General features: G+C 36.7%; 1 protein-coding gene across 1 annotated transcript; it reads right to left on the bottom strand.

Annotated features, from left to right (window-relative positions):
- Nucleotides 1–10,451: 10,451 nt before the first annotated feature.
- LOC149152503 (VIN3-like protein 2) lies at nt 10,452–47,445 on the bottom strand. Its single transcript, XM_089438139.1, has 4 exons — nt 46,840–47,445; nt 14,962–15,637; nt 12,544–12,860; nt 10,452–12,096 (listed from the first exon to the last, which is right to left on the bottom strand). Exons 1-4 carry the CDS (start codon nt 46,889–46,891, stop codon nt 10,622–10,624), a joined length of 2,520 nt encoding a protein of 839 aa, XP_089294265.1. The 5' UTR covers nt 46,892–47,445; the 3' UTR covers nt 10,452–10,621.
- Between the last annotated feature and the right edge of the window lie 24,644 nt (nt 47,446–72,089).

Genomic DNA, 72,089 nt, shown 5'->3' on the forward strand with positions numbered 1-72,089 from the left:
TGGCAGTGAATACCCATTTAAGGTTAGGTATTTCATAGCCCACTAGGTGTTGGGACAATCATGGGTTCCATAAGATGTAGGGGGCTCATATAAGGCCCTAGGAACTAGGGTGATGACCATGATGATAAAGGGGTAGAGTTCATGTTTGGCTTTCGCCCACGCACTAAATTTTATGTCCCAACCGTCTTTTGCATTTTGTGGTACATTTTTTGTTGTAAGTGGCCAAATTATGCTTTTAACTTTCTTTTTTAGCTGCATCAACCTCCAAGGCATTGTTCCTGGCTCGACCCAAAGTGTGGACAAGGGGATGGGGGCTAACTCCTTGCGGACCCAATGGACATATGTGGACCTGGATGGGAAATATGTGGAAAGGGATTATAACGAGTGGAGGGGAGTGATATATGTGGTGTCGGAAAGCAGAACCACACAGCCAAAATCGGGGTTTCATTAGGGGAATTTTGAGTTTTAAAATGGGTCTCCTAAGGAAATTATAAAATAATAGTGGAAATAATAAAACAAGATTAGGTTACATCATCAAATTCTAGAGGGAAAAAAGAAAAAACTACTTTTTCAACTCGTATTTTCAACTTATCTCCCTATTAGGTTACTAAAATTAGAGCAGTAACACTTGTTGGATGCATAATTTGATTCCTTATCCAAGGAGCACCCATGTTGCATACTTTCAATGGACCCTGCTACACGAAAAATGAGAAATACATGAAAAATGTTATTGCAATCACATTTTTTCATGTATTTCTCATTTTTTGTGTAGTAGGGACCATCGAAAGTATGCAACATGGGTACTCCTTGGATGAGGAATTAAATTTTGCATCCAACGAGTACTCCCGCTCGAAATTTGAGTAAACCCTTAGGGAGATAAGTTGAAAATACAAGTTGAAAAAATAGTTTTATTATTTTATTATATTTTAATATTTTTACTTTTTTACCCCAAAAATGGTGAATCATCCCCCATGGTTGACATCATCATCTTGAATCGTATTGGTTCTTATAAATTTTATTTTGATTGTACATTTTTCTTAGGAGGCTCATTTTAGACCTCAAAATTTCTCTAATGCCTATGCAGTGCCACTCCTAAAGCTAGTAGTCAATAGAGGAGATCCCATGGGTTTAGGATACAAGACTAACCACCCAGTTTGGGACTAGGGAACAAGAGTACATCCAAGACCCTTATTTCCGTCGAATCCCCCCACTAATCCACGTCTAAAAATGTCCATGATAAGTAAGCAAAAATACCCAATTACATAATGAAAGGCCATATCGTCAGGGTTGGAAGGCCCACCTTCAAACATACGATCATGAGAGATGGGCAAGGACACATAACGGCTAACTCAGGTGGTGGAGGATGGTGGCTGCAAGGTGTTGTTGGTCGTCGGCTGAAGACAAACCTAGGAGAAAAATTCCCCTATGCATGTCACCCACTGGTGGTGGGTAACATCTAGCTCCAACTTGGACACAAGCTCTCAGTAGAGTGCACAAACATACACGAATGGGGAGGTCATACAACACTAGTAATCTCTTAGGGTCGTAGACCTATTATCTACACATCAAAGATTAAGTACCCATGGTAGCATGTTTTTACGACGTCTTTTGATCTCCCATGCTTTTGTTAGGCCATAAATATCAATAGGAAATAAAATCTAGTTCTAAATGCAATTTTAATCTAAATGCAATATAACCTAGCATGACAACGTAATATGGTGTTAGTTATAATGCAAAGTCAACATTCCATGCATCCTACCCTAACATGTGTATTGCACACTTGAATACTAAGTGTAATCATACAGCTAATACAGCCAACATATCATTAGATTAATATAAGGATTCTCGCCCAATGCATATGATTACTCATGAAATATATCCAAAATCCAGCGTAGAAATAATCATGTGGATGATTCAAGTGGGAGGCAAGAAAATATGATATCCATATGGTGCAAATAGGAATCGTGGATGAGGGGAAGGATACCAAATTAGAAGTTTGGAGCCTTTCTTGCAAGCATAAAATGGATGAATGAATGATCAATCTTAATAACTCCCTCTCACGATCATTCTTCACATTGTCATGCTTCATAATTATTATAAGGTCATGATTAGGAGATAAAGGAGGCAGGGGCAATGAAGTATCATATTTGACATGTTCCCTTTCCTCAAATTCATATTCCTAATGGGGAAACGCTCATCATTAGAAGGAGCTTTGAGGAAAGGGGCTACACATGAGTCAACTACATCCCTAGGATCATGAGAAAAGACAAGGGACCTATTGTTATCATCATCATCAATATCATATATATGCTCCCCATCAAAATGATTCTCATTGATTTGCCACTTTCCTTTCTAAACATATAAGTACTCATTGATGTCAACATGTGAGGGGATAATGGGGAAATTATTAAAATAAGACATCCTATTGAGTTACGCATATCAATTATGTAGGAGTCGCCATGGTGAACTAAAGGTGCCTTGATAGATGCTTTCTTCACCCTAAAAGCATCGGATTTGAAGTTGAATAAAGAAATAGGGCTTCATTCTTCCAATGGAATCACCAAGAATGATATGTCAATATTGTCGTACATGTCTCGTGTCCCCAAGAGCGGCGCCAAAAATGTTATTACACAAACTAGCAAGGGTTCTAAAAAGGGAACCTAAAGGGACAAATACTAGGAAACAACAATATGAGACAAAGGCCCACTTTCACCACAGCGTATGTCCCCTTCTATTCCTAGATTTTCACCGACGGGAGGAGTCTTAGTGTCCCTCATTTGTGATAGATATGCCTAAGATAAGGTTAAAGTGAGGCAAGATGGCTCATTCAATGGAAAGGCTCAAAAAAGATGCAAGCTTTGGGAGAACCTAAAAAGGTTTTCCATGAAAAACCCCTTATAATAGATAGCTACACGAGACCTAGGGTTGATGTATATGCCAAAATATGGGTTCATCCAAGGTCAGGGTATTTCAGAGAAAAGGATTTTTATGTTGTACCTCAACAAGTAGTTAAGCATGAACCTTCAACAAATCCCTAAGTCAAGGCAGCTTCATGGTTTCCCACTTCGTACGAAGGCTATGGAATCAAATATCTTGAAATCCAACAGTGAGAATGACCCCAAAACTAGAGGAGACCTAGAGGAAAGACCAGCGCAGAACACTGTTGGACTAGTTTTGTGAGGTCTCACTCCAAGGGAATTTCGTACCAAGCCCTGGAGGGGCTACCTATTCTTGAAGGGACGAAGAATGAGGAAGAGAAGAAGGTGAAACAATGATGTTTCATTAAGTGATATGATCATCAAGGATTTCCATACTATTGCCTGACCATTGGGAAGACAAGAGTCGCAAAAGATTTCAATAAAGACATTTCGCTCTTCAAGGAGACCTAGAAGCAACTTTGATATCCCTAATGAAGCAGCTACACAACACTTTTAGATATTTACACTTTGCTGGAAATTATAAATGGATTTTTAAGGAATATAAAGTGCATTATTTCCCCTAAGAACATTCATTCATTCGTTATCCATGAGTAACACGTGAAAAATTCACAATAGCTTCAACGTTCCACCAAAATTTCCTTAATTAGGGTACATTAAAGACCATGAGACAAATTCCATGCATTAGACATTTATCAAAATTCAGAAATATAGCATTAAACAGCACCCACAAGACAACGAAGAATATATACATCCATTATAATGCCAAAGAAAAACTCCAAGAGAGATAGTGAAAATATCTAGACATCGAAATTGATTCAAATTACTCCAAAAAAACATTCCACAATTGCATGTATGAATTCCTCTAATGAGGCCAAAAATCCAAGTGATGATGATTCAAATGAGAGTGAGTCTCTCATATTTATAAAATCTCTAGTAGATCGAATTCCTAATTAGAAATCCCATAAAACATAACAAATGATGTGAAGACCCTTGGTTACAAGCCAACCGAGATAGCTTAAACATTGATCATGATTTATTTTTCCATTAGCCCTCGTAATTAATGTGAAATTCCCTCCAAGGCTAGGTTTGAGGCCTCATGCTCTAGGAATGAGGGGAAGGGCCTCAAAAATGATTTCTAAGAGAGATATACCTTCCAAATGCTGTAAAACATCACTAAACCCCAAGTTGGCCTTTGTGGGCTCCGAATGGGTCTCATGGGTCTCCAAGTGGCTCAAGATCAAGTTGATGCTCCATCAATGAGGGATAGAAGATGATGCATGACCTCCCATGTCTCCCAAGGTGTGACAAAACCCCATTTGGGCCTTGGATCAAATGTGGAGTGTTTGGTGCAACAGGTATGTGGCCTACTAGGCAATGTCGTCCCATGCATCATTATTTCTGCATGACTGGGGCACGAACAAGCATAATGGGGTGTTGAAGAACCCCATGGTATGGCAATCAATGTTGTACTGTGGAGGAGGCCCATGGCTCTCAACACTCACCCTACAAGTGCCATCATGACCCTCTATATGGATTGGATTCTGTATAGGGAGACCAAGTCCAAGATGTAGACCCACCTGCATTCCTGTATAAGATCCAATGTATCTCCTCACCTCCTAGTACAACAATTCATCAGTGCAATATACCAAATAATCTTACACATTAGGGATACAAGTGGACACTTCGTAGTGGCATGCCCTTCCACATGGGTTTTAGAATGTACAGATGTTCCCAAGCTCAAGATGGAGGTTAACAAAGGACCCTATTAGGTAGTTTCAACCTTTAATGGAGCGATAGGTCCATGGTACATCTGTCAAGTGGCAAGTGTCATGTGAAATAATGGTGGAACGGAGTGGAGTAGCAGGGGAAGGCCCCAAGCCACATGCCATGGTACAAGGATATATTTAATGTGGGGAAGCCCATGGTACATGAGTTACCCCGACCTTTGTTTTTTCCACCCCTCTCCATATGCCTTTTTCCTTTTCTTGATTTTTCTTTCTTTTAATTGATCATGGCTCCAGGGGAATGAGAGCATGATGCATGTGAGATGGCATTGAATACCCCTTTAAGGTTGGGTAGTTCATCACCCACCAGGGGTTGGGACAATCATGGGTTTCATAATGATGTGGGGGGCTCATATAAGGGCCCTAGGAACCAGGGTGATGACCATGATGATAAAGGGGTAGAGCTCATGTTTGTATTTTTCCCAAGCACTAAAGTTTTATGTCCCGACCATATTTTGCATTTTAGGGTACATTTTCTGTTGTAAGTGGCCAAATTATGTTTTAACTTTCTTTTTAGCTGCATCAACCTCCAAGGCATCGTTCCAGGCTCAACCCAAAGTGTGGAAAAGGGGTGGGGGGGATAACTCCTTGCGGACCCATATGGGAAATATGTGGAAAGGGGTTATAACGAGCGAAGGGGAGTGGTATATGTGGTGTCAAAAAGTGGGACCACGTAGCCAAAATCAGGGTTTCCTATGCAGTGCCACTCCTAAAGCTAGTATTCAATAGAGGAGATCCCATGGGACTAGGATACAAGACTAACCACCCAATTTGGGACTAGGGAACAAGAGTATAGACCAATCCCCTTCTTTCTGTCGAATCCCCCCACTAATCCATGTGCAAAAGTGTCCATGATAAGTAAGCACAAATACCCAATTACATAATGAAATGTCGTACCTTTGGGGTTGGAAGGCCCACGTTCAAATATACGATCATGATAAATAGGCGAGGGCACATTATGGTTTGCTCAAGTGGCAGAGAATGGTGGAACATTGAGCTATCAGGTGGCTACAAGGGGTTGTTGACCACCGGCTGAAGACAAAATCTATATAAAGGGGACCTCTTCTCCTCATTTGGCACATTGATTTTGTCTTGATTATCTCTATTCCAGCGAAGGAAAAAGAGGAAAGGAGAGCCGAAATTTCAGAAGGATGGAAGAGAGGCTTGGCAGCTCTTTATTTCTGGTTAGAGGTTATCTTAATGTCTTATTTCTGGATGTAATGATGAATTTTGAAACTCTCTTTCATAAGGAAATATTTTTGGGTTTTCCCCTTGTGGTTTTTGCCCTAGACTTGGGCCTAATTTCTGTCTTTTGTCTCGTTGTCTCATGGTTACTTTCTACTGCTCTTTCATGTTATTGGTTGAAATTTTCTTCCATATAATTGCTTGATGATGCTATGTGGAATTAATGCTAAACTAGAAGTAGTTATCATGTTGAAGAAAAATGTTCTAGCTTGTGCCCTTGAAATATAAACATGATTTGGTAATTATAACATGTTAATTTATATGATATGATATAGTTTTAGTGACATGGAATATGCAATTTGGCAATTAACAAGTTAATTTGTGCATTATGTAATTTTCCTTTCCTTCCTACCCTGAAAAGAGTAGAATAGTTGGTAACCTACAAGGATCGTAATCATCACGATATTATTCACAACACATGAAAATATTAAAGTATTTATCGACCTACAACAAAATCTTATCATAAGAATATTTCACTACAATTCTAGTGATGAGATTATTTAGTATTCACATTAAGCTAGTAGAGTAGTTAAGTAGAATGAAATCCCATTGTATAACAAAGAGGTGATTCGCAACAAACATACAACTTAATTAAGTTTAGTCAATTAAATATCATCATACAATTACTTGGTGAATTAAATTTCATGATACAAATATATACAAGCACTCCAATCCCTCAATTCCCATTGCTTGTAGTGTGACATGCACTCCTACTTTATATTTCACGTGTTTACTTTCATTAACCAATCTCGATTCATAATTATATGAGATGTATGTTGTTATGTGCATCATCTATGTTTGATTTCACAAATATAAATGTGGCTCGACTTTATACCTACCAATGCTTAAAATCATCCTCAAATCTCAGATAATCTTCCTCAATTCACTTATAAGTTAAGCAAGATATATTAATGTTCCATATATATATATATATATATATATATATATATGGTTTAAACATTAGATTTTTTGTTTCCTTAATATTTTGTATTTTTAAAGTGCCACAAGTCGATGATACATTGAGCATTAAAGGAATTACACTTTCCTCAAAGTACCTCTCTACCAAATAAAGGTTAAGAGATATGATAGTCAAGTTAATAATGATGAAAAAGATCAAGTTGTGCTAGTATCTTTAAGGGTAACTAACCAAGATGGAGATGGAGTATTTGAGTTAGTTATTAGATTTTGTGCTTAAGGGTTGTTGTACGATGTGTAGGGAACTTTATCATTCACCCTCTAGTATGCTTGCTCTAATCTTGATATTTACAAACAAACACTCTTGACATTGAGTTGGTCATGTTGTTCATGGGAGCTGAGATCGATGCAAAAGTTGTCATTCATCCTTTATTCTTGATGTCCCTTATTTGAAGAGTTCCCTACTATGGATTTGTGCATCTTAGAGCAAAGGATGAGTCATTCTAGGATGGGTGCCACCATGTGGTGATAAAGACCATCTTCCCACTACTAACTAATATAGTATTGCTTGCTTACAATTGGCATCAATATTTTATTATTTGTTTTGATGTTCTGGTATACAACTTTAATGAGCTAACACTAATTGTAGCCCTATTTAGCATCATTTTTAGCTTATCACAATTATTAATAGTGGAGTTCGTCCTCATGTAAGGTATTGCGTAGTTCTTTTTCCTTTGGTATAAAACACATATTCCTTGGATCATAAAAATGAGAAATATTATAGTCGATATCAAAAAAAAAAAATGTCTCAAGGCAATGAGTTGACTTCAATAGGCATGTTGGAACCATGTTTGGGGTCCACTTTATATGTTATAACTAATGTATTGCTAAATATTGGTTGGTTTAATCTCTTCATGAGGGTTTCATGTGTCATTACTTTGTAAGGTTTCCACTATGACTATGGTCAACTATCCACAATATTTAGACAAGTGGCCTTAATGTGAGCAAGATGAATACACAAACTTGAAAGTATGTTGTACTTGTGATGAATAATCATAGAAATTTAATATCATCAACTCTAAGTTGTGAAGCATTTAGCACTACAAGGAAACAATTGGAAAAATGGGTAAAACATATATAGAACTATGAAATATTGACCATTAAACTTTTCCCAGAGTGGTTACTTATCAAGATGATGGGAAGAGTGAACTTATTCATGAGACATTGCATAGTTGGGTTTGAAAGCAGCTTCCTCCATTTGGGTTTTACCACTCTTCCAGCGAAGTTCTAACAAATCTTTATGTATATTAAGAATAATTTTGATCCATCCTAAATGCCCTCAAAAATTTCAATAAAGCAAATCAATTTTCCTACACAATATTGTGCATGCACCATGGTTTGAGAAAGCCATTGTTGACCTTGATAGAACAAGCCTTGTATTACATCCAAGAGTATTCATTTCAGATTTTTGATAATGTAGAAATCTCACTATAATATGGATATTATTCATAATGGGAAAAATTTTCATATAACCAACAAACTGCTAGTCACGATAAATTTCATTAATTACAAGTCGACAAATTTATAGTTTATATTCACTAATATAATTGCATATTTCAATTTTTGCTTTAATTTTTCAAGCAATTTCAATCTTATTATTTGGTATTTAAAATTCAAGTATCACAAACTGCAATTGTGTAATCTAAATACACTTTAAACAAAGCAAGTTACTAATCCGTAGGACATATTTTCCTTAGTTGAAGAAAATAACTAAGCAAAATACAAGAATAAATAATTGTAATAACTATAAATGTATTGATGGTCTAATTTTCATGTTTGCGGTCTAAAAAAACCACCAAATAGCTCAATTCTTTCTCACCTTCAATTCCCATTAAATATCAATTGAATTTCTATCAAGTGCACAAAACTAGGTTTTTTTTTCCTACCTTTTTTTCCAAAGAAGCCTATGTGGAAAACTCTCCAAGTAATGGATGGTAAATGAAGTAAACTCTCAACCCCTGTTACAAACACTAACCCCAAGAGGATCAAGAGAGTTGACCCTATGATCTCCACAATTTTGGGAATGGTAATGGAGTAAACCCTTGGCCCCGGTTACAGATACCAAGAGGATTAAGAGAGTTCACACTATGACCACCCCAACTTTGGAGGAGATATAAAAAGTTTGACATCTGACTCATGAATATTTGAGATAACCCTTAGTATTAAACCAAGCTTTATTCTATGTATATAGAGAACCAAATATCTAACTATACTAAAACTATTTTACAACAAATTTATGCTATGTAAAAACATGTAATCAATGTATATCAAATTAAATTTATAATGTAGATATGTCTACCAATTTTATATTAAAAATAAACTAAAATTCTATATTACACAAAATTTACACTATAAAACCATAAAATTAAATACATGTACCAACTCCTATATCACACTAACCATATACATTTACAAACTCTCATTAAAAAACTTACATACCTACACTAATCTCTATATCACACCAACCATATATCAGATACATTTACTAACGTCTCTATTAAACCAAATTTTTAACCTATAGAAACATATACCCAGTAGATTCTGCAAAATTTTAAGATATTGAAATGCTTGGTTCAAATATATATAGCTATATTAAAATCATTTTAAAAATAAATATTATGATTAAGCATGAAAACCTCCTCACAATCAGAATGTTCGTTCTCCAACGTCACAAAAATGACCACTAATGATTTTATTTTATTTTAGTTTATGGTTTTTATTTTTGTTTAAATGAAAAATGGCTGATCAGGAATTACCTTTTTTTATATTAAAAATTCATATTTCAGTTTAGGATGAGACGTCTCAAGATTACTGGAACCGGGATCCCAAATTCTAACAGGATGTTTATTGTTCCAGTCATATGGTTTTTATTTTTATTATATATATATATATATTTCTTTATATTTATTTTTATATATACGGTTATTTACATGATATAGTCACGTGTCAAAGGTCATATTTTTATATATGCATTAGTCACATTTAAAAGGGTGGGCTCATATTTTTATATATAAGTTAGTCACGTGTAAAAGGGTAGGCACCCGTAGAATAGGAATTTCAAATCTAAAGCAGCTGTCATTAAATGTGACAGTTTCTGAAATTAATATTTTTTTTATCTCTAATATTAATTTTGATATTTTAACCCAGAATGTTAGGTGGAGAAATTTTTTTATTGTGTTTGACTCACTAATTAACTTGGCACATCAAAATTTGTCCATCATATTCCAACCCTAAACTCTGGTGTGATTTTGTCCATCAAATTTCATCCCTAAGCACTGGTGTGAGAGACTTACATGGAAAAATTCCAACCCTAAACTCCGGTGTGATTTTGTCCATCAAATTTCATCCCTAAGCACTGGTGTGAGAGACGAGACTTATGGAAAACAACTTAAGAAGTGAAATTGTTTAGCGACATAAACATTCCCATCGTTGTTATGGACATAGATATGTTCGAACTAATTATAGTGAAATATTAACAGGCAAGGTTTTGCCAGATTGTTGACCCAAATTGCAGACAATGAGATGTAGAATTGTATATCATGTAAACGAGAAAAATACTGTACAAATTTATCACGGTTATAATCAGAATCTAATTAATAGGACTATGATTACAACAATGATGAAAAATTAAGATATCTGAATCAATGTGAGCTGCCATTGCTCTAACTTTTCCGATTTTCAATGCCACAACTTGGTACAGAACCCATTGGGTAAACTTTGCGGCCTCTTCTTAGAGACCATGTCCGAGAAAGTATCGACCAGCTGTTCAGCTAAGCTAGCTGGATCGTCTAGCAAATTCTCAATAAAAGCATAAACCATCCCCCTCTGCTCAGATGTTGCGCGCACGCTGAACCATGTGAGGAATTTCTTTCTGAACTCTTCCTCTATATGACCTCGACATTCCAACCAGCGAATCACTCCCACGCTATCTTCATATTTCTTTTCCAGACAATCGGGTGTGTCTGATGGAGATTCATGACAACCATTCAGTAGAGCCCCATCACAGCCGTGCAAATCACCATATGTACTTAGACTTCTTTTCCTTGAGACAACATTTTGTGACTCAACAGCAGGAACTTCTCTGATTGGCTGCACAGCCCAATTTTCTGAGTCACTACCATTAGAATGTGCGCGTCCATTCCTTAATATTCTAGTTTTTGGATCATCTGACTTGCATGTGTCCAGAGGAAAAACAGGATATGAACAATCCAAAGGTAAAACCGCCAGGTCATTTGCAGCTAATAGATTACACTTTCTCTTAATCGGCATTTTCTTTGAAATTGTCACCTTAGATTGATATTCTTGATCCTTTTTCGACAGTTTGATTGCGTGACTCTGAATATTTGATTTTGATGAATCCTTTTGAGATCTTCGACGAGCATGTGACATTTTCACTGTTCCCATTCCTGCCATGACACTTTCCTCATTTAAAGCAGAAATTGACTCCGCTTGTCCACCTGCGGGTTCTGCAACTTGAACCAAGTTACAGCCAATCTGATCATCTCTAGATACCTCCAACGGTGACGTTAAAACAATATTTACTTCGCCATCACTGGAGACAAATGGTTTATCTGAATCACAAGCCTCAGCTTTTTCAAAACAATTAAATGGGTTGATTGGCATGTTCTTCTCAGTGCAGTCAATTTTGGAAATTAAGTCACGTTCTTGAACCCAAGCTGCACGGAAAATCTTGCCAAGGTCTCTAACTTTAAAACTTGAGAAACCTTCATTAGGCTGGCTTTCAAGTTCACCCTTTGCACTCGGGGACCTGAAATCTTCCGTACCCGTGTTTCCAGGCTTCTTAAGGACTTGTTTGGTCGATGGTCTAATATTTCTGCGAAATACTTCCACACTTTCGGTGAAGCATTTAGCCTCACTGAGACCCAAGTCCCCTCTATTAGTATATGAAACAATCCTGAAGGCATACTCTGTGCAGGGGCGAAGATTTGAAATTCGAACTCTTGTTTGTGTTCGGGGAAGAACACAACTAATTTCCTTTGGATATTTCAAGTCTCTGCTTGTACGGTGCCACAGTTTGTAACCAATAACATCTTCGGCTGACTTTGGATCAATTTCTTTGAACAAAACTACAAGAGATGTTGATGAAATTCCTTCAAATTCTACTCTGCAAGCAGCGGGTAAGGAATCCTCTGCTGCAGGAACAAAAGAAATCACATTACATTCCGAATATTACATTTATTTTGACAATACAAAATGTCTTATTTTTTTGTTTTCGAACTAGGCTTGAATCTAAGCTAGGCCAGTTTCAATATTGGATAGAAGAACAGTTTATTTATTAATGGTAAAACTTGATCCAGTTTAAACGCTCTTTAAATAATTTAATTCCCAAAAATAACTCCATCCTCAATGCCTCCCATAAAAAAATTACACATTTGAAATCCCTTAATAAAATATTATTTATTTTACATCCCTTAAAAAAGCCTTTTCTACATAGGCCATACCAAAGCTTTCCTGTAAAATTACTCTTTTATAATGTGGCTGAAAAGAAAAAAAATACGCATGAAAAATTGCTAAATGATTTAACTCTGGGAAAATTTTCTTATAAACTGTGCATACAGACACTAAAAACGTAGTCTCACCTCTCAACGTCAAATCCTTTCCCGGCGAAGATACCAATGAAGCCAAAGATTCCATTTTCTCAATAGCCAGTGCACAAAGTTTTTGCACTTCGTTGCCAGAGGAAAGCCTACTGACAATGCCGCGAGCCATCGTTGAAGATACCCCATTTATAGGTCCCACTTCCTCTTCAAGTTTTCTTGCTGCCCTGAGCACAATGTCATGGGGTTCTTTGAACTGTTCAGTACCATTGAGAAGCCTCTGGGCCAGAGAGATACGATAACAAAGAATGTCCACCCTCCGTGCCTCCTTTGCAATGGTCAACTGTTTTTTCCAGCATCTGCAGAGAATGAAGCAACGAAATTAGATCACTGGAATGTTTAAGCTCGTGTCACAAATGAAGAGGATATGCACACAAATCAAGCTCGCGGAAGCCCTTGCAGCTATTTTAGACGAAAGGAAAATGTCAACCAAAAAAAACTTGCATCCAATTTTTGGTCATTATTTTATATAATGAATATAATAGTTAAGATTTATTTTAATTTTGGATTTATTAGGCGTTAAGATATGCAAATTTCATTTTTATAGTGAAACTTGAAAAAAAAATTGCACACAGACAAATTTATCTTTTTCTGACCTTGATAAATCCAGAGTTAAAATGAATCCACGCTGGTTTAATTATATTTTATTTTTATGTAATTTAAATATAGTTAAATAATCATTGTAAAATAGATCTTAACTTATGGTTGCTACTTATATCTTATATATTTTAATGTAATATGTATATTATGATTTTCTTTTATCTAAAAAGTTATTGGTAATTTTATTAATAAAAGTAAAATTACAATGTAACAAATTGAATTTTATTATTTTTAACTTTTTACAAACACAACATCTACTCTACACTGGGCTCTATTATTTTTAACCTATATGTAAATGTTTATCAATCTTTTACATTAACCAAAGTCTTCCAGTAGAAATCAAATAAGAAAAATTTTTGGCCAACGTGTTTCGAATCAACAAGTGTGGTTCATCATCAGGGCCAGATGAACCACACTTGTTGGTTCTAAATGCGTCGACCAAAAATTTCTCTTATGTAATTTCTACAGAAAAACTTTGCTTAATACATTATGCATCACAAAAACTTGAAAAAAAAATCTTTTACATCTTATAAATTTGACATTATATTACACCTACACATTACCTTTATACTGAAAGGTAGAGCATCTCTCGGCATCTCTCGGCACAATGACACTATTCTCTTGGAAGCTTTGGCTAACATTAAAGAATCTCCGATAATAAGGTTGATCGGGTTAAAATTGGGCTCACGATAAAATTATATCCTACCGATCCTATTACCCAATAAAAAAATTATGTGAATGCCAAACAATTTTTAATTCCTATTACCAATAAAAATTTATATGAATGCCAAACAATTTTTATGTTAAACCGGCAAAGCTCAAGTCTAAAATGTATCTCCATGCTAATAATCCATGCTTATTAGGCACCCATGTTTTCCACTGATTTGCGAGGACTGCACTTTTCAATCACAGCATAGCCACTAATAATTTTGTGCTCTCCAAATCACCCTCCTAAAAGGATCAAACAAATCCTTCTCAGAGGGGGAGGGTGAGCTGTAAACGTCCATTCCACATTCCCATGCCCTCAGAGAGGGATGCCAATAAATGAAACGCACGAGCAACACCATTGAGCTTGAAGCTATAGCATTCTCAGTTCTCAGTGGAATAAAACATGTGCAATAGTGCTTATCATAGCTTTACATGTCCTAATTAGAATCTTTGATTCAGGATGTGAGAAATTGTGGCCTGTTATCTAGGTCACTTCTATGCATAGCCTGTAACGCGGCCTCTTTTTCAAGGATAGAGGGAAGTCTCAGCAATGAATGATAATATAAGGAAAAAAGAACATCAGATGTCAAATTTTCTTCCATTTTATTTAATTAGTGTTACATAGATGAATGGAAGATGAATGGAGGAAGAGTCGAACATCTCTCCCGTCACTATGCTGTAAGAGCATCCCATTTCTCTCAGCGCAACAAGGTACGAGTTAGTACCAACTATCATGCTGTCTGGCTATATTGTTTGCAACAAAATGGGTGCCACATTTGAGCTAAATGAAAATCTCACTGTTGAATAAACCAGCTTCGTGACCTGACTACAATAGAATGCATGAACGAAAGCCTTGTGTAAACTGCAGCCCATGAGAATCTTAAAGAAAACTATTTCATAAGATCTGATATGATGCTAACTTCAGTCACTGTAGTATATCAAATTGCTTGCTAATCAGAAAATACTATAAAGTTTGGCCATGTATACCCTACAATATCGTTGGCCTTGGTATATGCACAGAATATATCAGCGGGATATGCAAATAGATAACTATGGTGAATATTGAAGATAAGGAATAAGAAAACCAATTACCCCATAAGCCCACTGACTCTGCCACAAGATGGACAACAATAGCTTCCATCTAGCTGCATATGCTGTGCAACCTTAGCTATGCCTGAATTTTCATGCTGAAGGGCACATTCAAGATGACAAGATAAGCCACATGAAACACCGTCACTGGGTGACTCTGAGGAGCAAACCAACCAAACACTAGGATCTTTGTTGTCATCAAACTTGTGGCAAATGCAGCAGGAGCACCGTTTGCAAAATCTATCTTCCAAACTTAAAACAGCTCTACAAGCATAGTTTTTGCAAACACGAGTCACATTAGTATCTGCCTCGTTAGCACACAGGGATAGTGCTGTAGCTTCTGGGTGTCGCGATGGATGTTCCCTCTTTCTCTGCCTCCGAAAGGGACCTGGCGCATTTGCTGGAGTCGAGCTCACCAAAGAGATTCGTGCGGTCTCTTGTGGTCTTGATTTCTTCAATGCTACAATTTTCAGAAGATGTTCTATCATCTTCCACTTTGGCAAGCCGGTATACTTCCTCTCTTTTCCCATCTCCGCACAGAGGATATGCAAAAGCTCTTTCCGTGTCCAGGACTGAAGTATTTCGGGGCCACCTTCCGAACCCCTAGCAATCTCATACACTAACTCATGTTTTTCTGGCATACTCAGACCATCAGGTCTTGAAGCCTCCAAAATAGAACCTGCAAGAAGAAAAATAGGAAACAAATGAACATAGAAGTATTGAAAAAGCCTACAATGCAGCAAATACAAAATATTTACAAATGCTAGTCAATTCCATCTTGCATGTGACTGCTTATTCCATGGCATCAATGAAAAAGAAACTTATCTGTTTTTATTCAAGAATATGGATAAACAGATCATGTTACTGCATGAGCTCAATAATATGGATGAACAGATTTTCTTACCACTTACAACGTTTTCAATCCCGGAAAAGGACGGTTCAAACTATGGGAAAATAAAGTGTGCCATGAACTATTTTCAAAAGATAGAGATCTGTTAGAAAGTTCAAAAGTATGATTCTGAAGGATTTTCACTTGAAACTACAAGTTCTTATCCAAGCCACCAAGAAAGCCAAAATATACCAAAAAAAAGCTTCAAATCCTCACAAGAATATGCCTTTCCTACAATCACATCGGGACATATTCATCTTCAGAAAAATATTCTTCAAGGAGTACAGTTTTAATAAAAGCATTTGGAATCCAGATTCCGGCAAGTAACTTGTAACTGACTAGTTATTGTAATATTTACAAAGAGAGCTCTTTCTCTGGCATCTGAAATCGAGAAAATAAATATACTCGCGACAGATCAATGCAATTTACAAGGTCTAATCCCATTAGGGAGTCTCATTATGTGTTGCATCAAAGTTGTGAGCATTGCATTTAGGGAGTCTCATTATGCGTTGCATCAAAGTTGTGAGCATTGCATTTAGGGAGTCTCATTATGTGTTGCATCAAATTTGTGAGCATTGCATTTCAATGACCAGGGAATGATAGTTATCAGCACTGCATTTCAATGACCAGGGAATGATAGTTATCAGCATTGCATTTCAATGACCAGCGAATGCTTATTCACATTAAACAAGGGCTAGGGCTTAGATGCTGAACTAGAACATGCAAACATAACTGCTATAAAAACGGTCAACGTTCAGGATTATGGGGTGTCCACTGTCTATGAGTTTCCTCCAGATCGAGAACTAGCTGGTACCAATATATTCATCGTGAGATAAAACCAAATTAAAATGGGTGGCAAGTGAAATTCTCTAGAAATAGAACTGAAGAATATAAATCAAACCCAATAACCTCAAAATAGATATGCAAGATATCACTATCCAAGTATTAAGCGCCTTAACAAAGAATTACCTGAAATTTAAAGTAAATTTGTATATTAACATGTAATAGTTAAAATGTACAAGCATATAAGAGAATCCCTGATTCAAGCATTGCATTAAATTCGAAACATAATTCCCATGCATTGCTGTTATTATCAAGTGGGCATACAGACACCTAATGTCAAATTTTGAAAAGATTTACGGTCTTATTAACAACAGATTTTCAGATTCATTACTGCTATCCTGCTTCACATGATCCATACCTTGCACGGTACCTTTAGTTTTTTCTCCATAGGCTGCTCCCTTCCTGCCAGTAAGAGGAGAGCATCAAACTGGCCAACAGCGCCACTGCTGGGCATTCTGCAACAACTGCTCTGAGGGTAATATCTCCCAAGTAGGCCCGCAAATTTGGAACCAATCCACAGGATACTTTTTCTACTCCTTCTGAAAGCCGTTAAAAATACTCCCTATCAATCTGAAAAAGTTTGTCTTGAATTTAGTGTGCACAATCTTGTTGATTATGTATTTGTCTTGAATGTTTCTGCTCCTCCTGAAATCTGTTAAAGAATACTACTTATCTTATCAATATGAGGAAGCTTGTCTTGAATTTAGTGTGCATGATCTTGTTAATTATCTATTTCTCTTGAATTTAGGATACATGATCTGGTTGATTATTTATTTTTGTCGGTTGCATCCCTTCGGTGAACATGAAACGGACTGGAGTTTGGGAGCTTGAGAGACATTTGAATGGCATGTGGTTAGTATCATAGTTTTAAAAACCGGAACCGACCATCGAACCAGTCGTCTATCTAACCATGATTCCAACCAGAGCCAGATCAAACTGGATGGAACCAGATTCAATAAACCAGAATTGGAAAAATACATAAATAATTAATTTTTAATGAAAAAACTTATTTTTAAGATTACAACCATGATTCCAAATCATTAGAGACAAAATATTTAAGTCTTTTCATCTATATACAATGTAAAGGTGCATATAATAAAATGGCACCGAGTGCAATACATATCAATGATATCATCGACAAAATACATAACCAATGAGACTCTAAATGGCCTCTACAGTCCAAAAACAATGCTGCAATGAGCCTTTAAATGGCCTCTAGAGTCCAAAAACAATGCTACAATGAGGCTCTAAATGGCCTCTAGAGTCCAAAATCAATGCTACTACTCAAGCTACTAGGCCACTACAAATCACTGATCAACATGATCACTTATCGAACTCATCACCACTACTATACATGGGATCATCACCAATAGCTACATAAACATCATCTAGATCAGAGTTTGCGGACTCCTCAAACTCCTCTCCAGCCTCAATAGCAGTACTAGTAGTAGCATGAGCAACAACTAAGCCTAGCAAAACTAGAAGCACGATTTTGCCAAGTTGCACGACTACTGCTTCCCTCCCAAGTCACCATGTGCCATGCTTGGTCTTGGTGGTTCACTTCCTTCAGCTCCTGATTCAACTACAAAATTTGCATCGGGCTCAACACCCCCCAACTCCACTAGACAACTCCAAACCAGCTCCAAGAAGACAAAGAACCTCCAGACTTCTTGTTGTTTCTCCAAAACTCAATATTGTTGCAGAATTGTCCAAGTTCTCATATGCTCACTAACACTAGAAGTCAAATGTGTGAGGCAAATAAGAGCTTAGGCATCCTTTTATAAGCTTAGGGAGCCAGATTTAGGAGGGACAATGCCATGGTTTACCAAAAACTACCTCCAAAAACCACATGCATGTCCCATTAACATGCCCAACCATGTGGCTTCCAAACTGGCCAGTTTTTTACAATATCGGTCAGTCAGGACCATTTAACCGATTTGGTACCAAAACTGGCAGGTTTGGTACTCAATCGGTCCTGACCAGCCAACAAATTGGATTTATTGGACCGGTTTGATATCTCAAAGAGCTAACCGGCTAGTTTGACCAATTTTTGGTGTGACCGGACTAGTTTTTAATACTATGATTAGCATTTGGAATCTAAACAATAATTTCTTCATGTTTTGATTTAGGGACTCTGCCAGTTGCATGTCCATCATTCAGCAGGGTCCATGGATCTATAACAATACTCTTGCAGTATTTCCTTGGTGGGGTGAAGACTTCTCTCCCCAGGCTTCTTCAAATATTCACAATTTCGTTGCCTTATGTTTTGAGGTTAGAGCCTTGCTTGCAATTTTGGCATCTACGTTGAATTTTTTCATTAGGTTTGCGAGCCTTTTAGCATTGCTATGACTTTGCATTGAATATTGAAGCCGTACAACTTCTTAATCTATTGCTCACCATTTCCAATGAGGCACCCATTTTTAAGTTTGAAGTTGTATTGTTGCATTGCATATCGTTGCATGTGCTTTTGAGCTTTTGAGTCTAATATTCACTTTACTCACTACTCATGCATTCTCTTCAGCCACTTAACCTTTGCATATAATAAATGCAGCCTAGGACTCTGTATTCTGGGAGGAAACACCCCAATGAGTGTACATATCTTGCACATTCTTCCTATGTTTTGCTGGAAACTACTTTGCTTGCCCCACAACATTCATTTCCTCCATTGCATTTTAACATTCTTTTATTTTTTTCAAGCTTTAATAGCATTGAAGACGCAAAAAATCAAATATAATAAAATTGAGTGTCCATATCTTGCACATTCTTCCTACGTTTTGCATATGTTCTATTTGCTTGGAACCACTTGCTTGCCCCACAATACTCATTCCACCCTCATTTCCTCCATTGCATTTTAACATTCTTTTATTCTTTTTCAGGTGTCCATATCTTGCACATTCTTCCTACGTTTTGCGTATGTTCTATTTGCTTGGAACCACTTGCTTGCCCCACAACACTCATTTCCACCCTCATTTCCTCCATTGCATTTTAACATTCTTTTATTCTTTTTCAGGCTAAAATACACAACAACAAACAAACTAAAAATAATATCATAAAAATAGAGGAGGAAAAGAATACAAACCTTTGTTTTATTGCCAGTTGTCCTGAGTTGTTCTCAATATCATAAGTATCTCTACTCATTACTCGTGCCATTGTGCAAGGTCTCCATTGACTTCTCACTAAAAGGTCATCTCTTATCGACTATGACACATTGCTCTAAGAGCTTGACCTAGATTCAATAGCACCTTGGGCCTATTTTCATCATTGGTAGATTACCTTGTACTCAGCAGATGAAATTCCACTTGGGCCTATTTTACACTTGCTAGAATGCACTAGATATCTTGATGACCATTATCACTTGAGTAAATTGTCTCACATTTGTTAATAATATACATCAATAACAGCTCTGCAGAATCCATCTTTCCGTGACTAGGGAAACCCTAGCCGCCCTCTAACCCTATTGCGCCTAGATTATGTGATTAGACAACATCGTCGTCATCCTGTTCGCCCTGTTGGTGCAGTGCTCTGTGAAGTAGCTTCTTACTCATGGATTGACTCGCGTCGGCCTTGATTGCTGTGAGGGTTTCGAGGGAGTTTTGTTTTGTCGCATTGAAGCGTGATCTACAAGTCACTCTTCCTCGATGTTTCTAATCAACTCTGGGTGACAACATAGATGTGTCAAATGTAGTTTGAACGCAGGTTTGCTTGCTATTTCTAGTGTTGATTTATGTTGCCATAATATGGTCTGGTGGTGCTTTTCCAGCTCCTAAACGGTTGAGAATATTTCTTGTTCAATGGATCAAACAAAGTAACTTTGTGAAAAAGACAGTCAATTCCTTTTGATCCAGCGTTTTCCTCCTCTGCAAAAAAGAATGTGACTTCATTAAATGAAAGAGGGTTGATTAGTAAGCTTACTGGCCTTTGGCCTAGCTATGGTTGTGTTGACGAATGGTTTACTGCTAACTGGGTAAATCATGAACCCATTGATATTTACTATTGTGGAAATGGGTATTATGTTTTTCTTTTTGAAAACCAGGAGGATAGAGATCAGATCTACAGGTTGGGCCTTAGATCATGGGTACCAGAGGAATGTTTCTCACCCACTCGTGTTTGGATATCAATCCTACTAAGGAAATTTCTTCAGCACCAGTGTGGATCAGATTGCCATAGATCCCCCTTCTTTGTTGGGGTGAAGATATTTTCAAGGCTATAAGAGATAGAATGGGCCAATTTATTTCTAGTTTTATGGAAAATGCTAATAACTTCTCTTGTGCTAGAATTTGTGTTAAAATGAATTTTTCGAAAGGTCTTCCTAAAGCGATTCAGCTAAATTTGGATGGATGATCCCACCCTTCAGACCCTGGATTATGAGTAGGTTCCCTTTAAGTGTAATTTTTGTCATGAATATGGACACTTTGCAAAACGTTGTCCTAAGGTTTCAGCTTCTCAACCTTCCTTAGATCCTCCACCATCTCCTTAGAGTAATGATGAAAAAAGAGCATTCAAGCCAGTTTCAAGAAAACACAAGAAGCATTAGTGAAAATGCAAGCTAGTAAGCCAAATTCTCACTGGCAACCTTCCTCCAGTAACAGATATGAAGTCCTGTATTCCCTATAGGCAGAAGTTATGGATGATGAGGTTCATGTTGATCAGCCAATGCCAGAGGGAAAGGAGGCCCAAGTTCATTAGTCAATCACATTTCAAGAGTCTCCAAATAACAAAAAAAGTCATGCTTTTAGAGGAAGTCTTCCTCTGAATAAATCCCTCCTGCAGAGGAGAAAGAGGATAAAGATGGAATACAGAATGTGGATCTTTTTTAGAGAACCTGGCAAATAAAGGATCTTTTTTAGGTAACGTATGCCCCAAAGTCACGTTTTGAATTGGTAAAACTTGGCAAAGTAAAAGAACAAAGAGTTTTAATCGGATCAAGATAAATTGAAAACAATTAGATAAATATAAAAAATTATAAAAGATTATATCCAAAATTCCGTAGTATCTGACATGAGTTAAAAAAGGATTCAAGTTTTCAACCAATAATTAGAACAAACTCCATATAAAAATTAATAAATACTGAATATTATAAATATTTAAAAAGCAGTTTCTCCCGTCTTGAGCACAAACCAATAACTGGAACTATCTGCTTATAAAAAGTTAACTCAATTAGTAAATACTATACTTAACAAAGCCTAACTTGGGCCGTTGGACATTCAAGGTTTGTCAAGTCCTCAATGCAAGAGGAGGTAACTTTGCTCTCTGTAGCTGTGTTTGTCACTTGCAGCCAACCGGCAAATGGTAGATTGTTTGCTGAAACAATCACTGAAATCGCACTGAAGGGGGTTTCAAAGGCATCCTAGGGACCCAGACGAGTCAAACTCAGTCAACGGCGAGTTTGACTCAAGCGATTCGGAAAAATTCTTCTACTAGCCACTCCAATCAGAACTCGTGATCTGGAAAGTTAAATCATGACTTATGGTATGCGCAGAAGAATTTTCCCCGTCTGTCATAGGAATCAATGACAAATGCTTACATTCCCTTTCATATCTGTGATATTATTTGGCTTGAAGGATGATTTGTTTGGGTAATTCACTATGGTTCCTTGAGAGTTTTATTGTGATATACGTCATAAATCTTAAAAAGATTATCTTATCCTATCTCGAAATCTTTGTCTCCATAGCAACTGTTATCTCCTGGCTGCAGGTATATGTCTCACTGGAGATCCACCAGAATTTGAATTATTGATCAAAATAGCCACATGCCCTGAATAAAAAGACAATTTGATATCTGGGATGATGAATTCCACGCTAGAGTATACCTTTTGTTCTTTATTATTATTATGTCATTAACTCGTTGAAGAGCAGAACTAATTGCAAAGTAATACCTGGTCCGCTCGTTGATTAAGTTGTACATTCAGTTTAAAGTCTTGCGGTCCGGAAGAAGAGGTTCTTCCTCAATATCCTATTTTGTGGCCTTTTTTCTATTTCTCGTGAAACATAGTGGTCTTCCGTGATAGCCTTGCTCTCCTATCTTACAGTCTTTGATAGCTTGTGTTTGTTTGGGAGGTGTTACAAGCTTTAAAGACCAGTCACTATGTTGGGATTTCTTTCGCATTGAGATCTTTATCAATACACCTCTTTCTTTTCAGTTTTTTCCATTTGTGTTATTCGTCCTTCACTTGGCTACACAATGCCTTTCAGATTACCAGACCTTAGTTATGTCCATCTCTCTTTTCCTCGCTTCATGAAGATATAAAACAAACATAAAATATCTGAAGAAAATTTGAAATCATATATGAATGGACTTTATTAAGTTTGTCAAGTCATGGCCAAGTCCAAATTATGTGACTTTGTATGAAAGCCTTGCCATTCTAATGTTTTTACCTAGAACATTACAATATTAATGTACAATTTATCAAATTCAATATTAGTCAATAAGTTTCCAAAAACAACCAAGAACTCAATGGGTCTCCATTAAGATATGAAAAATAATCCAAAAGTCCATATATACAAATTAGGTGATCAGGCATAAAGGAGAGGAATCAAGCATATGGTTGCAATAAGTTTGACTACGGAATGTTACCCATCAACTTCATGCTCCTGCACCAAATTTGATACGAGAGAGACATTTAGACTAGCTTGTATGTTACACATGGGAGTCCAAGGGTACGCAATAATTGACTAGTATGTTGGAAACCCTTGGATGTTAGCAAGCATGCTCATCCTCAAACTCCCAAGTAATAGTCACAACTCGCAAATAACTTGGTCAATGCCCAATACTCTGTTCGGAGTAGGGCTCATTAATTGTTGGTTGCATCCATTGTGGGCATAATATGGCAATGTCCCATAAAAAGAATCATTATATTCCGTTTCCACGAAGTTACCCAAAATTTTCACTTCCCACAAGGATGTTAGTTTTTGAACTTGGTAATTAATTGTTTTAGCAAATTTATCACAGATCTACTGAGAAAAACTACAATTGGGTTCTTAACATAAGCAGAAATTTATATTCAGCAGAAGCACATTAAATCAACCAATCTTGTACAAGCACACAGAAAATTCTGCCCAATCAACAGTTTTTCATTTTATTAATCAGAACCTACTTAGGCTTCTTTATTGGGAAAATTGTCCAAACTAAGGAAAATACATACAACATTCTGGTTCCGATCCAGCTGATCAAACCCCAGATTTGGCTGATCTGGATTCTTGCTGCCCCGTTGCACTATCATCAGACCCAGCACACTTGAGTAGAAGCCCTTCTCCACCCGCCACTAAGATGTCTCTCATGCTTTGTGGCCCTATGTGTTGTGTCTTCTCTCTTGGCTTGCCCTTCTTTTATAAGCTTAAATTATGACGAAATGCACAACTCTAATTTTAAAGTGATTCACGGTTGAGATTAAATCTCGCTTCTAATTTTAAAGTGATTCAGGGCTGAGATTAAATCTCACCTCAATTAAGTTCAATAATTAAAATTTATCTAATTCAATAATGCAAATAACCTTTACATTAAATTACATTAAACTCACTTTTTTCTTATAAAAAAAATTACTTTAATGATTAAAGTAATCTGCTAAAATTCAATGGCTATAAGATGATTTCTTGCAAAACCAAACACTTAAATTTATGCAAAAATACCTACTCAAATTACTTAAATATATTCAAAATTACCTACTCAAGTTACAAACATCAACGTAGGAGATACAAACAAATCCCAAAGAAGTTACCAAAATATCCATTTTCCCATAGGAAATAGAAACACAAAGTCTTACCTCAAACATTGGCGAAAGTAGACGTATAATATATTTTCCATGTAATCGCTTGTATGGTTCATACTAAAAGCTTCTAAAGTCATCATAATGAAAGAATATGATATATAATCAGACATCATAAATAAAATTAATTTACTTCATTTACCATTAAACTTTTATTAGAAATAATACAAATCAAATTAATATCCAGACTTCCCCTAAGACTCTGAGAATGGCTCTTATCGAAAGAAAAACAACCTCAATATCAAGAAGATGTCCTTGAATGCAATGATGATGTTGTCACCTCAAGTGAGTTATTACAATAATTAATTAAGGGGGTGACTACTTAATGGGGTTAATGGGTTAATGTTTTTAGAAGAAAGAATTTCATTACGTTATTTTATTTTAAATAGTAAATTTTTGTATATTAATATAATTGTATATGTAAGCTCTAAGGGTTAGCTTAATTGATCGAGTTCCCATTATTAAAATTACTTTGCTAATGGGAGGTCACGGGGTCAATTTTTCTTGACACTCTTGGGATTAGGTTCTGCAAATGAGCCAGCGGAAAATGATCCCTTCAAAAAAATCTGCCACCAATATAAGACGTATATGAACTATACATTAAAAAGACAAATCAATTATATATATGAAAATAATAAAAAGGAAAAATATTATATATATCCATAGGCCTTCTTGGTAAGATCAGTAATAGTGTGATATTAAGACAGCGTACAAAAATTGTAATCAAGTTGACCTATTGTGTCAATAGCCAGGATATCATGATTCATGACCTACCAAAGACCTCTTTACGTGGAAGACCATAACCACCATGAACCAATAGAATGGAATTGATGACTTACTAAATACCTCCACCATGAACCAATAGAATGGAATTGATGACTTACTAAAGACCTATTTATGTGTTGGTTGGCACTCTCCATGAATATAGTGGCCATGAATCTTCGATGCATGTGAACCACACATGCACCACACTAAAAAAAAATCAATTGTATGTGTGAAAAAAATAAAAAATAAAAATATTGTATATATCCATGTATTTTCTTGGTAGGATCAGTACTAGTGTGATATTAAGACAGCGTACAAAAATTGCAATCAAGTTGAATCATTGTGTCAATAGCCAGGATATCATGACCTACCAAAGACCTCTTTATGTGAAAGACCATAACCACCATGGACAATTGGATGGAAAATGAATAGTCCATCCTTTTGATCAATATTCAACAAGTTATATGCTTTCAAAGAATACGTCACCAAAGTAAACCTTTATTTCGACATATTACAATTACCCTACATATATTCCTTTATTTAGAAATTAAACTTTTCTTTATTAATTACATAAATCACACGTCACTTCTAAATAGTTTTGACTTTTTATCTCGGTATGCGACATGGAACACCAAGAGATCCCTTCATGATGGACAACACCACCAATAAACATCCAAACACAATTTTAGAGAAAGCTAAAAATCCCTCAATGCCCTTTCAAGGATCTAAAAACAATTGAAATACTTGTTTAGGTTTTGTGAGCAATTTCAAAAACGTAAAAAGGCCTTATTGAAAATTAGCATGCATTGTATAAATTGCATATTTTATCCCTTTACCTACATATGTATGTATGTTATGGCCACCTCCCGTTTCATGTTGGTTGGCACTCACCGCAACTTTGCGGCCCCTAGGACCCCTCCTTGTTTGGTTTCCATTGTCCTTTTAGTCGAAGTCTTAAGCCTTTCTCTTTTATGCCATTGCTCCTGCTTCACAATCATGTATATTTTCTTGCTCTATTCCCCATCCCACCATGTGCTGAGGCTCTACAAACTGAGGCACTGGCAATGTCAAGGCCCGATATAGAGCCTTCACGACAACAAGGAGATTTCATGCCAACGCTCCTAGCCCTATCCAGAGGGGCTTAGATTGTGCCACCACTGCAGCCATGGCAAACCGCAATGATTTCATAAGCGTTGAGATTCTTGCCTCAACTATTGAATGGCTCCCTGATCCGAGAGTCTAGACACACCCGCAGTAGGCAAAATCAATACCTCTGTACAATAGAGCTTTACTGGCAGATGAAAGCCCGCTTGCGCCAAGTGCCAGCAGACATCCATGAAGCCCGCAAGGAGATCTATATGTCGCTCAAGACATCATGGTAGAGAATCAAGACATGGATATGGAGCACTGTGACTTGGCCATGCGATTGGGACATCTCAAAGCCATCCTCCTTAGAGGAAAATGACCTGCCTCACCATGAACACTTGCAGCTCCGATTGACGTCTCCACATCAACATAACTTTTCTGATGTGGGAGCGTCGGAGCACCCTTAATCCAAATTTAAATTCAAAGCTGTGAAAGAGGAAACACGGACAATCATTGCAAATCGGGGCAAATTCTATTTAAACAGAGCTAAATTGATGGAATTGATAAGTCTCTAGAAGGCTCGATTAAATGTAATTATCTGCCATGTATGCGAATAGAGAGATTTAGGGGTATGATTGAGCGATTTGTGGGAGGAAATTGTGGATCCTAGATGATCCGTGCCTTAATAATTTCCTATATAAGAGAGTCTGTGTTATGTGAAAGATATAGATAGGTATACAATGTAGCCACAAGGCAATTTGTGATTTGGGCCGTGAGGCCTTAGCCTATAATCGAATTCTGTATATAATTAAAATATGCGTGTTATCCGAATTTTGTGTGTCTATGTATTGTTTACATATACGTTCTTTACTGTAAATTGATTAATATGCGTGTGCGAGTGTAAGGGACGAAGTTCTTATGAACTTCACCTTAAACAAGTATGGCAGAGATAAATTTGTGTTGTAACGCAATTCCACCGATAAGCGAACGAGAGATCCGTTGGATCTGAGAACAGATCAACGGAGGAGAGTTTCAATCGCAACTGGAGTCGATTGAACAACACAGCGGAAACCGTCGGATCGGCCAGATCTACGGATAATAATGGCAGAAGAGGAATGGCAGAGATAAACACCACGTGTTAACTGAAGGATGGAGCAGTATTCCCAAGTGGGAAGTGGTATCTCGCGCGACCTAAAGGTGGGAATCGTTATTTCTATAATTCATGCAATTAACCTTAGCGGTCGACACATAGCACGAGAAAACTACTTTTCTCGCGTGCTCGCGTCTTGATAACGATCATACAAAAATATGCGCGAGATTGCGTGATAGCCGTTGGATCACACAGGATTGATCGACGGTGGAGATCAGCCAAGCTCGTTGGCGAGCAAGTGACGCGATAGCCATTCGATTAGACGGGTCAGATCTGACGATGATCGCATCGGAAGATACACGTGAGTTAAAATTAGAAATGGACGCGATAAGGTTTTATACAACAAGATTAAAACCTCGTTGAGTTTCGGCCATCAAGACCGTTCGATGGTTGATTGATCGGACGATAATCGCACGTGAACATGTGCGTGGGTTAACGGACCTGAGCGGACTCGATATGTTATCAAAGAGGGTTAAATTTTATTTGGGTTCCAGTCATAAACGTCAAAGAAATCGTGTTCATTCCAGATGTGATAAATAAAATAATAAAATGTTGTGGGCCCATAACCCACAGGTCTGCGAATTGTGTAAAGATGCAATTTTGTTGTCATCATTTGGGATCAGAGCAGGGAAAGGTTTCCTGCGAGAAAGAGTTTGCGTGCAAAAGGAGGTACAGTTATGTTGAAGATTGGTGAGTTTGTGGTCTTTATATTGTCGTACAAGTAGCGGCAGAAGAAGTTGAGAAGATTGCAGCAGCTTAGAGCCAGGAGTGCTCAAATGGTTCCAAAGAAGAGAGAACCAGAGAGATGTCGAAAGACTAAGCTCAAAGGAGAGAAGCTTGGTGAGGTATCGTGTAGCAAGGAGGACTTGTTACTGTTGAGGTATTGTTGTAGCTCACGGAAAGATTGTAAAGGCAATTCCACAGAGGATGTGGATAGAATTGCTAAGGGATGAAGGAAGCATATGACCGGGAGGTCATAAATTTTTGTACCTTGGGAGTCTGATGCAAGAGCATCGGAGAACTCTTAATCCAAATTTAAATTCAAAGTTGTGAAAGAGGAAACGTGGACAATCATTGCAAACCGGGGCAAATTCTATTTAAACAAAGCTAAATTGATGGAATTGATAAGTCTCTAGAAAGCTTGATTAAATATAATTATCTGCCATGTATGCGAATAGAGAGATTTAGGGGTATGATTGAGCGATTTGTGGGAGGAAATCGTGGATCCTAGATGATCCACGCCTTTGTAATTTCCTATATAAGAGAGTTTGTGTTATGTGAAAGATATAGATAGGTATCAATGTAGCCGCAAGGCATTTTGTGATTTGAACCGTGAGGCCTTAGCCTATAATCGAGTTCTGTATATAATTTAAATATGTGTGTTATCTGAATTTTGTGTTTGTGTATTGTTTACGTATACGTTCTTTACTGTAAATTGATTAATATGCGTGTGCGAGTGTAAGGGATGAAGTTCCTATGAAGTATGGCATAGATAAATTTGTGTTGTAACGCAATTCCATCAATAAGCGAATGAGAGATCCATTAGATCTGAGAACAGATCAACGGAGGAGAGTTTCAATCGCAACTGGAGTCGATTGAACAACACAGTGGAAACCGTCGGATCAACCAGATCGACGGATAATAATGGCAGAAGAGGAATGGCGGAGATTAACACCACGTGTTAACAGACGGATGGAGCAGTATTCCCAAGTGGGAAGTGGTATTTCGCGCGCCCTAAAGGTGGGAAGCGATATTTCTATAAATCACGCAATTAACCTTAGCGGTCGACACATAGCACGAGAAAACTACTTTTCTCGCGTGTCTGCATCTTGATAACAATCGTGCAAGAATTTGTGCGAGATTGCGCAATAGCCGTTGGATCACACAGAATTGATCAACGGTGGAGATCGGTCAAGCTCGTTGGCGAGCGGTTGACGCAATAGCCATTCGATTAGACAGGTAACATCTGACGATGATTGCATCGGAAGATACGCGTGAGTTAACATTAGAAATGGACGCGATAAGGTTTTATACAACGGGATTAAAACCTCGTTGAGCTCCGGCCATCAAGACCATTCGTTGGTTGATTGATCGGACGATAATTGCACGTGAACATGTGTGTGGGTTAATGGACCTGAGCGAACCTGATATGTTATCAAAGAGGGTTAAATTTTATTTGGGTTTCGGTCATAAACGTCAAAGAAATCGTGTTCATTCCGGCTGTGATAAATAAAATAATAAAATGTTGTGGGCCCATAACCCGAATTGTGTAAAGATGAAGTTTTGTTGTCATCATTTTCTTCAACAATTTCTTGACATGGTTTTTGTCGCTATCTTCTATTCGCAACAACGTTGCTTCTATAGTATTCACAAGTATTTACTTTTTTTTAGTTTATGATAGGGTTTTGAGTATTTAGATTATGGTTCAAATAACCTGAATAGTTTTAAAATAGAAAAATACACAATAGTGTTCTTCGATAATGATAACAAGTGAATGGATAATAGTACCATTTTAAAGGGGCACTTTATGTTTACAAAGTAACTCTTCATGATCCCTAGAACTAAATTTCTTTAGTATACGAAAGAGACCAAATGTACAATTACAAATAGTAAAACAACCAGTAATGAAAACAATAGTATAACAATTTTAAAATAATGGCCCAACACCTAGGGTTTTAACATACCACACCCCTTCAAAAAAATGTAACAACCAATAATGAAAACAATAGTATATCAATTTTAAAATAATGGCCCAACACCTAGGGTTTTAACATACCACACCCCTTCAAAAAAGTGTTGATTAGATGTAGTGCTTCTATATGAAGAATTCATCCTTCCAATTTAGGTCTTCTATTAGCAGGTTTTCCAACTAATGAGGACTTCCATAAATTATCTTGGCATGTTCTTCCACTTGGAAGGCGCTGCAACTTTTGTTGCTCCTACAAATACAATCTTGTTTCTCCCCCGTGATAATGGCCCTTTTTTATGTACTTATCCTTAAATGGTGCCAAAATTAATAGATATTAATATCCTTCCTTCGAATCACCATAAACTAGGCTTCCAATCAACAATTATGATCATTTTAATTTGAAACACCTAGTAAAGCCCTAGTTTGGGGATTGCACACTACTAGTTGACCTTGCACCAATTACAACATCACCAATTCTAATCTTCTGTGACAAAAATTTTACAGAAAATACTCCAATATGTCCTCTTCAAGGTCCCTCTAATCTTCTAGTATGTCTTCATTGCAACGCCATAGGTGGCAATCGATTTATACCTCACAATCTCCAAATATGACAGTTTAATCAATACCACTTGTTTAAAGGGGAGGGGCTATTGTTACATTATTGTTGCCATAATTAGTCATCTCAATATTTGTAATTGTTCATTGTCTCCTATATATACCAAGAAGATATAGTTTTAGGAATCATCAAGAATTATTTGTAGATTTGTAAACCTAAATTGTACCGAAGATTGCATTATTTATTCTTTCCATTTTAATGTCTCTAGGTAAAAATTTCAAATCTTGATTTGCCATAGTTTGGAGTTACATGCTGTAAAAGTTACAGTTGTACAAGCTAAGGAATAAACAAAAAAACCTAACTTTCATAGCCCTAACTTGTACAACCTGTAACTCCTAAACTATAGTGAACCAAATTCTGAAATTTGTATCCAATGAAAAAAAAATAAGTAATGCAACCTTTATTACAACTTATGTTTACATTTAACTATTAATGTTTCTTACTGTATGTCATTCGTATATATAAGAATGGTCCAAGTTATAAGGGCTTAACATAACACCCCTAGGTGAGGTTGTTTACAACCCCAAAGCTATGTCACAGGGTTCACCGAATTTGAAGGTTCAGGTTTGAAATTCGGCGAACCTAAAAAAAAAATTGAAAATTGTTCAGGTTCGCCGAACCTAAAATTCGCCGAATTTGAAGTTTCAAGTTCAAAATTCGACGAACCTAAAAAAAATTTGAAATTCTTTCAGGTTCGCCGAACTTGAAATTCGAACCTAAACGGCAAACCTGAACGAATTCAAACCTAATCCGAACCCGAACCTGAAAGTGAACCTCAACGAACATTAACAAAAAAAATTTGAAGTTCGACGGCTTTTTTGACGGTTTTTTTTACGGTTTACGAGAAAACCATGGGTCGCATACTGGTTTTCTGCAACGCTTCCTGCCAAAATGTTCTTTATAAATGATGGTGCTAGAAAGATTTGGCACAAGCTGTCGATGGTCGGTCGAGTGCGTTTGCTTGCGTTGTATGCTGTGCAATGTGTTGAGGAGATCGTTGTGGTCTTGTTGTCGACACCTTGTGAGTTCAGTCACTAGCTCACTGCTAGAGACTACAGCCACGGAAATGCGAGGAGAAGCAAAGTTCGGAAGTATTAGAGGAACAGCAATGGAAATTCCAGTAGCTGTACCAAAATGAACATTTTAAAACAGAAATAAGGGATAGACCCTGTTCCCTGCAAAGGCCAAGCGCTATGAGACGCTCAAATCCACAAGCGAAACCATTGTCCAACACCTCCTGTATATTTAAAATCGGGTACTCTAGGTCGACTCGCCTGTAGATGGGGTTCAAGCCAAATTGAAAGACCTACAACCTAGCGACCCGCATTTTTAAAAAACACGAGCTTTGCGCTCGCCGTTGTTTCTATTCATCCACCCCATAGCCCTGGTTTGCTTATTTTTTACGAGGAGCTTTCAACATCGCTATCACTCTTCATTCAAGTTTTCGCCTGCCGAATTGGAGCTAGAAAATAAAAATAGGAGATAGGAGATGGTTGGGATGTCCAGTTAATAAAAAGTTGTAAGCCGTCCTCTCATTATTTTTTCATGGTTAAAGGACCTAATATATAAAAAATTTGCTTATATTTTTGCACAAATATTTATGATACATTAAAAAAAATATTGAAAATGGCATTTTTATATAAATTTTTATGATTATATTTCTAACCGTATAGAAATTTATGAAGAACTTATTTATTATCTTACACTTTAATGGCTAAGACGTTATTTATTAAATGATGGTCATCTCATCTCTCATATCTAGATGTTAGAATGATTACATTATTCATGTATGTTTACTAATAAGAATTTGTATTCATGTGTTTATGGATCGATTTTGAATTTTTTATTATTTTGTCATATATAATTATATATATAAATATATATATATTTAAAAATATGTATAGTCGAATCTAATGTAGAACATCATTCAAACCTGATCAGAAAATTCGAATTCGAATCGAACTTAATCATTGTCGAACTCGAATTCGAACTCGAACCGTGTGACATAGCCCCAAAGTACAATATGACCTGACATGCACATAAAGATTAGGGAAGACATTTAATCGTTTCTTTGGCAATTAGGAACCTAAAGCTCTTTAGCCACTTGGTTAACATGGACAAGTGGTAACTTGGTTTTAATACAAGACTTTCGGATTATCAAATCTCATAAACCCTTTATACTAGAGCATCATGCTCCATGCTTGAGTTGATGCAAAGATTCATGAAAATTGAGTTGGGAAGGAATTGAGTGGAGGCGGTATTAGTTTAGTCAAAGTTTAATTTTTTTGCCCTTTCATAGGGGACTAAAAGACTTAGGGAGCCCAAGCCTACTTGTGGAATTGTCCCATAGGTGGAGGACCTCATTCTCCTCAGTTTACGACATCACCTGGAATTTGTGTGCCTTTTCCTTTATTGCAAGTGGTAAGAGTCAAGACTAACTGCAGAATTGGTATGGTAAGAAATTAAAAACCATGTCGCTGTGAATCCTATGATCTTGCTGAGTTCAGAAGAATTTTACAGATGTTGGCTCAATAAAACAAGAACTTATAGGATGCAATTTCTCTCCATGACAACATGCATAGTCAATTTGAAGACTTGAAGGCTAAGGCTGGGGATTTGGAGTGAGAATGGCAATTCAAGAAACATGGATAGAGAGATTGACTTTGAAACATAATATGTTTGCCCAAATAATGCCAGATTTAGCAACAAGCCTCAACTTCAATGGCTTCTCTATGAGATGAAATAGAGGCAGCAATGCTCAAGAGCTTCTGAAGAGCAAGGAGAACAACCAAAATGTCCAACATGGCTAAAGCCCCAATTAATCATTCCAGACTTTTATGCTTCGCACAATAAAATAATATTTTCTGTCTTGCACAATAAAATACAGATTAGGGAAGTTCGTTAGAATTTAGTGTTAGAACTAATAATTTTTTAAAGAAGATTAAAAAGCGAGGTAGGTCTTTGATAGCCCCCCTGCATATTTTCAGTTTTTGAAATTGCAGAGCTAGATTTTTCTTATGGATTGTATTAGTGTTGTGTGGTGCAACCACAACTCTTCAATCATATAATTTTTACTCATTTCAGTTAAAGTAAACAATACACGTCCCTTCCCTTCAAATAAGTGTTGTTCTTAACACTTAAATTAGTTATTTGAATCTGCTCTACTAGCTGAACTTAAAACATGTTACAACTTCACCGCTTCTAATCCTCTGTTGATGAATTTTTTACAGGATGTACTCTAATATCTGATCTTCAAGCTCCCACTAATCCCATATAATTTGGACCTTCCAAGATAAAGGTATGGGAACTGCTAGAACTGTACAAACTGTCACTTTGCCAATATTTTCCTAACATGTCTAAAATTTGGGGTTGAAACACCATGGCTGTCTTCTATGCAATGCCACCAATGGCACTCATTTTGGAGATAAAAGTGTATATAGATTAATGAGGTTATATTCAAACCTCAAGTTAATAAACTTAGCCTGTGTAATTTGGAGAAGTTCTTATACAAATGCTGGAATGATGGCTTTGAAGATAGTGACCAAAAAGGGAGGATATTATCGGTGAGAAAGAAGACTTAGACCATCAGTTAGGCCAAGCGGAGAGGAAATCTGCATGAAATTAGTTGGTTGAGACTTGGCTAAATCAAAACAACAGTATGGGGAAGGAAACTTTGGTGTCCCTAAGCAAAGACTTCTATGACTTGTATGGGTCCGTCATGAATTTACTCCTTAGCACAGTGAAGTTAGTTTTTGATGAAGGAAAAGTTGCCCAAAGACAACACAAATCTGAGGTTGGTTAAGAAATATGTCAAGGTTGAGGATGGTAATGTGTGCTTGATGAGTATTGCAGCTAAATTACACTATGTGGATGATTCTTTCAAGGTAATGGTAGCAGCGTATAAAGAGTTGAACTTTAGAGGATTAGAGTAACATTATTGGGGTGGGTTTTATGTAATTATTCAATAGTGAGCCAGACTCATTTGATGTACATATGAAATAAATTTAGGTGTAACTAGGAAATTAGCTTAAGAAGTTACTCCAATGGACACCAACCTTGCATTAAGAACCATGGATAACGAATGTCATTGGTAAGGTACTAATACAACTATGTGGAATCATACTAAAAAGTAAACAACCAAAAACTCCAACCCTAATCTCTCCAAAAAGGCCATGGCATCCCTATGTTTATTTTGAACACCTCATAGTCTAGTAAGGCTCCTCAACTCCATAATAGGATAGTCAAGGACAATCAACCCAAACTGGAACACCATTCCTTCCAGCTACAAGAAGAATCCCACAAACATTTCCAAAATAAAATGTCGTTCTTGCTCAACCTACAAGCCTAAAAACAAGGCATCTCAGCAACACAAGACCCCTAAACCTACTAGCTCCAAATGGGCATTCTAGCTAGATCCCATCCAACTCTACCACCATCCCACTGCCAAAAACCCAGCTTACGAAAGCCCTCCAAGAAGACCAAATATTATGGAAAATAAGGGAACTAGAGACCTGAAATAATTGGGGAGAAGAGATAATACCGCATAAGTTTATAACCTAAATGATCCTCTGAGCCTAATAGAATGTTGAGCATTGATCATCATCGTGTGCCAAAACAAAATTTCCCTAGGAGGATATTTCCACAAGGATATTTCCCTAAGTTGCAACTTGCAACACCAATCTAACCAAGACCTACCCCACCGCCACCAACCTTAGGCATAGTATAAACATCTTGAGGTGCATCGCAAGACCCCTTTGACCACCTTACTTAAACCACAAGTACGACCACTAAATCTACTCTAATCACCAAAACTAAGTCCTACTAAGGAAACAAAGAGGGATAATAAACATGGAAATCATGAAGAATGTGTCTTATAACAAAGAACTTTCTAGCAAAGGAAGGTCCTTGTGATGCTAGATGTGCAACTTGCTCTAAAGTCTTTGAAGACACCAATCCTTGATATGGGTGACAAATCAAACCCTAATGAGATACAAAGATAGCTCACAATGACACCAACCTAGATATGAATCCAAGTTGCAAGAATCCAATCTAGCAAGGCATCCATCCCAACCAACAAATAGTATATCTTGTAGGCTCTAACCACAAAACTAGAAGTTGCACAACATGTGTCCAAGCAATCATGTAGGAATGAAAAATCCACAATGTAAAGGGTAAATTCCCCTTAAGCAAAACCAATCTACTCCTAATGCAGCATATACCATGTAATTTAACAGATCCACAAAACCAAAACCTTAGATAGGATGCTATAGGTGATTGAGTAAAGTAATAGGCCACTATCCCCTACTAGAGTCCCTTGAAGCATTCTTTTGCATAAATTTTTCAAACCTGAAGGACTTGGAATGTCTATCCATAGTTTTAAAAATCAATCGGTCTGAACCAGAAAGCCGATTCACTGGGTAAACCAGTGAGACCGGGCAAAGAACTAGGTTAAAGGCTCAATTTCACCTTTTTTCACAAAAAACAGGCCTAACCAACTGGTTTATGACAGAACCAGTCAGTTCCGTCATAAAACAGTCGGTTCATTGCCACGCCGACCGCGGACCCACCAAGAGGCTTTTTTGCGGCTTCTAAGGTGGTTTGGAGGGAAACCAAGGGTTGTTTCCCTCCGAAAACACCCCCTCTCATTTGTCTCACACATCTCATTTGGAGTTTTTGTGAGTTTCATTGGGAGCTTGGAGAGTGTTGAGTTTTTGCTAGAGTAGTCATCTTGGAGGCTCAGAGTTAGACTTGGAGCTATTTTGGAGATAGTTTGGAGTTATTAGTAGACTTGGCATCTTCAAGAGGAAGCTAAGGAAGCTAGCTTGCATTTCCAGGTAAGGATTTTCACTTGAAAAAATCCATATTTCATAGTTGTCCATGTATTAATTTTTTTATGTGTTCTATGCTACATTGTTATCAAATCTCTAGTTCCTTGCTATCAAATTTTGTGGGCTAAATATGCCCCAATTTTTTCCCAAATTTATCTTAGGTTTTCCATTTTTCTTAGCTGCAAATTTTTTTAATTGGCAAATTTCAAATATTTCTAGCCACCATGACTCCAAAAGCCAAGAGGACGCTACATGGGCTCATTGTGATATGATTGATGGAAAAATGATATGCAAATTTTGCAATAAATCTATTGGAGGTGGGTGGGGGGCGGTATTCTCAGGTTGAAACAACACTTGGCTAGGATAAGAGGTCAGGTAAAGCCATGTGTTGCACCAAATGAAGTGATAGGTCCTATTAGGGTAGAATACCTTGCCAAGTTTGGGAAGTTTGGGGAGAATAAGGCTAGGGAGAAGGCTTTCCAAGAAGAAATTGCAAGGAAGAAGGAAATTTTACAAGCCATGAAAGAGAGTGGGTATGATGATTTTGAGATTCAAGGCTCCTCTTCTATCCCTTCCAAGTTCCACCAATGACCCCTTTCACTATCTTTTTCCTGCTCTTGGGTCTTATCATCAATGCCAACAATCTAAAGGAACAAAGAGGTCAAACATCCAAAGTTATTTCTCATCCTCTGCCGCCACTACCTTTACTAATCCCACTTCCTCCCAACTTAGTCATAAACCCACTTTGGATGAACATTGGAAAAAACAATGCAAAGAATCTTCTTTTCAATACATTGCTAGATGGTGGTATGATGTAGATATCCCATTTAATGTTGCTCGCTCACCTTATTACCAAGCTATGTGGGACTCTATTATAGCTACAGGAAAGGGCTTCAAAGGCCCTACTATGCATGACTTGAGGGGAGCTCTTTTGCAAAAAGAGATTTCTTCCATTGATGAGTATTTGGTTGAGTATAAAGAGTCATGGCTCAAAACAAGTTGTTCAATCATGTCAGATGGATGGACCGATGGAAAGAAACACATTATCATTAATTTCCTTGTTTCTTGCCCTCAAGGAACCATGTTTTTGAGATCAATTGATGCATCTAATAAGGTGAAGGATGCAACCCTTCTATTTGAGCTTTTGGATGACATTATTAAGGAAGTGGGGGAGCAGAATGTTGTGCAGTTCATCACAGATAATGCCTAAAACTATGTTTTTACTGGAAAGATGCTTGAGTCCAAATATTAGACCATATTTTAGACTCCATGTGCTGCACATTGCATAGACCTCATGCTTGAGGACATAGGCAAAGTGGAGTGGGACAGAAACACTATAGAGCATGCCAAATGCATTACAAAATACATTTACAACCACTCATGAGTATTGAGCCTAATGAGGAAAAACACTAGGGGCAAAGAGCTTGTTAGGCCTGCAATTACGAGATTTGCAACTCACTTCCTCACATTGCAATGTCTCAATTCTCAACAAAAAAACTTGCAGAAAATGTTTTCTTTTGATGATTGGACTTCATCTCAGTGGGATTGTAGACAAGACAGCAAAGACACCAAAAAGAAAGTTTTTGATAATTATTTTTGGAACAGGTATGCAGAGCTTATGAAAATTATTGAGCCCCTTCTTAAGGTGCTACAAATGGTGGATGGGGAAAAATTGGCCATGGGCTACATTTATGAGGCTATGGATCAAGCAAAGGAACAGAGACGGGAGCTTACAAGGACTCCACCATCCAACTCCATCATCCTGTACATGCGAGCTGGGTATTTTTTGAACCCAAAGTATCATTATAAAGCTTGGTTAGGAGATCTGTAGGTTGGGAAGGTCAAAGATGGATTGCATGATTGCTTGCAGCGCATGGTCCCTAACCATGCAAACCAGTTGGAAATGCATAAACAACTTATTCTTTTCAGTACGGCAACAGGTACCTTTGGCAAAAACTTGGCAAAGATGGCAAGAGATGTGGATCAACCAAGTAAGCAATTCCAATTTGTTTTTCTTTTAAAGTTCAATTGTTTATAAATTTACAATTCAAATTGTCTGTAAATACTTGTAAATAAGTAATGAAATGAACTAAGTTACTAATTAATGTCTTTTTCTTTGCAACACATTGGTGGGAGTCATTTGGCAGCTAATGTCCTTAATTGCAAAAGTTCGCAGTTAGAGTCCTCAACCATTCTTGTGGTGCTTCAAGTAGTGAGTGCAATTGGTTTGTTTTTTAGCGCATACACACAAAGAAGATAAACCTTTTGGAACAAAAACGGTTAAATGATCTTGTCTTTGTGCAATACAACCTTCGACTAAGGCGCAACCAACTAATGGAAAGAAGACTTGATCTAGATCCCATTATGTTGGACGATATTGATCCAACATCAGAATGGGTGGAGGAAACTGAAGATCCTGAGTTTGATGTTGAATTTGATATTGACATGGTGTTAGGGGGGGATCAAGCAGATTTGGTAGCGGCAGCGCTGTCGGAACTAGAATTAGTAGCTGCATCAAGCAAAGGCAAACAACCAATGGAAGGCACTAGTCATGCAACTCGACCAACTCGTGCTTCCATTAGGTCCACTTCTATTGTTATTGGTGGCAATGCTACTATTGAGGTTGTAGATGAGGTTGAGGCATCCTCAGACTCTAATCCAAATGATGTTTATGTAGCTCGTGTTGATGATCCTATATCTAGGAGTGGTGATGAATTTGATCATGATGAGGAATGATCGTGTTGATCACTGATATGTACTAGTAGACTTGTAGTTTTGTAGTAGGCCAATGGCCCCATAGCTTGTAGCATTGTTTTTGGACTTTATAGGTCATATTGGGCCTCATTGCTTATGTATTTTGTCGATGATATGTATTGCACTCGGTGCCATTTTGATGTATTCACCTTTACATAGTATATAGATGAGCAGACTTTGCATATTTTGTCTCTATTGGTTTGGAATCATGGTTTTAAATCTTAAAAATATTTTTTTCGTTAAAAATTAATTATTTCGTGCATTTTTTTAAAAACTAGTTCATTGAGATTTGACCAATCCCGGTTTGATCGGTTCCGGTTTGAAACCCAGTTTATTAGGTGGACCGATCTAGTCACTAATTCCAATTTTTAAAACTATGTGTCTACCTAAAGAAAAGACTTTGGAGACCAAGTAGCAAATGGAATCCCACATGACCTTGTAAAACTCACAAGGAATGTCGTTTATGTCCAGCAACTTGCCACTCTTCAGGAACATCAAAGCAACACAACTCCACCATAAAGTCTCTATCCAACCTGTCATGATGACCACTAGAGACCTTGTAGGGAACGACCCTACAACATGCATCTATATCAACCACCATCCCATCTATCAAAGTATAAGGAGCAAATATATGTTGGCAATGAGAACTAAACATAACTTTGACCTCAAAATCATCTTCTAAAAGAGAGTTATTTGGCCTATGAAAACCAAGCACCTTGTCAATAGCCACCTTCCACCTGAGGAAGTCAAGATAGAATTTGGACCCTTCATCCCCCTCCTGACTCTACTCGCAAACCATCATTTGAAACCAGCCACATGTAAACTTAACAAGGATGTGATTGTGTGCAAGCTAGATTGGGCTAATTCTATGGACCCCGAGAGGATTCAAAACTTCAAACCATGATTAGTAAGCATATATTAATTATTATTATACAAATAGTCTTATGTTTGATCTTACTAAGAGGAATTGTGGTATAATCAACTCCAAGCTATCAAGACAGACTTATATCTAGCCACTTTTATATTATCAAAGTAATGTATATAACGTTAAGTTGAATGTAACAATGGCAACGTTCAGTCGCTCCTACAAGCACCCATAAATTTGATACTCACAAACTAGCAAAAAGCCCACTCAAAGCCCTAGAAAACATGAATGAAATCACCAATAAAATAAGAATAAATACAATGAAATAGGGGTTTTATCCACCCATAAATCCTAGCTATGAGTTTTGCGCACTATTACGACCTTACCTAAGTTCCCCACATGCAAAAGAAGGAAAAAAAAACCCAATATTGTAAAAATCAACGAGTGCTTTGGAATAACTTCAAGAGCATATTGGCAACACATTGAGTGTAAAAATCAGTGTGTTTTGGATTAACTTCAAAAGCATATTGGAAACACATTCAGTGTCCGAAGAGCATTTCGAGAATGCTTCCCACAAAGGCCGAGAGCAAAATTTATCACTAATAATGAGAATGCTTATCACTAATAACTAACCATTGGTCAAATAGTAGACAACAATCTAAAAATTAAAAAAACTACAAAAAAATAGTCCAAAAAAATACAAAACCCTAATGGAAATGAAAGTAACAATTGTGAATCACTAATGACTTATCACCAGTCAAATAACGAACAAAAATGTAAAAATATAACGTCTCTAAATAAATAGGTCCAAAAATATATAATAAAAAACCTAAATATTAGGAAATAAAGGAAACGATTGGAAACCAGTGGTTGATCGTAGTCTAAAAATAAATGCTCCTAAAGAATAGGAAATCCTTGACAATTCGAAGATGAAATGGGTAGGAGAAACAAAAACTAACATCTTACAATTAAGGAAAAAAACTAATTTTTTGCATAAGACTAATCGTGAGGTTTAACTCTACAATAAGACACTTGACATGCACACCACAATGCCATTCATAAGCGAGGATATACATGCTAAAATTGCAAAAGAAATCAAATCAACGAGAATTCCTCCTCCAAAACGAGCATATGGCCATTCAAAGTCAACAAGTAGCTCTAATAATCCAAGGAGCAAGAATGAAACAAGGATCAAATGGCAGATGGAAAATTGGGCACCATGTGGGCCATTGGAGGTTGAGAAGGAAGCTAATAGCATGATTGCAACGTGCATTTTTTCATGTGGGATCCTATTTTATGACAAGCTTCAATTGTCAATGAAGGACGAGGGGGGCACAAAGGCCCCAATTATGTAACCCTGCTTTATAAGGCAAGGAATCTTGTTGAGGATGGAGGGTATAAAATTCGATTGGAATTAATCTACAGTTTCCATTATTCCCAAATTATGACCAAGCACTGAATGTAAGCAATCGGTCAATATCATTGCTTGTTCACCAAAATAGTTCATATTCGTTTTTGACACATACTGTTCACTAAAGCATAAGAATGCAAAAGTTTCAATGGAGCGAATGACAAAACTAGACCCCATTTATTGGTGTAAGTTGTCACAAACAATCCACTTGTTTGTAAACTTGCATCGTTGATTGTGGATAGCACACACCCCCGCAATTTTTTGGACTCCATGTATAGTGCATAGCTTAAACCATGTACGAGTGTAATAGCTACTTTCATTATAAACCACCACGTGTCTAGAGATATTTTCATGGAATTCTCTAAAATAGAGTTATTGAAATAATTAACACTACATCTGCTTCCTCCTTCATTACGATGACACATCTTATAGAGGTTAAACAAGAATTGGTAAAAATGGTTGTTAATGAGATGTGAGCTCTTTGGAGGTCGTAACAATCTAAGAAGGAAAAATCCTTATTTGACCCAGCACTCTTGATGAAGGTTGGTGGCAATAGATTGAATTAGGTATTGCTTTCAATGGTTTGATCCGAAACGCAGAGATAACGAGCCTAGATTAGGGGTATTTATGTACACTAGATACCATGATAGTGGGAAAAATAGATATCCTGGAGTGGGAGAATGTAATGAGTGATATCATGATGCAAGCTTCATCTTGCATGACAAGGGTATTCTAATTGATAGATAGGAGAAATTTAACACCCCTTTACACATTTTGACACATGGTAGTGACACGAAGAGCAAGGCCTATGTGCACAAGAGTAAGGGCAATAATTCAAAATATTTTCTCAGATGTTAGAAGAGGCTACGCTATTTCAAATTAATTTAGAAAGTTTGCATCTAGAATGGCCTCAATTTTAGATATATCTATTTTTCAAGACAACAATGTACTTGTCTAGTGATCAATTTATGGTATTGGATTATATCATTTAATGAAATTGGCCATTTGTTTCCTTTTGCAAGTGGCAAGCACATGAATAGAATTGGAGAACTTACAAGTTTATCCATTCCATAAAGCGCAACAAGTTAGATTCACATAAGCTCAAAGACTTTGTCTACATTTTACTCTAATCTGTAACTCATCTCTCCTGAGAAAGTTGGGGCGTAGATCTTGAGAACGATGATTTGGAGGCAAATTTACAAGACCTTACCTTGTCTTCACAAGAAAAGGATACTTCAAGTATTGGAGGATGTTCTTATGCTTCAGGTTCCACAATAAAAACTGAGACTATTGGCTATCAAATGTACGCCGACGTAAGACTTCATGATCTTAACATGTTGTGTCATTTTCAAAAGTTTAATGCCTGTGAATAGGGCCCTAAATGGTGACATGTAATGTCTTTTTTTAATGTATGGGTTAGTCCTAATTTACCCTACTTGTTAAGTAGTCTTATTCAATTATGCAGACAGATTTTAATTTTCTACTCAACTACCTATGGATTTGGTGCTTGAATGATGAAATAAATAAATATTGGTGACTACAATTTTTGGGGAAATTTTTTCTATATTTTTTATATTTTCTCTATCCTTATATAAATGTATACACCATGTTTGCCCTTTCCTGAAATTTTGAAGTTGTCATCTCCAGAAGCCAGACCCATTTCGGAAACTTTTGAAAATCAAATATGTACAGATTGATTTGCAATACAGACGTGGAATTTTCCTTCTTACTCTCTTGTTTCCCTTAATAATGTTTTCATATGCCAGTTACACCAATCAGTGAGTAAAATAAACTACAGATTCCACAACATTGAGAGAGGATTATGTTCCAAAGCTTGATCTCACCCCTGAAGATATAAACATCAACCAATTAACCCTAAGTGCTGCAAACAACATTCATCATGTTGCATAAACCACAATACTTGTTAGTCTCACCCCCATTTAGCCCCATCAAAAGAAAATTGAAAGACGGGGGGGATTGTTTACACAAATAATGCTTCAAGACAATCTCTGCAAGGCCCCAGAGCTATGACTCAAGCATAAATACTACCATACCATGGATCTACAGTTGTTGAGAAAACCAAAAAATACCCATCTCATGCCTGGCCAACTCCAAAAGCATCCTTCTAAGTAGAAGACTTGTATTGATTTCATCCAGTAGGCAGAAGCATTGCAAACCTTGCAACATACTCAACTCCGGAGCTTTATAGAACAGGCCACCAGAGAAAGCAATTACCACAACAGCAAAAAGCAAATGTTCATTAACAACCATTTAGAACAGATTATTGACTCAGCTGAATAACACAAATGCTCATTAAGAACCATTTAGAACAGATTCTTGACTCAGCTGAACGACATTCTTCCAAAGACTTATGCAGAGTTAAATATTTACTGCAAAAATATTCTATTGGAAATAAAGCAAGAGAAAGCAACCATATTCCAACCTATATTCCTGGAAAAGAATGACTCTCAATGTGGCATCTGATAACATTATTTGTGAATACTTATTCAATATACTTGCGAAATCAATTTCTCCTGGAAGTATCAAAATAGAAGCTAGAATTCATGTTTTAAACATAAACTTAAGATTCCCCCTGTTTATGAACTTTAAAAAGACTTGGTCTATTGGGCTTCAGTCTAGTGGTCGAGATGGGGCATCACCACGATAAAGACCCAGGTTTGAACACGAGCAGACATTGAGACCCAATTGTTGTTAAAAGATAACCAATATAACAGACCTCGCATTATTGTGGGCTTGCCACAAAAGGCAGAGCTGGGAATGAAAATCTCCTATTGATGAAGAAAAGGTTGTTTATCCTTACCAAGAGATAAATAAAGAAAAATAAATAAAAAACCTGTGTCTTTTCTTCTAGATATAATGCATATAATCGTGGCAGAATTGAAAATTTGTCCTATCTGCAGCAGAGTTTTGTTAAATAAAATGTGAGGGCAACCAATAACACAATGAAATTAAATTCAATCTCTTGTTCTAAATATAAGGTTTCAGGAAATACAAGTAAAATTCATTTGTAGCATTTGCAGTTTAACTCTCCCCCGGAAATAAAAGTAACATATCATTGTAGCATTTGCAGTTGGGATTGAAAATCTCCTATGGATGAAGAAAAGGTTGTTTATCCTTACCAAGAGATAAATAAGGTAAAAATAAAACCTGTCTTGGCTTCTAAATATAATGAATATAATCGTGACAGAATTGAAAATTTGTCCTATTTGCAGCAGAGTTTTCTTGTTAAATAAAAAGTGAGGATAACCAATAACACAATGAAATTTGGGACGCTAATAAATTCAATCTCTTGTTCTAAATATAAGGTTGCAGGAAATACAAGTAACATATCATTGTAGCATTTGCAGTTTAACTCTCCCCCGGAAATAAAAGTAAAATATCATTGTAGCATTTACAGTTTAACTCTTCCTATCAATATACTGAAACGTGTAATACCAAAGAATTCTGGGGCACCAGATGAAACCCATCATATTATGGGACATTTTCCTTGGAAAGTTCATCTTTGTATGGTTATGCAGCAGGGTATTCTCTTATGAAAGATAAGTTTAGACCGTCTTCACAGGATATTTATTCTTCGTTAGGTTCTGCAAACAAAGTTTGTCTACAATTTGCAAAAAAGTTGATCAATTTTTCATAAAATACATTCTGTCATGTTCATCAATTTTTTCCAGATAATTCCCATTCTACTCATGTTTCCTTTTTTTCCTAAACATTGATAGTATGGTTCCTCCGAAATTAAAAATATATAGAGCTCTACACTGGAATTTAATGAACATAGCAAACAAATACACAGCTACATTGAGCACTTGATTATAATAAATCATTTCGCATAGTTCAGTGGAACAAGCATTGATTGTCATTTAATGCCTGAGAAACTGTGCAACAACTCACTGGGCTATAGATAAATCGCAAGCTTGAGCATAACATTTCACATAATCCAAAACACTTGTAATTTTAGTTCAAAGAAAGATCAAACAGATATCCAAACTGCGAGAAGTGGCACAATATGGAGTATAGTTTTGCTCCATTCGACAGTCAAAGTAAATAGCATATTAGTACGTAAAGGTAGATTCCCCTCGATGTTTGAGTTAAGTTTTAAAAATCATATGCTACTCTAGTAGTCGAATTTTACTTTAGCATAACTTTCTGAAGAAATTCAGAATAAGTGAGAGTAGCCCATATAGTATCTAAAAGAAGTTTCACCTAGAAGGTCATAGAAATGTTAGCTTCAAATGCAGATTAGCACAATCATCTGTGGGAGCTACTGTTTAGTGTGTTACTTTCTTCATCATTCGGTATTTCTCGCCTATATGAATCGATATTCTAGGAGGGCATCGTAGGATGCATGTGGCAAAACAAAATCCATCAATGTATTTCAAGCACCTGCCCCTGAATCAATTACTGAATGAAACCTTGATTTGATTAATTCATGAAAACACGAGTGCAATTCCCCAATGGACACATCCTCACGTCTATTTAGGTTATATTAACTATAGTCCAGAAGTTTATAGCATAAAAAGGGCTACCCTCCATGTCAAAATTTGTCCAACATGTGATGATGTCAAGCAGATTGAAGTATCCCTCCATAACCATTTTATGTCTTGTTTGTTCTATGATGTATATAACCAAACAAGAAGCTTCCAATGTTCATTGTTCAATATGATGACAGCAGTTTGACTTGAGCTCTGGCCCAGGTCACCTTTATATTTGGAGTTACTTATAATTACTCGAACAAATAACTCCAGACCAAGCATGCAATCCATATCACCTCCGCAATTCTGATGAATTTAAGCTGATTCTTAAAAAAACACGCAGGTACCACCCCATAACATGATGTCAGTATCTCATGAAAGGAAGACTAATCAGTGGGAATTCAGCAGAAGCCTAAAACATGGGTTGAAGGCCTGTGATCTGAAACAAACACTAAATAGGCCGGAAACCACTGGGACAAACACTGACGTGGAGTGGGCCCCTGTCACCTCATAGAGCTGAAGTCATTGGTTCCCCTGAGAACCATTCAAGGAGAAGGAGATTCCGCAAATGTACCCAAACATGCATAAACAACGCAATCATGCCCCCTTGTAAATGAAACCTCAAAACTAAAAGCTACGAAATGGGTAAAAGCGAGATCTAAAAATAGCAAAACCCAAATAACAATTTCAGGTTTTGAGATGGACGAGATTAGAAAATGCAGGCACGTACCGTTTACCGAGGAGTCGAGAGTTGCAGATTTGATTCCGGGCCTGGACATCATTATTGACGCAGAAATCAGCAGCAAATCCCAATAAGAAGAATGGTGCCCAGTTGTTCCATATGCCTGAAATTCTCTCTCGCATATATAAAGCGTTTATTGCCTCGCCCGATCCCACAGAAGAAGATTAAGGAAGGAACCCATTACCACTGGGTGGATCTCCCAAGAGCCATTGTTGGCCAACAAGAACAAGAACAAGAACAAGAACCAGATTCACACTTTGCTAAAAAGCAGATGCAGGCAGGCAGGCAGGGAGGGCATGTGGGTCAACTCCAACTCCCCTATTGGCCTTCAGTTATGCGAAAAAAAAATTAAAAAATAATGCGAATGAATAGGGATCTGCGGGGGAGGGGAGGTTGTACTATGTCCCTGTGAGGCTATATATAAATGATGGCGAAGTGGGAGTATGGGCAGAGCAGGAAGTTATTTGAAGAAGAAGAAGCAGCAGCGGCAGCTCCCCTTCACGAGCGAGCGAGAGAGAGCACCAATCCAATTAGAGAACACTCATCCAATAGAACTCTTAAAATCCCTTCTAACTCCCTCCGCATCTAATTCCCTATTTCTCTCCTTTATATAATGATAAACTATTTTGCTCCAATGTTAGCGGGATCTTAAGCGTGACTTCTCTACCACCTTATTAAGTAAGGGGTTATTTTTGAAAATAAAAAATATTATTACGTGGGGTTAGTGGCTACCCAGTCTACTATGAGCTTTTCCAACCGTTGATGTGGGGTCAAAATAAGCAGATCTTAATCATTTTGGGAACTTTATAATATTATTGTAGATTATATGCAGCTTAGTTAAAGATGGTCGTTGGGGTTTCAGTAAAAAAGGACAGTTTTTTAATCTTTCATTGTACCTGTCATTGTTTGATTGAATAGATTTTTAGCGTTTGTTTACTGATAAGATGTGTATTGAAGTTTGACTGAGCCAATTTGAAAGGCATCCCCATGGTACATATCCCATGCTCCATTCGGTTCTTGTTCCCATCATAAAGCAACTACTCGGAGTGTTAGTGGTTTCAAGATTTTACACCATATTCATATCTAGATCAGCAACACAATCTTGCGCTAACAAGTGTCACATGGTGTAATTTATGTCATGTTTCTTTGTCTTTTTCTCAATACCTTGAGTTGCACAAGTGAAGGTTGTTGGTGTGGGGTTGTTCATCATTGTAAAGCATGTTTGTGGGTGTTGGAATTGTGTGGCCTCTAAAAACCCTATAACCACTCCTAACATGTAACTACCTTTTTAATGTGCTTTCTCTAATTACTTTATTTTTTCAAATGGTATTGGGTTTGAACTAGTTTATCAGATGGTGGTGAAATGTGGTTTTTGTAATTATTTTATTTGAAATCTGATGTTAGAACAAAAGAATAAATGGTATTTTTATATTTTTAATGTTTTTAATTTAAATTTATATCCATTAATAATTTATCAATTTTACATTCATACACATTTATAATAAAATAAATAGAAAATATAATCAAATTGGAGAAAATTTTGTACATATATAAAGAAAACATTGTTTAATTTAATAATAAATTTAAAATATACTTTGACCTAACCAAATTCTGGCTAGAAGTATAAATTAGCTTTACAATGTATAAATTTTAAAAATTAGAAGTTGTATGAAAATGGGATACTATTTTTTAATCCAATATAGATTTAATATTTTTTAAAGTTGGTTTGAGATTTATAATTTTAAAAATCCCATTTAAAAATATTTTTTTAAATAATATGGAAATCATATTTGTTTTAATAGGTACTTTTTACCATTAACTATTATGATGTTTGAAATTTGTAGAAGGTTTTGTATGAATTTTGAATGTTCAATGTTAAATGTTAGACATTTTAAAAACATAAATATTCTAATTTTTAGAAATTTATTTATTTTATTTTAATTTTAGGTTTGAGAAGTTCTTATGTATAAGTAGGACACAAGGGCTCTCTCTATTTTGTACATATGGATTTCTCAATATTTTATTAAAACAATAAAGTATGTCTTCTTAAATTATCCCTTTTGGGCCTAATACCACGATTCTCAATATTTATCCATGTAATTTCAACTTTTCCTTCTTTCAATCCATGTAGTTTCAACTATTTATATATAGACACATAAAAACTATAGTTTAATGTTTTCCTGGTATTTGATTATTATAGAGTACTCTATAAGGGAAAATTGATAAAGGCATTTTACAATCACACTAAAAATAAAGTTTAAAATAGATAAAATGTTTAAATTAAATTTATAACTTGAAAATAAAATTATTGTCTACTCTATATGAAACATGATTGTACTTAATTAATTGAGCCGAGATACGAGGGAGATGTTATTACGTAACATTACATTAAAAAAGTAGAGTGTAAGAAGTATATATATAAAAGAAGTTTAAAGAGGTATCGTAAATAAATAAAAATATATCAAATAGGATTAGAAATCAACATCTAATTATATACCAAGCCTATGGGCAAAATATCATGGTAAATAAAAGAGATATGATAAATAAATATAAATATAAATAAACCAGAGGTATGGTAAATAAATAAAACCTCTTTTTTATATTTACCCCATAAACCTCTTTATACTTACTATCACTCAAAAAAGAGGTTTTCTTTAGGTGAAGCCTATGGACCAAATACCATGGGCCAAATTATAATTAACGCCATGCAAAAAAATATTATTGACCCTAATATTTATATTAAAGTATTAATATTATTAAATATAATATTCATATTAATATATTATAATATTAATATTATTAAATTTAATAACTTTGGATTAATACAATATTAAATTTGTTATATTATAATACATATTAATATATCATGATATATATTAACTCTAGGAATATATGGGAGGGAAGAACGAAGACATAGTGTCATAGAGGTGGAGACATAGGGGGAGTGACAAGGGAGAGATGGAGATAAACTAAATGAGAGGGGAGAGGAGGAATGAAGAGAGAGAGGGGGAGATGAGTGAGAGAGGTAGAGAAGGGTAAGAGAAGGAGAGTGATACACAAAGATGGAGGGGCAGAGAGCGAAGGAGAGAGGGAGTGAGATAGTGAGAGGATTGGAGGGAAGAGAGGGAGAGAGATAAAGAAATAAAGAGAGATGGGGGAAGAGAGAGGAAGGTAGGAGAGAAATGGAGAGAGAGGAAGGATGAGAGAGAAGACTTGCAAGAGAGGGACGGATAGAGAGATGGAATTGGAGGGGGAGAGGGGGAGGGAAGAAGAAAGACATAGAGAGTTAGAAGTGGAGAGAGAGAGGGAGTGACAAGGGAGATTTGGAGAGAGAGAGTGTATGTTTAGGGATGAGATAAAGAGACAAAGAAGGAGAGATAGAGAGAAGGGGGGGAGAAGGAGAGAGAAGGAGAGGGGGAGGGATATAATAACATAGTTGGAGAGAGAGAGTGTGTGTGTCTGAGTGATGGGGGGAGAGAGAGGATTGGAGGGAAAAGAGAGAGAGAGAGAGAGAAAGAGAGAGAGAGATGGGGGAAGAGAGATGGAGGTAGGAGAGAAAGGGAGAGAGAGGAAGAAAGAGAGACAATACTTGAGAGAGAGGGTGAGAGTGATGGGGGAAGAGAGAGAATTGGAGGGCAAAAGGAGAGAGAGATAGAGAGGGGGGGAGGTAGGATAGAAAGTGAGAGATATGAAGTACGAGAGAGCATATTTGAGAGAGAGGAGGAGAGAGGGAGGGATAGGGAGATGGAGTTGGAGGGGGCGAGAGGGAGGGAAGAAGAAATACATAGAGAGTGAGAAGTGAAGAGATAGAGGGAGTGACAAGGGAGAGACGGAGAGAGAGTGTGTATGTTTTGGGGGTGAGATAAAGAGACAAAGGAGGATAGATAGAAAGAATGGGGGAGAGAAACAAATAAGAGAGAGGGAGGGATATAGTAATAGAGAGAGAGAGAGAGGGGATGTGAGAAAGTGGAGAGATGGAGGGAAAGAGAGATGGAGATGGAGGGTGAGAGAGAGGAACGGAAGAAGAAAGAAATAGAGAGAGAAATGTGGAAGAGAGAGAGAGGGATAGAGGATAGCAGGAGGGAAGAGAGATAGAAGCGTGGGAGAGCGAGAGAAGGGGAAGAGAGAGAGAGAGAGAGAGAGAGAGAGAGAGAGAGAGAGGGAGAGGAGGAGGGAGGGATAAATAGATATATTGGAGAAAGAGAGTGTTTGTTTTGGGAGTGATATAGAGAGACAAAGGGAGATAGAGATATGGATGGAAAGTTAAGAGAGAGAATAAGAGAGAGATAGAGAGAGGGAGGAAGGGATAGAGAGATTGATATATATGGAGTGAGAGAGCATGTGTGTTTGGGGGGTTGAGATAGAGAGACAAAGAAGGAGAGATGGAGGGAGATATAGATATGTATGAAGGGGGGAGAGAGGGAAGAATATTTCTTGCACTAGATGCATCGATTTCAGTGTAGATGCTAATTTCTAATCCTATTTGCTTGCTTGCACTAGATGCATTGGTTTTAGTGTAGATGTTGACTTCTAATGATATTTGATTACTTGCACTAGATGCTTTGATTTCAATGTAGATGATTTATAATCATGTTTAATTGTTTGCACTAAATGCAACATTGATTTCAGTGTAGATGGTGATTACTAATCCTATTTGATTGTTTGCACTAGATGCATTTATTTCAATGTAGATGTTGAGTTCTAATAATATTTGATTGCTTGTACTCGATACATTGATTTAAATGTAGATTATTTTTAATCCTATTTGATTGCTTGCACTAAATGCATTGATTTTAGTGTAGATGGTGATTTCTAATCCTATTTGATTGCCTTCACTAGATGCATTGATTTCAGTGTAGACGATGATTTCTAATCCTATTTGATTGCTTGCACTAGATGCATTGATTTCAGTGTAGATGGTGATTTTTGATCCTATTTGATTGTTTGCACTAGATGCATTGATTTCAATGTAGATTGTGGTTTATAATATTATTTGCTTACTTGCACTAGATGCATTGATTTGAGTGTAAATGTTGTTTTCTACTCTTATTTGATTGCTTGCGTTAGATGCATTGATTTCAGTGTAGATGTTGATTTCTGATTTGATGTAATTGGATGTATGATGGTACATTAATTTTAAAGTGATTCCTCAGATGCGGGTGTTAATTACGATAATTAAGCTGATGAGACGGGGCGACGGCGGACGGGGCGCCCACATGGCCCTCTACAACCTTTCTAAGGTCACCATGAATGGCATTCATGGCACCTCGCAGGAGTCATTTAATGCCTACTCAAGTCGAGGCAAGGCCATTACCCGCTTAACCATGGAACCGGAGAACTTTCCTATTATTCTGCCCCTGATTCACTGTGTATGCCCTCCGCAGGCGGGAGAGCAGACTGAACGCACCAGCACTGGGCGCAAATGTTGGCTTGTGAGCTGCATTTATTTGGGTAATGGCTTCCACCATTCACACACAGACCTCTGTAATTCAGCTCACGACCTCCAGCCCTCTGTAATTCCCGCGCAAAGCTCTTCTGTCAATTCCTCTTCTTCTCCTCCTGACTCTCTACTTGTTCCCATATCCACCATGGTCCGCCATCGTATGCGCAGCCGACGTGGTGGCACACGAGGCGGAAGTTCTTGTTCCCCTGCTTTGCATAGCCATGACTCTGCTTCCCCTGCATCCTCTGCCGAAAATCCCCACCAGCACAGTTTTGCAGGTCAGTATCCGGATACAAGAAGTGGCAGAGGCAGAGCCAGCCTCCACAACTCAAGACGTGAAGCTGCAGCTGTTCGCACTACAACCTTTCCTCTGCCTCCACATCCTATTCCTCACACAACGCAGTTTCGGTTTCGCAGCTCTTTGAACCGCCCGGTTATTGTAGCCACTGTCTCAATTTCCATTACAGAAGAGACCGAGCAGCATATTCCCATGACCATTTCTACGGAGGAGGCGAACAGAGCTGGCCCGAGCAGGAACAGGGGCAACAATGACGAGCAAGTAGTTGATGGAGGTCGGAACAGAAGGCACGGTAAAGCCATTGCTAGCAATTCGCATGTTGAGATGGGCGTTCACAGTGACACGCAGGCCTTGGCAAGCCATTTGGATGACACGTTGGGCCTACATGTTGAGGTTGACAGCATGGAGGAAGGCCATCAAGTGTTGGGACATGGTGAGTCGGACAACCCGGATGACTGGGCGTGTCCAATTGTGGAGGAGCCTACTCCAGAAGACTTTGCGCCGCGTGTCATGTCTGCCAAGTGGCATTTCTTCTAGTTCTTGGTTTAGCTTTGTCCAGTCTTATGTGTCCTCAGGATAATCTGTTGGTCGGCTGGTCTAGTTAGGATAAACTGTTGGTTTTGGTCAGTTGGTCTAGTCATGAAAAACTATGGGTTAATTTTTGGATATATTCTGGACATATCTTTGGACTGGTTTCCCCTTTGTTGGGGCAGTCTCAGACAACTATCATGGATGCGTGTTGATTGAGGTCGGGTTCCTCTGTGGCCAAGAATCATTGTAATTACTTTTTTTGTATCATATTAATAGATTAACCTTACTTAGAAAAAAAAATTAAAGCGATTGGATTAACATTGTGCATTGATTTCAGAATCAGCACAATTTTTTTTGACAATGTACATTGATTTTTGTGTTATAGTAATTCAAACATTAATATTGGAGAGAAAGGGAGACAAGGTATGATGTTTACTACAATAGCTCGAGCTAAAGATTTAAATGCTTTATGATTTAACCTGTGCTTTTCATATAATCGATATGAAAAGATGACAAAAGTAAGGGTGACAATAAGAATAGTAGAAGAAAATAGTTTGAGATTAATCACAATGAAGACTATTTATAATTGACTATATTCTTATTATTCACATTTTCTATCATTCAACACTATTACATTGTCACTTTACATTCAAAATATTATATTGTCACTTTACATTCAAAATTCTTATTTCATCATTTTTCATCATTAAAGTGATTAACAATATTTATCATCTCAACAAACTGAAGTAACTAAGCAAATTTAAAATTAAAATGACCAAATTAATCTAGGACATATTTAACATATTTAAAATGATTATATTAATATTAGATGAATTTACACATTATTGATAAAATTAATCATATGTTTGTTAGATTTTCTTTGGTCGCACACAACTGAAGCCAACCTAGATCCATCTTAACTTTGGATCTATCAAGCTCCGAGAGGGATCAAATCTCTTGAGGTGCAAACCTTTCCTAGAGGGATCAAATCTCTCGGAGTGCAAACCTTTCCTAGAGGGATCAAATCTCTTGAAGTGCAAACCTTTCCTGAAGTTTTTCACTCAAAAAAGAGGTTTGCACCTGGAGAGAGTTGATCCCTCTCGAGGCTTGATAGATCCGGAGTTAAGATGAATCTAGGCTGATTTATAAAAAATTAAAATAAAAATAAAAAATAGAGTGAACACTCCACCTATAATGAGAAGAAAAACAAACTATAATGATAATAGTGAAGAAATAAAAGCTAGTAACAAAATTTAAAAGTTTTAATAACAATAATAATGAAATGAGAACTAATAAAAAACTTTAAATAAACAACATGGAAGGATAGTCGTTGGGATAAATCATAAACCAGTAGACGATGAAGATTAAGAATAATATTTTCAAAATAAAGTTAAAAATGACAATAATAATATATATTGTTTACTGGATCAAAGAATAAACAAAGCCAAAGGAAAAAAGAAAAAATTTCAATTGCCAAGTTAGACATGGTTAGCACAAGTATAACTCCATCTTAACCAAAGATTTAACTAGAGATCTGGTTAGCAAAAGTATAAATCCATCTTAATCGGAGATCTAGCAAGAGACCAGAGGGATCAAATCTCTTGAGTTACAAATTCCTTTTAGATGGCAAAACTTAAAAGGTTTGCACTTTGAGAGATTTGATCTCACTCCACACTTGATAGGTCCATGGTTAAGATGATCTATATTGGTTACACGCAGACACAAATGCTATCTATATTTTTTCATTATTGCATTTTTGAATGCATAAATAGATTCAACACCTTGAAAATCCCCTTGAGTATTTGGATTGAGTAGACTACATAACTTAAATTGACCCTAAAAAGGAGCCAAAATGTTAAATAATAAGAGTATTGAAAATGTTTTAACCAAAAGATTTTACTTTATATAACATACATGTCAAATTTTTCTAACCATATATAATTTATGCATAGTTGATATTAAAATATTTTACATAACATGAACATTGGACTATTTTAATTATAGATTATATTCTTCACATTAAAGTGTTTTCTTTTTATTAATATATTTTTAAATATTTTTTGATATTACTTAATCTTACATATCTAATTATATATCTCTCCCTTGTTACTTTTATTGCTTTTATTGGGAAGTAACTGAAATTACTTGCTTTTAAATACTTCTTCTCTTTAAACATTAAAATAATTTATCATAGTTTTTTTCGACTTAAAATCCTTGAAAAAAAAATTTGAATCCGTGTAATGGTTATGTGTCCTACGTAACAACAATTAATAGACAAAAAAAAATCGAGCTCTCCTCCGCAGTTGTTGAACGAGTGACCTAGCCTGGGTGATCACAATTCCCAACTGTATTCCAACGACCCACTGCTGCCTCAAAGGAGCAAATGGATCCTCGAAAAGATGGAGATCAATCAATAGACCATCAACAAGAGCAAGAAGATACAACAAATGCATTTGCATCTCTCATGCTATTGGACCTCCAAAAACCAGGCCGTCATTAACCAAGTTTGTGAAGAAACTTGATGACATTTCGGAGATATCCCTCCCTCCGACTCTCCCTTGATGAGCAGCGCTGTCCCTAGCGGAACGTGGTCTAACTGGCTAGTTCACAGGCTTATGTCCATCCCGTAAATTTGTCCAGAAATGGGTAGAAAGAAACTGGACTTCATCAATCACTGGGAAAATCCCCATAATATTTTGCGGAGGAGGATATTATACCTTCCATTTTGAAACAAAAGAAGACCGCAATTTAATCTTCAGGAATGACCCATACTTCATGGACATGCGAGAATTATATCTAAACCGATGGACCCCTGATTTTGATCCTGAAATGGATGTTCCCAGCGCCGTGTCAGTCTAGGTTAGACTACCGCATCTTCCTCTTCACTGTTGGGGAGATGAATCAATAAAAGTTATTGGGAATGTTGTGGGGAAATACATTGACAGATGTGAACCAAAGGAGAACATGCATGTGTGCACAAGGATCTGCGTTGAAGTGGATCTAGTGAAAGGCCTCCAAGAGACAGTAAAAATCAAAGTAGACCAATGGACACATATACAACAGCTGGACTACGAACAAATCCCCTTCAAGTGCAAGGTATGTCATGAATACGGTCATTTCGCAAATAGATGTCCAAAAAAGCAAGAAAATGATAATGTTGAAGAACCTAAAACCAAATGGGAGCAAGTCAAGCAGAAAAAATCATGCAACAAACAGACCATTCCCCCTTCGTCCCAACCTCAAGACTCCTCCAAACCTTCTCCATCATCGCCCAGTGTTGATAACCCTTCCTCCCTTGTAAACCCCAACCCCTTCGGCCCCTTGGAAGAGCCCTCAGCTCCCCCCTCCTCCCCTCATCCCCCACTCTCCTCCCTCATGCCTTCAATCCCTATTAACCTTTGCACCCCTCCTCCCCCTTCAGTGGATAGAATATTAACTAGAAATCAATCCAAGGAATCCCTCCAAACCCTTGAACACCAAAAAAAGCAGGAAGGAAATCCAACAAGGAGCTGAGAGATGAAGCAGCAGCAAAAGAAATGGCATTAGGAACACAACAACCCATGGACTCCTTCTTTGGAAAAGTTCCAGGAATAATGAGAAAAATCCAAATCAACATAAAGGGAAAGGTCCCTCATCTCACCAAACAAACAAGTAATGATTGTGATCTCCTGGAATTGTTGTGGACCAGGAACACCCTTCAAAGTGAATGCAACAAGAGATATTTTAGCAAAAGAAACCCCAGACATATTCATGCTTCAGGAGACCAAAACAAGCAGCCAGGAATAAAAAAAATGATAAAAAACTTAAAAAATTATGATGGAACAACAATACAGGCCATAGGGGCCTCAGGAGGAATTTGTACATTATGGAAGAAAGGAAAATAGGAAATACTTCAGCAAAAAAAGGAACAACATAACAGATTTAAAGGAAACAAGCAACAAGGAGAATATTGTATTATCAACGTATATCCTCCAAACCACTACAGGGAAAAAGAACAATGCTGGAGCACAGTGCAAGAAACTTTAAATGAAACACAAAATAGAAAAGTAATTTTGGGAGGGGACCTCAACCTAGTTCTAAATATTGAGGAGAAATTTGGAGGGTCCTACCATGCAGACCCATCTAGGGAGGCTCTCGAAACAATCATGGAACAAAACAAGCTAATTGATATTCCACCAAGCAATGGAATGTACATGTGGAATAACAAAAGGGTGTGAAAAAGCAATATAAAAGAAAGATTGGACCGAATATTGGTTTAAGAAAACACCATCTCAAGTTTTAATTTAGCAAGATAAAAAATTATTCATATCACGACATCTAATCACAAGCCGGTGGCAACCACTTTGGGAATGATGGATAACCAAGGGCTGTTACCTTTTAAATACTGCCCAATATGGGACAGCAGTGAAGAGTTCAGAAATTTAATCTCAGAAGTGTGGTCACAGAAGGTCACAGGTTCGCCTCACTTTGTGTGGGAAACCAAGCTAAAAAATTTGAGAAAAGAAGTGAAAATATGGGCAAGAGAGAATGAAAAACAAAATAAAAAAAGAAGAGTTGAGCTGATTAAAAAAATGGACAATTTACAAGAGGCAAAGGAAAATAAAGAGGAGGATAAACAGGACTATCTACAAGAAAAGGAACTCTTTTGGGAAATATACAGAGAAAATAGAAAAGAAGAAGAAGAGATGAGATTAAAGTCAAGAAGCCTATGGCTGAAAGCTGGGGACAAAAACACAACATTCTTTCACAACTCCATGAAGCTTAGAAGAGCAAGAAATCAAATTGACAAAATCCAAGTAGATGGACAAGAAGTTAAGGGAGTGGAGGAACTAAAAAAAGAACACATAACCACTTTAAAAACCTCTTAACAACAAATGGAGAAATAACAGACCATGATAATTTTCTGCAACATACTCCAAAAAAGATAAGTGAAGAACATAATGTAGAAATAATGAACGAAATTTCAGAAGAAGTAAAGGCAACAATATGGAGCCTCCACTCGGATAAGGCACCGGGCCCAGATGGCTTCACAATAGCCTTTTATAGGCAGCACTGGCAAACTATAAAAAAGGACTTATTAAGAATGGTAAGGAATGTTTTCAAAAAAAAAATGGGAGGCAACACAAAATCTTCCTATCTGGCATTAATACCAAAGGAAGCTAACCCCTCCACTTTCAGTAGATTTTGGCCAATCTCCCTATGCAATTCTTCCTACAAGATGATAACAAAGATCGTAGCCAATAGAATAAAGAAAGTCCTTTCGGAAATAATATCGGAAAACCAAGGAGGTTTTGTCCCAAACAGGCAAATCATCGACAATGTAATAGTGGTCCAGGAAGCCATTCACTCAAGCACGTTGAGAAAAGGAAAATGAATTATTATAAAATTAGACATGGCCAATGCTTTTGATAGAGTCAGCCTCCCATACCTCATGGATGTCCTAAAGAAATTCAGATTCTCAATAGAAATTATAGAGGTCATAAAGGCTTATATCATGGATCCATGGATAACATCACTAATAAATGGAAGACCTAGTGACTTCTTCCAAAGTTCTAGAGGATTGAGACAGGGATGCCCACTATCTCCTTTCTTATACATCATAATGGTAGATACTCTAAGTAGAGAACTAGATTAAAAAAGGAGAGAAAGAACCATAACTACCATGCATATTTCAAAAGGAATCAAAAGTATCAACTCCTCTTTGTTTGTTGATGATACTCTATTGTTGGGAGGCACCTCAAGCATAATTGCTCAAAGATTTAAAAAAGTCATGGATAATTTTTTGCAGGTCTCTCGTGGTCTTTTAAACAATACTAAGTGTAGAATTTATGGTTGGAATACCTATCCCAGAACCATGCAAAGAATCTCATAGATTCTTGAGATCCTTATTCAAGAAAGTTGGAACCACTTCTTTTACCTTGGACTAGCCATTTCAAAAGAAAATTTGAAATCAGAGTTGTGGAGTAAACAAATTGAAAAAATGAAAGAGAAAATTCAAAAGTGGGGAATGATGTGGCTGAACATGGCAGGCAGGGTAATTCTAATCAAAACTTTGCTCACAGCGCTCCCAATATATCAATATGCTACAATTTTGGCACCGGCAAGTGCACACAAACAAATGGAACTAATTGTCAGAGGCTTCCTATGGCAAGGAGGGAAGCAAGAGAATAAAAAATTCAGTTTGGTAAAATGGGAGCAAGTAACTTTGTCGTATGATAAAGGAGGCTTATCTATAAGGTTGCCCGACCTGATGAATGTTGCCTTAGGAATTAAAATCATTTGGAGAATGATAACCGGCAAGGAGAGCTGGTGGAAAAAAACTCTAGCTTCAAAATATATGTACCACTCAAGAACAAATTTTTTGCTTGAAAATATTCCAATAAGACCGTGCATGCAAGTATGGAAGTTTGTAAAGAAAATGATACCAACAATTAGCAAATATATCTCAAAAATACCAGGCAACGACAAAAATGTCATGATATGGGATGACAGAATAATGGGGAAGGAGCCTTTAAACCTTCTCACGGGCCATGAAAACATACAAAATTGGATGAAGAACAAAGGATTCACAACTATTCATTCCATCTCCAGCTAGGAAAATTGAAATTGGCAAGAATGGTACATTCCAAGTATCCCTCAAAATCTAAAAGGGCAATGGGACAGCCTTCGGCATCACCTCAAAGGAGTAGCACCAACAAGCATGGAGGAGGATGACACATTTGTATGGGACTCGAGTGGAGGAAGTTATACAGTTAAGGCCGGATACACAACTCTACAAGAACAATAAAATCAACAAGATTGGGCGCCATGGAAGTCTATATGGAAAACTGAAAGCCTCCCAAAAATCAAAATTTTCATATGGACCTTGCTAAAAGGAAAAATCCTTACTACTGAAAACATCAAAAGAAAAGGCTTCTCTGGTCCATCTAGGTGTCCGATGTGTTTAAAGGAAGAAGAGACTATCCAACACCTTTTTTTGGATTACACGGTCATAAAAGAATGTTGGAAGCAGCTGACAACTCCTTTGGAAGTTAACCTAAACTTCTCCAAAACCTTCATGGATTTCTTCATAGATTGGAAAAAAGTTTATCCCTACTCAACAAAGAAAAATGCAACTATTAAAAGGTTTTGGGAATGCCTCCCAACTGTTCTTTGTTGGCAAATATGACTCTCAAGGAATAAAAGCATCTTTAAAGAGCAGGCACCAAAAATTGGGAGGATATTATAAAAAACATGGGGTCTCACCTCTAAATTTTTAAATGTGAAGAGCACAATAGCAATAGATAACAATCTCCTACAAGAAGAAAGGAACTGGATTAGCAAGGCAACAGTAAAAAAACAATGGAAATAAAAATCTCACGGGCACACCTACAATACAGAATTGGAAGATCAGATTAAATGAGGAAGAGTTTACAACTTGGAAAGGAAACCAAAATATATTTTTCTTTTTCTTTGATGGGGCCTCTAAAAATAATCTGGGGAATGCAGGTGTTGTAGGAACCATAAACGACCCCTGGGGGAAATGTTGGTCTCCTATGAATGGGGACAGGGGGAAACTACAAACAACATAGCAGAGGCCTACAGTTTGTTATTAGGCTCAAGGATACTTAAAAAATGAGCTATCAAAGATCCAATAATATTGGGGGACTCAGCTATCATTATTAAAGTAATGGCCAGCAACAAAAATCATTCAAATGCAGCGATGAATGGGATTTTTAAACGAATAAGGAAGAATCTGGTCAGTGCAGGCAAAGTCACATTCAAACATATATTAAGAGAGCATAACATTGCCGCTAATCATTATGCTAATATGGAAATTACTAGAATGGAAGGAGAAATAAGAGAAAATGAAGAGTTCTACCATAACTCAGTCCCTTAGTTCTATCCAATCAATGATCATGACAAATAACACATTCCTAAAAAAAATCAGAAGATCAACAAAAAGAAGATCCAAAGGACCATAGAAAATCAGTGCACAGATACATCAACAACCCAAAACTCATGGAAAACTCATGATTTACTCCAGAAAATCCTGAGAGAATCAAATTTCGATCCTAGCTCGAAGTCCAAGGAGGATAAGCCACTCTTTCATTGGGAGATTTGCACGAATCGCACTTTCTATGACAATAATTCCCATCACCTTTATTCTTTAAATTTTGAGACTATCCTCCCCTTATTCATATGAAGCCCTGTCAATGAGAATACTGAGGCCTCTGTTTTGCATTCCCCTCATCGATTCCCCAGATCCTTTGCTTCACATTCTCCACATTCACTTAAAAGCCTGAGCATTTCCCTCATCAAAGCTCTTTCAATCAATCAGTGTGAGGAGTCTCCCTCCTTATGTGTTCACACTTCCGATAGTGACTTGATCAATATCCCTTTGTGTGTTAAGAATTTTAAGGTAGAGATTTCTCTCAAACTTGCAACACTCATTGCAACTCTCCACCAAGCCCATGGTGCATCTAATCATCACATTGGTCACTTACTCCAGCTCTTATCAACAATACAAAGAAGTGGGAAAAATCAATCAGATAACAGTCAGCAGAAGAGGAGTCATTAATTTAAGAGAAGCAAAAATCGATTAAGACTCACTGCACACAGGAACTTCAGGGAGCACTACAATACCACAAAGAATCAAACTTCAGAAATGGAATTCAACCCGGTGGAGAAAGCTGCTCAGAATGACAATTGCGCCACCTGCAAAGCAAACAAATTCATGATCAGCAGACTCAAAGAAACAATTCAAGACCTCAGATCTGAGATGAAGATGGAGATCAACTACAAAAAGATGCAGTTTGAGAATCATAAAGTAGAAAACATAGCCCTCAAAAATAAATGTATACATCTGGAGGAGGCTGTTACATTCATCAAAAACTCCACTCTGAGCCAGGAGGGAGAAAATTCAATATATCAGGGCAAAATGCAGAGGTCCCAGCAAGAAAACTCTGTAAACCAAGACTAAGCAGTTCTAGTTCCATAATAGTCTATAAGTAATATGTCATGTAAGTTTATTTTGTTACTATGTCAGTTCGTTAGGCAATATGCCATAACAGTCTTAGGCTCTATCAGAATTTTGGGATTCAAGCACTCAAGTATTAGGGATTTCACTCTCATTTTCCTACTAAGGCTTGATTTCAAACTTTCTAATAGGAGTTAGCTCCTTTTCTTTTTTTGGAAATAAAAAATTAATCGATCTTGTAAAAAAAATGATTATAATTCAGGGAGGTTGGAGCACGAGGGGTTCTCTATGGCCTTGACGAAGAAAGAGAGTCTCAATTCGCATGGGGGTTGGGTGTTGCAACAAACAATCAAGTCAAGTATCTAGCCTTATGGCAAGGTCTAGATCTAGCGCTCTCTAGAGGTGTTTTCGATCTGTCAGTATTTGGAGATTATAAGCTTGTTATTCAACAAGTGTCCAAATGTAGGAAGAATGACGAGTAATTTCCCTTTCTCATTCTTCATAGAATTAAAATGTTAGTGGAATAATTTGATTCCATAGCCTTTTATCATATAAGAAGGAATTTAAACGAGATTGTGGATTCCCTAGTCAATCGAGGCTCGCAGTTATCGCAAGGAGAAATAAGGTATGAGAATGAGACTATTATAATTAAGGACATCCATAAAAATGATAGTCATTGTTAAATTGGTTGAAACCCTGGGGCAAGCGAAGCAAGGGACAAGAAGTCGGATCAATGCATCTAACACCATAACACACAATCAAGTAGGTGTCCTCAAATCTATGAAGCCAAGGCTCTAGAAAGATATGGAGACTCGTGTCATTCTTGATAGGTGGGAAAAGAGCGTCCCTTCGAAAAGGACACCAAACAGATGGAGTGATGTGGATAAGGAAATTGGGCAGGTATTCTGTGTGAAATTTCATTCTACAATAACAACCTTCAAGGTGACAAAGCCATTAACATCGATTTTTGGAGGATTCATCTTATTTTCATTATGGACTCTGCAAGTGGTGTTTTGGCGAGGCATGTTTCCATTAATGCGGAATGGAATGAGATTGAATCGCAAGGGGGAAAATGGGATGGTATATATAGAAAGTTTGGGGGCTCTAGAATTTAGTGAACGAGAATTAAGGAGTTGCATTAGTCATTCTCATCATTGTCTCTAGAGTTGGCTTAATATAATGGAGAATTCTCTGAGACATAGGGAAGAGGACTTCAGCTCAACCCTTGCAAAATTGACAAAATTACTTGAGTTTATTATATCTTTAATCTCACATCACGCGGAGTTGTTCTCAGTAGGAGCAAGGGCTCAAAATGAATTGATGGCTCGTCAGATGAATTTTCTAGAACTTAAAATTGACGAGCTTTAGTTGGCCATGGAGATGGTGGAAATTTCGTTTGGATAACTTGCAAAGGGAAAAAGAGTGAGGCATGGAGGAAGATTCCGTTTTCAGATAGTAGTGAGGAGCGAATGGAACCTAGGTCACTCAATGAAGACTCATCTAGATGTCGTGATGACGAAAGAAATGTCCCAATAGGCACGCAAGAAGGCAATCCCTTAGAGGGTGCGAAGGCAAATGAAGAAGCAAAGGGGAACCAGGTCTTAGGGGTTATGTAGTTTCTCTTTTTTGGAATTTAACTAGGTTATGTAGATATTCAGTCTTTGGAGGGGTTTTTTGGAGAATCTATGGAATTCATTTATTTAGTATAGTTAGTTGTAGAATAGAGGACAACATAGCTTGACTTATTTTGAAATTTTGGAACATATGGCCTGAACAATGTGCATTCCATGACAAAATAGGTAAAAGGTATCGGTCTTCAAAGAAATGTTCTTAATAGAATGAATGCCCATTTCTTTAATATATATATATATATATATATATATATATATATAGATATCAACCACATTAGATGGTTTGAAACATCAACCAAAAACTAATGATGTGATTTATCCAAAAGACATTTACAATAATAATATGGATCACATAAGTCTCAAAATCAATTAAATTTATTATAATATATATATATTATATATATATAGACACACACGCACTTGCTCTCTCTATATATTGATACTAAAATAAATTAGTTAATATGAATATTCAAATCATTTGTTTATACCCTATATTGAAATATAAAAATATAAGGTTGGGTTTTTTTTTTTTAATTACTTGATATTTTTAAAGTTGATATAAATTTTGTGATTCATATGAATATAAAAATGTTTTAATTATAGTTAAGAATAAAATATGTTTACCATATCTCCTCAGTACCGATTGTAATATTAACAACCCAACAATCACAATAAGTGGGACTATGTTTTACAATATCCATTTTATTTTTTTATTATAGCCGACAATGTTTTTAATTAAAAGAATATTCTATTTCTATTTTAAAAGGGACATGTATCAACTCCACATTGAACACCTAAGAAATCACACTTCACCCTGGGCTATAGAATGGGCAACGCCTAACCAACCATACATAGGGTATTTAATGCCTGGGGATATGCACGCAGCTTAGCCCGATAACACGCGAAAGCCCAAAAATTATTTAATGTCGAAACTCCCCGCTCCGTGTGATCGCGTTAACCAGCGTGCATATCTCCGGGCATTAAATACCCTATGTATGGCTGGTTAGGCGTTGCCTATAGAATGCACCTCTAAACACAATAAATCATTAAATATGTAAGTAAACATTAGAGATTAAAAATATTCTATTTAAATTAGATTTAAAATGGCAATAGTAATATATTTATTTTATTGAGTCATTTAGGATTAAAAAAGAGAGAGAGAGAGAGAAAAAGGAGAAATGCTCGTTAATGTAAAAAGTAAAAATGAAAAGGAAGTTAATGAGATAATAAAAGTTATGGATAAGAAGCATAGTCTTAAAGCAAATGAAAGTAAAAAGAAAAGGAGCTTAAAATAGATTAATGAAATTAAGATATGATAAAAGTAAAAATGAAAATGATAAAAGTAATGATGAGTAGAAATAATGAACGAAATTTCAGAAGAAGTAAAGGCAACAGTATGGAGCCTCCACTCGGATAAGGAACCGGGCCCAGATGGCTTCACAATAGCCTTTTATAGGCAGCACTGGCAAACTATAAAAAAGGACTTATTAAGAATGGTAAGGAATGTTTTCAAAAAAAAAATGGGAGGCAACACAAAATCTTCCTATCTGGCATTAATACCAAAGGAAGCTAACCCCTCCACTTTCAGTAGATTTTGGCCAATCTCCCTATGCAATTCTTCCTACAAGATAATAACAAAGATCGTAGCCAATAGAATAAAGAAAGTCCTTTCGGAAGTAATATTGGAAAACCAAGGAGGTTTTGTCCCAAACAGGCAAATCATCGACAATGTAATAGTGGTCCAGGAAGCCATTCACTCAAGCACGTTGAGAAAAGGAAAATGAATTATTATAAAATTAGACATGGCCAATGCTTTTGATAGAGTCAGCCTCCCATACCTCATGGATGTCCTAAAGAAATTCAGATTCTCAATAGAAATTATAGAGGTCATAAAGGCTTATATCATGGATCCATGGATAACATCACTAATAAATGGAAGACCTAGGGACTTCTTCCAAAGTTCTAGAGGATTGAGATAGGGATGCCCACTATCTCCTTTCTTATACATCATAATGGTAGATACTCTAAGTAGAGAACTGGATTAAAAAAGGAGAGAAAGAACCATAACTACCATGCATATTTCAAAAGGAATCAAAAGTATCAACTCCTCTTTGTTTGTTGATGATACTCTATTGTTGGGAGGTACCTCAAGCATAATTGCTCAAAGATTTAAAAAAGTTATGGATAATTTTTTGCAGGTCTCTGGTGGTCTTTTAAACAATACTAAGTGTAGAATTTATGGTTGGAATACCTCTCCCAGAACCATGCAAAGAATCTCATAGATTCTTGAGATCCCTATTCAAGAAAGTTGGAACCACTTCTTCTACCTTGGACTACCCATTTCAAAAGAAAATTTGAAATCAGAGTTGTGGAGTAAACAAATTGAAAAAATGAAAGAGAAAATTCAAAAGTGGGGAATGATGTGGCTGAACATGGCAGGCAGGGTAATTCTAATCAAAGCTTTGCTCACGGTGCTCCCAATATATCAATATGCTACAATCTTGGCACCGGCAAGTGCACACAAACAAATGGAACTAATTGTGAGAGGCTTCCTATGGCAAGGAGGAAAGCAAGAGAACAAAAAATTCAGTTTGGTAAAATGGGAGCAAGTAACTTTGTCGTATGATAAAGGAGGCTTATCTATAAGGTTGCCCGACCTGATGAATGTTGCCTTAGGAATTAAAATCATTTGGAGAATGATAACCGGCAAGGAGAGCTGGTGGAAAAAAACTCTAGCTTCAAAATATATGTACCACTCAAGAACAAATTTTTTGCTTGAAAATATTCCAATAAGACCGTGCATGCAAGTATGGAAGCTTGTAAAGAAAATGATACCAACAATTAGCAAATATATCTCAAAAATACCAGCAACGACAAAAATGTCATGATATGGGATGACATAATAATGGGGAAGGAGCCTTTAAACCTTCTCACGGGCCATGAAGACATACAAAATTGGATGAAGAACAAAGGATTCACAACTATTCATTCCATCTCCAGCTAGGAAAATTGAAATTGGCAAGAATGGTACATTCCAAGTATCCCTCAAAATCTAAAAGGGCAATGGGACAGCCTTCGGCATCACCTCAAAGGAGTAGCACCAACAAGCATGGAGGAGGATGACACATTTGTATGGGACTCGAGTGGAGGAAGTTATACAGTTAAGACCGGATACACAACTCTACAAGAACAATAAAATCAACAAGATTGGGCGCCATGGAAGTCTATATGGAAAACTGAAAGCCTCCCAAAAATCAAAATTTTCATATGGACCTTGCTAAAAGGAAAAATCCTTACTACTGAAAACATCAAAAGAAAAGGCTTCTCTGGTTCATCTAGGTGTCCGATGTGTTTAAAGGAAGAAGAGACTATCCAACACCTTTTTTTGGATTACACGGTCATAAAAGAATGTTGGAAGCAGCTGACAACTCCTTTGGAAGTTAACCTAAACTTCTCCAAAACCTTCATGGATTTCTTCATAGATTGGAAAAAAGTTTATCCCTACTCAACAAAGAAAAATGCAACTATTAAAAGGTTTTGGGAATGCCTCCCAACTGTTCTTTGTTGGCAAATATGACTCTCAAGGAATAAAAGCATCTTTAAAGAGCAGGCACCAAAAATTGGGAGGATATTATAAAAAACATGGGGTCTCACCTCTAATTTTTTAAATGTGAAGAGCACAATAGCAATAGATAACAATCTCCTACAAGAAGAAAGGAACTGGATTAGCAAGGCAACAGTAAAAAAACAATGGAAATAAAAATCTCACGGGCACACCTACAATACAGAATTGGAAGATCAGATTAAATGAGGAAGAGTTTACAACTTGGAAAGGAAACCAAAATATATTTTTCTTCTTCTTTGATGGGGCCTCTAAAAATAATCTGGGGAATGCAGGTGTTGTGGGAACCATAAACGACCCCTGGGGGGAAATGTTGGTCTCCTATGAATGGGGACAGGGGGAAACTACAAACAACATAGCAGAGGCCTACAGTTTGTTATTAGGCTCAAGGATACTTAAAAAATGAGCTATCAAAGATCCAATAATATTGGGGGACTCAACTATCATTATTAAAGTAATGGCCAGCAACAAAAATCCTTCAAATGCAGCGATGAATGGGATTTTTAAACGAATAAGGAAGAATCTGGTCAGTGCAGGCAAAGTCACATTCAAACATATATTAAGAGAGCATAACATTGCCGATGATCATTATGCTAATATGGAAATTACTAGAATGGAAGGAGAAATAAGAGAAAATGAAGAGTTCTACCATAACTCAGTCCCTTAGTTCTATCCAATCAATGATAATGAAAAATAGCACATTACTAAAAAAAATCAGAAGATCAACAAAAAGAAGATCCAAAGGACCATAGAAAATCAGTGCACAGATACATCAACAACCCAAAACTCATGGAAAACTCATGATTTACTCCAGAAAATCCTGAGAGAATCAAATTTCGATCCTAGCTCGAAGTCCAAGGAGGATAAGCCACTCTTTCATTGGGAGTTTTTCACGAATCGCACTTTCTATGACAATAATTCCCATCACCTTTATTCTTTAAATTTTGAGACTATCCTTCCCTTATTCATATGAAGCCCTGTCAATGAGAATACTGAGGCCTCTGTTTTGCATTCCCCTCATCGATTCCCCAGATCCTCTGCTTCACATTCTCCACATTCACTTAAAAGCCTGAGCATTTCCCTCATCAAAGCTCTTTCAATCAATCAGTGTGTGGAGTCTCCCTCCTTATGTGTTCACACTTCCGATAGTGACTTGATCAATATCCCTTTGTGTGTTAAGAATTTTAAGGTAGAGATTTCTCTCAAACTTGCAACACTCATTGCAACTCTCCACCAAGCCCATGGTGCATCTAATCATCACATTGGTCACTTACTCCAGCTCTTATCAACAGTACAAAGAAGTGGGAAAAATCAATCAGATAACAGTCAGCAGAAGAGGAGTCATTAATTTAAGAGAATCGAAAATCGATTAAGACTCACTGCACACAGGAACTTCAGGGAGCACTACAATACCACAAAGAATCAAACTTCAGAAATGGAATTCAACCCGGTGGAGAAAGCTGCTCAGAATGACAGTTGCGCCACCTGCAAAGCAAACAAATTCATGATCAGCAGACTCAAAGAAACAATTCAAGACCTCAGATCTGAGATGAAGATGGAGATCAACTACCAAAAGATGCAGTTTGAGAATCAGAAAGTAGAAATCATAGCCCTCAAAAATAAATGTATACATCTGGAGGAGGCTGTTACATTCATCAAAAACTCCACTCTGAGCCAGGAGGGAGAAAACTCAATATATCAGGGCAAAAAGCAGAGGTCCCAGCAAGAAAACTCTGTAAACCAATACTAAGCAGTTCTAGTTCTACAATAGTCTATAAGTAATATGTCATGTAAGTTTATTTTGTTACTATGTCAGTTCGTTAGGCAATATGCCAGAATAGTCTTAGGCTCTATCAGAATTTTGGGATTCAAGCACTCAAGTATTAGGGACTGCACTCCCATTTTCCTACTAAGGCTTGATTTCAAACTTTCTAATAGGAGTTAGCTCCTTTTCTTTTTTTGGAAATACAAAATTAACCGATCTTGTAAAAAAAATGATTATAATTCAGGGAGGTTGGAGCACGAGGGGTTCTCTATGGCCTTGACGAAGAAAGAGAGTCTCAATTCGCATGGGGGTTGGGTGTTGCAACAAACAATCAAGTCAAGTATCTAGCCTTATGGCAAGGTCTAGATCTAGCGCTCTCTAGAGGTGTTTTCGATCTGTCAGTATTTGGAGATTATAAGCTTGTTATTCAACAAGTGTCCAAATGTAGGAAGAATGACGAGTAATTTCCCTTTCTCATTCTTCATAGAATTAAAATGTTAGTGGAATAATTTGATTCCATAGCCTTTTATCATATAAGAAGGAATTTAAACGAGATTGTGGATTCCCTAGTCAATCGAGGCTCGCAGTTATCGCAAGGAGAAATAAGGTATGAGAATGAGACTATTATAATTAAGGACATCCATAAAAATGATAGTCATTGTTAAATTGGTTGAAACCCTGGGGCAAGCGAAGCAAGGGACAAGAAGTCGGATCAATGCATCTAACACCATAACACACAATCAAGTAGGTGTCCTCAAATCTATGAAGCCAAGGCTCTAGAAAGATATGGAGACTCGTGTCATTCTTGACAGGTGGGAAAAGAGCGTCCCTTCGAAAAGGACACAAGACAGATGGAGTAATGTGGATAAGGAAATTGGAGCAGGTAGTATGTGTGAAATTTCATTCTACAATAACAACCTTCAAGGTGACAAAGCCATTAACATCGATTTTTGGAGGATTCATCTTATTTTCATTATGGACTCTGCAAGTGGTGTTTTGGCGAGGCATGTTTCCATTAATGCGGAATGGAATGAGATTGAATCGCAAGGGGGAAAATGGGATGGTATATATAGAAAGTTTGGGGGCTCCAGAATTTAGTGAACGAGAATTAAGGAGTTGCATTAGTCATTCTCATCATTGTCTCTAGAGTTGGCTTAATATAATGGAGAATTCTCTGAGACATAGGGAAGAGGACTTCAGCTCAACCCTTGCAAAATTGACAAAATTACTTGAGTTTATTATATCTTTAATCTCACATCACGCGGAGTTGTTCTCAGTAGAAGCAAGGGCTCAAAATGAATTGATGGCTCGTCAGATGAATTTTCTAGAACTTAAAATTGACGAGCTTTAGTTGGCCATGGAGATGGTGGAAATTTCGTTTGGATAACTTGCAAAGGGAAAAAGAGTGAGGCATGGAGGAAGATTCCGTTTTCAGATAGTAGTGAGGAGCGAATGGAACCTAGGTCACTCAATGAAGACTCATCTAGATGTCGTGATGACGAAAGAAATGTCCCAATAGGCACGCAAGAAGGCAATCCCTTAGAGGGTGCGAAGGCAAATGAAGAAGCAAAGGGGAACCAGGTCTTAGGGGTTATGTAGTTTCTCTTTTTTGGAATTTAACTAGATTATGTAGATATTCAGTCTTTGGAGGGGTTTTTTGGAGAATCTATGGAATTCATTTATTTAGTATAGTTAGTTATAGAATAGAGGACAACATAGCTTGACTTATTTTGAAATTTTGGAACATATGGCCTTAACAATGTGCATTCCATGACAAAATAGGTAAAAGGTATTGGTCTTCAAAGAAGTGTTCTTAATAGAATGAATGCCCATTTCTTTAATATATATATATATATATATATATATATATATATATATATATATATATATATATCAACCACATTAGATGGTTTGAAACATCAACCAAAAACTAATGATGTGATTTATCCAAAAGACATTTACAATAATAATATGGATCACATAAGTCTCAATATCAATTAAATTTATATATATATATATATATATATATATATATATATATTATATATAGACACACACGCACTTGTTCTCTCTATATATTGATACTAAAATAAATTAGTTAATATGAATATTCAAATCATTTGTTTATACCCTATATTGAAATATAAAAATATAAGGTTGGGTTTTTTTTTTTAATTACTTGATCTTTTTAAAGTTGATATAAATTTTGTGATTCATATGAATATAAAAATGTTTTAATTATAGTTAAGAATAAAATATGTTTACCATATCTCCTCAGTACCGATTGTAATATTAACAACCCAACAATCACAATAAGTGGGACTATGTTTTACAATATCCATTTTATTTTTTTATTATAGCTGACATTGTTTTTAATTAAAAGAATATTCTATTTCTATTTTAAAAGGGACATGTATCAACTCCACATTGAACACCTAAGAAATCACACTTCACCCTGGGCTATAGAATGGGCAACGCCTAACCAGCCATACATAGGGTATTTAATGCCTGGGGAGCCATACATAGGGTATTTAATGCCTGGGGATATGCACGCAGCTTAGCCTGATAACACGCGAAAGCCCAAAAATTATTTAATGTCGAAACTCCCCGCTCTGTGTGATCGCGTTAACCAGCGTGCATATCTCCGGGCATTAAATACCCTATGTATGGCTGGTTAGGCGTTGCCTATAAAATGCACCTCTAAACACAATAAATCATTAAATATGTAAGTAAACATTAGAGATTAAAAATATTCTATTTAAATTAGATTTAAAATGGCAATAGTAATATATTTATTTTATTGAGTCATTTAGGATTAAAAAAAAAAGAGAGAGAGAAAAAGGAGAAATGCTCGTTAATGTAAAAAGTAAAAATGAAAAGGAAGTTAATGAGATAATAAAAGTTATGGATAAGAAGCATAGTCTTAAAGCAAATGAAAGTAAAAAGAAAAGTAGCTTAAAAGAGATTAATGAAATTAAGATATGATAAA

The sequence above is a fragment of the Pinus tabuliformis genome, chromosome 9, assembly GCF_031772625.1.
Source record: "Pinus tabuliformis cultivar Carrire ecotype Pingquan chromosome 9, CPIR1, whole genome shotgun sequence".
NCBI lineage: Eukaryota > Viridiplantae > Streptophyta > Pinopsida > Pinales > Pinaceae > Pinus > Pinus tabuliformis.

Coding starts and splice junctions, on each gene's coding strand:
- LOC149152503 (XM_089438139.1), bottom strand. CDS start 46,891: ATGATGTCCAGGCCCGGAATCAAATCTGCAACTCTCGACTCCTCGGTA. Junction 15,638..46,839: donor TCTCGACTCCTCGGTAAACG/GTACGTGCCTGC, acceptor TTCTTCTTGCAG/GTTCTATTTTGGAGGCTTCA. Junction 12,861..14,961: donor AGAGTCAGTGGGCTTATGGG/GTAATTGGTTTT, acceptor CATTCTCTGCAG/ATGCTGGAAAAAACAGTTGA.